A 72089-nucleotide genomic window follows, 5' to 3' on the forward strand; every position below is an offset into this window, starting at 1 on the left:
TATACAACTTCTGTTTTCTTTAATAATTTCCATCATTAAAAAATTAACTTTTTATATTTTTGGTAGATTGGATTTGTTATTTCTCGCCTAAAACAAAAAGAATTAGACATTTACAAAAAATCAATCTTGAGGGATGCCTAGGTAGCTCAGTCAGTTAAGCAACTGACTCTTGATTTCAGTTCAAGTCATGATCTCAGGGTTCAGGGATGGAGCCTTATATCAAGCTCTGCACTCTGTGTAGGGTCTGCTTGAATATTTTCTCTCTCCCTCTGCCCTTCACCCTGCTCATGCTCTCTGTTTCTCTAAAAATAAATACATGAGTCCTTAAAAATAAGTCTTTTAATAAGAAGAATTAGAGTTTAAAGGTCTTGACTGAGGAAGGCCTGAGTTGCTCAGTGGTTAGGTGCCTGCCTTCAGCCCAGGGTGTGATCCTGGAGTCCCAGGATTGAGTCCCATATCGGGCTCCCTGCATGGAGCCTGCTTCTCTCTCTACCTGTGTCTTTACCTCTCTCTCTGTCTCTCATGAATAAATAAATAAAATCTTTAAAAAAATAAAGGTCTTGACTGATAGATTTTGTAAACATATTGATTTTTTTCTATGATCCTATGTTTTAGTTTTTAATAAAAAAAAAGGTTACCATTCAAATCTATCACATGATATTGTGGGGTGAGTCATATCTCCTTTGTCATTTCTAAGAATTGGTCAAGACCATTTGTTTTTCTCCTCTTTCTTTTTTCCTCTTCCTGCTTGTGGACCTCACAACAATCCTGTAGGTATTGTCTTCATCCTCACAAATAATTTAGCCAGAGAGTTGAGTAACTTTGTGAGGATGTTATGGCTCTCCTAACAAGGGCCCACAGAGTTCTCTCCCCTATTATATATTTCTTTTGGCCAACACCCATGGCCTAAATCCAAGGGCTGTAGCCATTGCACTTGGGAGATCATATTCTCATAAATTATACCGTTTCAAAGCAGGCCAGGCGATGTGTGGCTTCTGGTTTGTAAATACGCACTGTCAGTTCTCCTTGTCTTGAAAATGTGAATTTGTTCCAATGTGATTGGTACTTTAAGGACCAGTTTGAGGAGAACACACATTTTGTATGTGCTGATGTGCTTTTCATGAATGGGGTGCACTGGGTAAACACCGAAAACTTCACTCTTACGAACAGAGCCATCTAGGAATATACAAAGCACACAAACACACAGACCTCACCAGACCGCGAGCCACACCCATCCACATCTGGTGTGATGACTTTCTGGTGTTCCTTCTACCACTTCACAATAACTCCCAGCTGCTGAACCATCCCCACTTCCACCAGCAAACTTCCCCACGTGCCATATTTATGATAGTAGTTCAGTAGTTCTTAGCCATTTAGCAAGTGCTACCATTTTTATGAGGTTCTTATCAGGTTTTTTTAAGTATTACTGGTTAAGTTTCTGGATTCTGTACCCCCTAACTCAATGTATCCCAAACTCTGTGGTTTTTATTGTGTGATTTTTTTGCATGAAGTAGTGATTTTGAGGAACGTGTGTGTCGTACTGTAGCAGAAATGATCATACGTGCAAGCTGAATGGTGAAGAGTAGGGAGGGTATGTGTAATAAACAGTTGGAAAGATTGTCATTAAGTCACTCACCTACATGTGCCATTAGTTATGCCAGTATTGATCATAGACAGTAAGAACACTGTGCTAACCCTTTCACTTCCATGACCAAGTCAATCCTCATGGCAAACCTATTAAATGGGCATTTGCTAAGTAGGGAGAGTATCTTTTGTTCACTCTTGATACTACCATCCACATGAAGGAAATGATAGGAGTGGGAAAATTCTAGTTGATCACCACACAGGGTATTAATGCTTGTACTCTTCTTCAGCCCTGAGGAGTTCACCTCCAGCTTTTCCCCCACCCATCTTTCCCTTTTTGTCATCCCCATTGGGTGTGCTCTATTGGACTAGACAGTTCTCATCAGCTCTCCCATGTACCCGTATCAGGTCCATGAGAAGTAGTGATGCTTTATTGTTCTTGGAAATAACTGGAAGAGCAGGGCAATCACCATGGAGCAGCATCTCCTGTGTCTCCTAATATGCAGACTATTTGGAAGATTGCTCATGCTCTAGGTTTCTCAGGTGCGAGGCAGATCCCGACCCACTCTGCCCCTGACCTGCTGGAATCATAGAATAAACTGTCCAGATAGCCTCTTGGAAGCCCTTTGGAAGTCTAGAATAGAGATAGATGGCCAGACCTCTCATAATTGGGATAGAATGGGATGAAATCCATGCACTATTTTCTCAAAATGCATTTTCATGAAATTTCTTCCTCCCTACTCTCTCGGTCCTTTTTTATTCTCAAAGTAGGCAAACAGAATCAATTGTCCTGGAGCATGTTTGACATTTCTATTGAAAATTTGCACACAGTGATTTGGGACTTCCTGATGTCCCCTGTGTATATGAAGAATATGGAAGAACTATAGAAGCTAGATATATCCACTAATTGGGTTTTGTTCTGGCTAAGATATATGTTTTGGGGCTGTGAGCACAGTGTATGTGAAGAACATTCTTATCTCAGTGGCTAATAAAGGCTTATGTTAACCCAGGCAAATTTTTACCCTCATGTATTTGGCTCTTTGCTGCTGTGGAAAGGCCATTCAGCTTTTAATTGGCTGTGCTAAGTGCCTGGTGCTGTGTGTGCTGCCTTAGTCCATAGCAAACTATTTCCATAGATTCATGGACACACATACAGGTAGCTTCAAGTGAAAGTTGCTTGGGCTCTATCTGCCTCAGTCAAAGGGGTATCTCTATCTGCCTCAGTCAAAGGGGTATAACCTTCAGCTGAGGTCCTGGTTTTGGGCCATGGAGCAAGAAGGCTTCCAAGGATGTTCAGGTCACTCAGACCTCAGGCAGGGTATACGGGCTATTGAATAGCTTCAGTAAAATCATGGCAGCCACACAACATGGTCTCCAAAGACAATGGCCATCCAGTGGTCACCCCCAACAAAGATGCAGGTTGTGCGAGGGCCTCATCTAAGCCACCAACTTGCAGTTAACAGGTGTAGAAAGCCTCAGCATCAACTCCTATAGCTTATCTCAGAAGTATACCTTCTCCTTAGCAAAAATCAGACATAGGAAAAGAATCATTCTGTGCACAAGTCTTTTAGGTATTAGGGGATCAAACCACATTTCTGGTACTAGACTGAGTTGTGTGTACATTGGTTAAGATTCAGTCTTTAGCATAAATGTTAGGTCTAGATCAGCCAAAAGAAAGAAGAAAGAAAGAAAGAAAGAAAGAAAGAAAGAAAGAAAGAAAGAAAGAAAGAAAGAAAGAAAAAAAGGAAAGAAAAGAAAAGAAAAGAAAAAAGAAAAGGAAAGGAAAGAAAAGGTGAAAGGATAAATCTTGCATCATGTGTCCACTGACTCCATCACCTCCTCATGTTGGGGTTTAAGTTGGGTCTTAATTGGGGAAGAAATTTTCCCTAGAAGGCAGGTGTCTTGGACTTCAGCAACTCAACAACAGAAGTGGGTCAGGTCACTTTGATACAGAATAGAAAATGCAATGCCTCCACTCAGAAGTATGGGTGCAGAAGTGGACTCAATTTAGAACGAGGGTGGCAGAAACATGAGTCTCAAGGGACAGATGGAAATTAATAGTTTTCGAATATGTAGATATGAAGAGAAAAAGAATACCAAAAGAGCTGAAGGTTCAGACTGTGCCATTGCAAAATTTTCATTTGGCAAGAAAGCAGTGATGTCTAAGAGAGTAACCAGTAAATTTTTCCTCCCAGGTGGAATAAGTGAGTAGTGCCAAAAGTAACCATCTGCAAGAAGCTTACTCTCCACCAAGCAAGTTTACAGATTGTAGATTCTAGATAACTGGCACAGACTGAGAGATATTCCAATAAAGACAAAACTAAGGTGTTCATCTTTTGTTCAGATAACATTGTTTTCTTCTCTAGCTTTTGGCAATACCAAGTGCTAGGTTCTGAGACCATGCTCTTTCCTAGGAAAAAGCTCTCATAGCGGAGGACGATCTCATTTTCTAAATTTGTTGGCGATAATTCTGTGGGTTTATTTCTATTGGAATCTGTAAAGAAAGAACATGGGCATCAGAGTCTCAGTGTTAAGCCAATTTAACTTCCAAAATCCTGAAGGAACTACCCAGATTCTTGAGAGAAACAGCCCAGGCTACAGCTACTGAATAAAAAGTAACTCTATGTTGACATCAAGTGCCCCTTAGCTAAATCTAAGCAGAACAAGAAGCAGGGTTGGCTGCATCTTACTGTGTGTGTGTGTGTATAATATAAATTAAATAAATATAAAATAAATAATAATGAAAAGAATAAAATAATGTAAATAAAATATTGAAATAATATAAATAATATAAATAAATGACAAAATATTAAATATATATGCATATCTTTGATTTGAAAAGGGAAGAGAATTTAGGTGAAGGTTAGTTCTTTTGGACACTGATATATTATACTTAAGATACAATCTTTGACTTACATGGGGAGATACTGCTTGAATTCGTTCCCTCTTGGAATCTCTAGTTTGAAGCAATTTTATTACTGAATATAAGACTGTCATTTAATCTTTTTACAGTGTCCTGATATGCTCCAGTGGATTATATGGCTGGACACAGTTCAAGACAGAAATAAAGAAATGGGCAGGGTGTGAATTTTCAGCCTTGGGTAAAAATATAGCCTAAGAGTCCATTTATTTTACATTCTATTCTGATCCATTTCAGAGCCTCCTGGGAGCAAAATGTGGACCCCCTCCTTCCACTTGTGGGTCTAGCAGGAGATCCCAAAGAAGTGTAGCTGGTATTGCAGGAGCCCATGAAACTGAACATAAGACCATCCTGAAAATCACTGCTCTCCTCTCCTGAGGTGGTGGCTGCTTCTCTGATTGATGCTTGGCATCTGAGCACAATGGGTTAAGACTACAGAAACCTGGAGGGATAATGTGAGGGAATGGTTCTTTCCAGCTTCAGAAGTTTTCCTCAATATGGACACTTCTGACCCTTTGTCACCCTTAATCACTATTCCAGCAGAAGAAATGAAATGATTTATTGGACCAATAACTTTGAGAAGAATAAATTAGTCATACTGACTTCAGCTCTTCTTCTTCTCATGCATTCTTTCTCTTCCCTCCCTCCCAGGACGTGAAGCCCCTCCATGCCCAAGGTGTGACCCTGGTGGTCTTGGCACATACAGGGTGGTTATCTGTTTCATTCTGAGATTCACATTGGCTCGGATACGAACTTTATCATTAGGCCGGGTGATAATTTGGACTCTATCTGTCACTTCTTTATAACATTTTCTCAATTTTCTCAGAACTTGGGTAAGGAAGAGGGGTGCTATGTATGAAGCCTGTCAAATCTTCAGACAACTAGCATGGATCCCAATATGCAGATGAGAAGACTGAATCTTTGTAAGAGGAACAGACTAACCAAGTTCATATCATTAACAAGGGAACATGCCAGTATTCTGTAGTCTCAGCTTTCACCCCTTGCTGAGTTTTTGTTGTTTGTTCCTGGCTTGAATGCATACTTTATTTTCTGTGCAAAAAGACATCAGTCTCTTTCAACTAATTAAACAATTATTTAGTAACAAGCAGAATGAGTAGAAGTCTCAGACTCCTTTGTCCTTTTGAAGTAGTGTTAACCCAAAGAAGAGAATGTAGAGGGAAAGGAGGAGAAAAAGAGGAGAGCAGAAGAAAAGGTGGTGGGGAGAGAGAACATCTGGGAGAGAGTGGTCTTACTGCAAATGTCTTTCCGTGCTCCTGACTCTCCATGGCAAGAAAAGGATCACGAGAAACGACAAGAATTTGTTCCCAAATAATTTTCATGGTGAGGTGGGGAAAATAAGGTACTTGGTTAAGTATTTACATATGTTAGTAATTATTATTTTTATATATTTATAAGAAATGATGTATAATACATGATATTTCTGGCATGGATATACATTTTAAAGAGGATTCCTTTATGGTATATGTTCACCTTCATGCATTGAATGAACTGGGCAAAAGTGTTCAAACTCAATACAAGATTGACCTAAATCCAACAAAAGGAGACACATTTTCAGCCTCATGGAGCTGCTGGTGCCAGATACCTCATTAGAAGTCGATTAACTAGAAACCACCAAGAATTTAGAGTAAGAATTTTTCTTTACTCTCGACACAGAAGAATGATTTAAGTAGTTGGAGAGAAGAGCCAATAACCATTTTTTCCCCAGTAAAATCTGTATAGTTGCTAAGTTTTTTTGCTGCTTGAGCATTGGCAGGGAAGCCAGGATTATAATCCCCTTTCAGTGAGGGCTTGTAGAACCTCCTTAGAAAGGAGGCTTCAAGAAAAGAGAAACAGTATAATGGGATTGCCCTGAAAATACCTGGTTCATCCTACATGTGCTTATTTTCTAAGGTTCTAGATCTCTCTAGTTTAATTAGATGGAGGTTGGGTTTCTAAGGAACATTTATTTTTTTTAAGTTTTTTTTTTTTAATTTTTATTTATTTATGATAGTTACAGAGAGAGAGAGAGAGAGAGAGAGAGAGAGGGAGAGGCAGAGACATAGGCAGAGGGAGAAGCAGGCTCCATGCACCGGGAGCCTGACATGGGATTCGATCCCGGGTCTCCAGGATTGCGCCCTGGGCCAAAGGCAGACACCAAACCGCTGCGCCACCCAGGGATCCCTCTAAGGAACATTTAGAGAGAGGACAAGAAAGCTTCAGTGATGGTCTATTTTAAAATTTCTCAAAAGTTTTTGAATGTCCACAGCCAATGAGTTTTGAAGCAGTCCAAAGAAGTATATAATAAGAAGAATCCAAACAAGTAACAATATCCATCCATTACTTTTGCCTACAATACATTGATTGAAAAAAATAAAATTTAACCAAAAGCCCCTCCGAGTTGTCTTGGTTAATACATCATAACCATATATCTACTTGATGTACAGATATATAAAAGTAAATATGTACTTATATAAATATAGATAGATATACTAAAAAACAATACACCAAGAGTAAATAAAATCCTTGATATATCTATAGATATATAGAATAATCATTGATAGATATATCAAGATACGTATACATCTATCAAGGATTTTTTTAAAGATGTTATTTATTTATTTATAAGAGACACACACACAGAAGCAGAGACACAGGCAGAGGGAAAAGCAGGCTCCCTGCAGGGAGCCCGATGTGGGACTCAATTCCAGAACTCTGGCATCACGCCCTCAGCCAAAGTAGATAGATTCTCAACCACTGAAACATCCAGGTCTCGCTCTACAAGGATTTTATTTATTTTAGTGTCTTTGTCTCAGTTCTTAGGAAATGACCCATTTTCATATATAGCAGATCTCTTTTATACTAGAGAGTTATTCTAGCACTAATTGTCATTTGAATTATTTGAGCTTCTCATAGGGAAAATGTGACAAAATATATTTCAATTGTGTCCACAGGTGCCTACTAGAAGAGCACAATGTTTAAATTGTAAGATGTTGCTGGCCCTGATTCCAGGAAAGGGAACTCTGACAGCAAGAAAATTCTTGCACTGTCGTCTTGTTTCTTCTTGTTTTTACAAGGACATTCCACCAACATTTGAAGAACGAAGTTACCTTGATAAACATAGTCCTACAGTCCCTTCCTTCTAGCTTAATCCTGTTTAGAAAGAAAAGATTCTTGCCTAATTACACCAATACTTTTGTAAAAGAAAAGGAGTCTTTCAGGTAACTGGATTTGGCCAAAAGAGAGCAAGTAGCAGCATTGGAAATAACAAACACATCTTAATTGCTAAATGTGTGGGTTCTAATACCAGTTACTAATTTCTAATCCCACACTTATCCCTACCTCAGCCAAGGGATCCTGGATAAGTCATTTTAGCCTGTCCATGTTTTGTTTTTCCATTTAAAAATATCTTAATAGCAATAATACTTACTCATATGGTTGATATGAGAATTACATGAGAATTATGTAAGATGCATTCAAAAAGTGCCCCAATGAAACATGTGCTCAGTGTTACCTGTTTTTGCTAAGAAAATAAGTATTCATTTGCCAATATACACAATGAAGAAAATAAATATAAGATTTTTTTTCAATATAATATGGACTTTAAAATTCAACATTTGAATGTTTGGAGAAATTTTGTTTCGTTGGATATTTTCAAAGAAGTAGAAAATGATTTGTTTTAAGTCAATTTTTATATTCATCATTTATGCTGAGTAATATGTAATAGTTCCAAACTCTGTTCTTAGGCAAGCCTGGTTCTTGCCCTGGCACCTAGTGCTAATCAACCAGCTGATTGAAGCACAAATAAAATCCCAGGCACAGAGATAAAATAGATTTTGAAACAGTATCCCATTGAGGAGCACATTATCATTCATCTATTCATTACAAAACAGAGTGCTTTATATTCCTTTCTTAACAAAAAAGACAAAGTACAATACAGTATTGTTCTCAGTTGTTGGTTTTTTTTTAATGAATCGAGAAATATTTGTCAGGCTATCCTCGCAAAAGAGTAAACAGCTAAATTTATCATAATATTTTGCAGGCTCAGGAAGACTGAAATATAAAATGGGATCACAATAAGAAATGCATAAACATGCTGACTGGAGAAGTTAAGGAAACAAAAAGTCTGAGGGGATTTTTATTTTATATTTTTTTCATGTTTGCATTGTTATTGCAGATCCAGTTAGGCTACCAAGTGCATTAATTAACTCATTTCAAGTGCCTTGCACCATCTTCTTAGTTGTCATTTTTAATGGTTTTGGCCCTATTTTCTTGTCAAGCATCCTGCTATGTTCAGTTTAATTTTCATAAGTGACCATGAACAATAAGAACTCAGGCTGAGTCTCTCAGCCTCTTTTCCTTATGGTACTAGTGGCTCCAATAATGACAATGAGTTTCTTCAAAAGATAGCATGAGGCTTTCATAGTGTGAGTCAAAGGACTTCCAGGTGCTGATAGAAAGATCAAGTTACAGTGACTAACCAGGCTCCAAAGGAGCTGACTCCTAAGAAAGGGTATTATATGGGAAATGGTGGGGTGGGGGTGGGATAGTGGGGGGAGCTCAGGAAACTGGAGAGGCAATCTTATATTCCATGGGACCTCATTTTTCTTCTCTGTGAAAGAACAGAGACTATTTCAAGTATTCTTTGAAGAATTGCAATCCCGGAGATCTTAAAGTGTGCTTTAAAAGAATAAGAAATTTGCACACTTTAAAGCATGGGATAGGGTGAAAAATATACAGTGTTTTAAACAAGACAAGTTTGAGTTCACTCACGTCCAAGCCTACTATTTATTGGCTCAGTGACCTGTCCTAGGCTTTTTGCTCATCTGCAAAATGGAGACATTTTCAGGTTTGTCCCAGGACTTAAAAGGTACATGAAGTACCTAAAAGAGTGCTAATACAAATTAGCTACTTAATAAATACTAGTCTCCATCTTCTTCTGCCATTATCATGTAAGGGAAACAAACAAACAAAAATCTTTACAAATAAAAGATGTGCTTAGTCATACACCCTTCTTATTGCTAGAGCCCTCAGAAATATCTTGCACATTTTCCCTGACCTCAGAAAAAGAGGTGAGGAAGAGAAGTCTAAGGCTCAGAAAAAACTCTTGAGTGAGCAAGTATTTTAGAGAAATGAAAGAAATATTGTGTGACTGTAGTTAATAAAGAAGCAATTTTAAAAGCTTCTATCTGTAAAGCATCTTCCAATTCATGCTCGCTGACTGGCATGGAGGAAGGTTACTCAGACTCAGGGTTATGCAGAGTTTGTAAATGCTTCTGCAAGTAGATAGAAAGATTTTTAATTAGGATATTAAGTACTCACAAAAGAACTAAAAAAAATGGCATTCACTGAGCTGCTGTCGCCTCCATGATTTTAATTTGCTTTACATATTCTTTTTTTTTTCACAGATATTACAAAAGTTAGTTTAACCAGACTCCTTTAGCATGTTGAACTATTCAGAATTTAGCATTATTATACTTTTTTTTTGAGGTACAAGAGAATATATTTTGCTTTATAAGCTTTCAAATTAAATAATTTTTCACAGATAGATTTTTCTCAAGTATTATTTGTATAGTTATACATTTTAATAGTTTGATCATTTTTCTAAGATTATCATAAACTGCTTTATTAAAATGCTATTTTAGCTGTTATATAGTATTCTACTATTTGTCCATTTCACTAGCTAGATTACTCCCACGTTTTCTTTTTTTTTTTAATTTATTTTTTATTGGTGTTCAATTTACTAACATACAGAATAACACCCAGTGCCCGTCACCCATTCACTCCCACCCCCCGCCCTCCTCCCCTTCTACCACCCCTAGTTCGTTTCCCAGAGTTAGCAGTCTTTACGTTCTGTCTCCCTTTCTGATATTTCCCACACATTTCTTCTCCCTTCCCTTATATTCCCTTTCACTATTATTTATATTCCCCAAATGAATGAGAACATATAATGTTTGTCCTTCTCCAACTGACTTACTTCACTCAGCATAATACCCTCCAGTTCCATCCACGTTGAAGCAAATGGTGGGTATTTGTCATTTCTAATAGCTGAGTAATATTCCATTGTATACATAAACCACATCTTCTTTATCCATTCATCTTTCGTTGGACACCGAGGCTCCTTCCACAGTTTGGCTATCGTGGCCATTGCTGCTATAAACATTGGGGTGCAGGTGTCCCGGCGTTTCATTGCATTTGTATCTTTGGGGTAAATCCCCAACAGTGCAATTGCTGGGTCGTAGGGCAGGTATATTTTTAACTGTTTGAGGAACCTCCACACAGTTTTCCAGAGTGGCTGCACCAGTTCACATTCCCACCAACAGTGTAAGAGGGTTCCCTTTTCTCCGCATCCTCTCCAACATTTGTTGTTTCCTGCCTTGTTAATAATCCCCATTCTCACTGGTGTGAGGTGGTATCTCATTGTAGTTTTGATTTGTATTTCCCTGATGGCAAGTGATGCAGAACATTTTCTCATATGCATGTTGGCCATGTCTATGTCTTCCTCTGTGAGATTTCTCTTCATGTCTTTTGCCCATTTCATGATTGGATTGTTTGTTTCTTTGGTGTTGAGTTTAATAAGTTCTTTATAGATCTTGGAAACTAGCCCTTTATCTGATATGTCATTTGCAAATATCTTCTCCCATTCTGTAGGTTGTCTTTGAGTTTTGTTGACTGTATCCTTTGCTGTGCAAAAGCTTCTTATCTTGATGAAGTCCCAATAGTTCATTTTTGCTTTTGTTTCTTTTGCCTTCGTGGATGTATCTTGCAAGAAGTTACTATGGCCGAGTTCAAAAAGGGTGTTGCCTGTGTTCTTCTCTAGGATTTTGATGGAATCTTGTCTCACATTTAGATCTTTCATCCATTTTGAGTTTATCTTTGTGTATGGTGAAAGAGAGTGGTCTAGTTTCATTCTTCTGCATGTGGATGTCCAATTTCCCCAGCACCATTTATTGAAGAGACTGTCTTTCTTCCAATGGATAGTCTTTCCTCCTTTATCGAATATTAGTTGCCCATAAAGTTCAGGGTCCACTTCTGGATTCTCTATTCTGTTCCACTGATCTATGTGTCTGTTTTTGTGCCAGTACCACACGGTCTTGATGACCACAGCTTTGTAGTACAACCTGAAATCTGGCATTGTGATGCCCCCAGATATGGTTTTCTTTTTTAAAATTCCCCTGGCTATTCGGGGTCTTTTCTGATTCCACACAAATCTTAAAATAATTTGTTCTAACTCTCTGAAGAAAGTCCATGGTATTTTGATAGGGATTGCATTAAACGTGTATATTGCCCTGGGTAACATTGACATTTTCACAATATTAATTCTGCCAATCCATGAGCATGGAATATTTTTCCATCTCTTTGTGTCCTCCTCAATTTCTTTCAGAAGTGTTCTATAGTTTTGAGGGTATAGATCCTTTACATCTTTGGTTAGGTTTATTCCTAGGTATCTTATGCTTTTGGGTGCAATTGTAAATGGGATTGACTCCTTAATTTCTCTTTCTTCAGTCTCATTGTTAGTGTATAGAAATGCCACTGACTTCTGGGCATTGATTTTGTATCCTGCCACGCTACCGAAATGCTGTATGAGTTCTAGCAATCTTGGGGTGGAGACTTTCGGGTTTTCTATGTAGAGTATCATGTCATCGGCGAAGAGGGAGAGTTTGACTTCTTCTTTGCCAATTTGAATGCCTTTAATGTCTTTTTGTTGTCTGATTGCTGAGGCTAGGACTTCCAGTACTATGTTGAACAGCAGTGGTGAGAGTGGACATCCCTGTCTTGTTCCTGATCTTAGGGGAAAGGCTCCTAGTGCTTCCCCATTGAGAATGATATTTGCTGTGGGCTTTTCATAGATGGCTTTTAAGATGTCGAGGAATGTTCCCTCTATCCCTACACTCTGAAGAGTTTTGATCAGGAATGGATGCTGTATTTTGTCAAATGCTTTCTCTGCATCCAATGAGAGGATCATATGGTTCTTGGTTTTTCTCTTGCTGATATGATGAATCACATTGATTGTTTTACGGGTGTTGAACCAGCCTTGTGTCCCAGGGATAAATCCTACTTGGTCATGGTGAATAATTTTCTTAATGTACTGTTGGATCCTATTGGCCAGTATCTTGTTGAGAATTTTTGCATCCATGTTCATCAGGGATATTGGTCTGTAATTCTCCTTTTTGGTGGGGTCTTTGTCTGGCTTTGGAATTAAGGTGATGCTGGCTTCATAGAACGAATTTGGAAGTACTCCATCTCTTTCTATCTTTCCAAACAGCTTTAGGAGAATAGGTATGATTTCTTCTTTAAACGTTTGATAAAATTCCCCTGGGAAGCCATCTGGCCCTGGACTCTTGTGTCTTGGGAGGTTTTTGATGACTGCTTCAGTTTCCTCCCTGGTTATTGGCCTGTTCAGGTTTTCTATTTCTTCCTGTTCCAGTTTTGGTAGTTTGTGGCTTTCCAGGAATGCATCCATTTCTTCTAGATTGCCTAATTTATTGGCGTATAGCTGTTCATAATATGTTTTTAAAATCGTTTGTATTTCACTCAGCATAATACCCTCCAGTTCCATCCACGTTGAAGCAAATGGTGGGTATTTGTCATTTCTAATAGCTGAGTAATATTCCATTGTATACATAAACCACATCTTCTTTATCCATTCATCTTTCGTTGGACACCGAGGCTCCTTCCACAGTTTGGCTATCGTGGCCATTGCTGCTAGAAACATCGGGGTGTAGGTGTCCCAGCGTTTCATTGCATTTGTATCTTTGGGGTAAATCCCCAACAGTGCAATTGCTGGGTCGTAGGCCTGAGTGAAGTAAGTCAGTCAGAGAAGGACAAACATTATATGTTCTCATTCATTTGGGGAATATAAATAATAGTGAAAGGGAAAATAAGGGAAGGGAGAAGAAATGTGTGGGAAATATCAGAAAGGGAGACAGAACATAAAGACTGCTAACTCTGGGAAACGAACTAGGGGTGGTAGAAGGGGAGGAGGGCGGGGGGTGGGAGTGAATGGGTGACGGGCACTGGGTGTTATTCTGTATGTTAGTAAATTGAACACCAATAAAAAAAAAAAAAAAAAAAAAAAAAAAAAAAAAAAAATCGTTTGTATTTCCTTGGTGTTGGTAGTGATCTCTCCTTTCTCATTCATGATTTTATTAATTTGAGTCTTCTCTCTCTTCTTTTTAATAAGGCTGGCTAATGGTTTATCTATCTTATTAATTCTTTCAAAGAACCAACTCCTGGTTCTGTTGATCTGTTCCACAGTTCTTCTGGTCTCGATTTCGTTGAGTTCTGCTCGAATCTTTATTAACTCCCTTCTTCTCTTGGGTGTAGGATCTATTTGCTGTTTTTTCTCTCGCTCCTTTATGTGTAAGGTTAGCTTTTGTATTTGAGTTCTTTCCAGTTTTTGAATGGATGCTTGTATTGCGATGTATTTCCCCCTAGGACTGCTTTTGCTGCATCCCAAAGATTTTGAACGGTTGTATCTTCATTCTCATTAGTTTCCATGAATCTTTTTAATTCTTCCTTAATTTCCTGGTTGACCCTTTTATCTTTTAGCAGGATGGTCCTTAACCTCCACGTGTTTGAGGTCCTTCCAAACTTCTTGTTGTGATTTAGTTCTAATTTCAAGTCATTATGGTCCGAGAATATGCAGGGGACAATCCCAATTTTTTGGTATCGGTTCAGACCCGATTTGTGTCCCAATATGTGGTCTATTCTGGAGAAAGTTCCATGTGCGCTTGAGAAGAATGTGTATTCAGTTGAGTTTGGATGTAAAGTTATGTAAATATCTGTGAAATCCATCTGGTCCAGTGTATCATTTAAAGCTCTCGTTTCTTTGGAGATGTTGTGCTTAGAAGACCTATCGAGTATAGAAAGAGCTAGATTGAAGTCACCAAGTATAAGTGTATTATTATCTAAGTATTTCTTCACTTTGGTTAATAATTGATTGATATATTTGGCAGCTCCCACATTCGGAGCATATATATTGAAGATTGTTAAGTCCTCTTGTTGAATAGATCCTTTAAGTATGATATAGTGTCCCTCTTCATCTCTCACTACAGTCTTTGGGGTAAATTTTAGTTTATCTGATATAAGGATGGCTACCCCTGCTTTCTTTTGAGGACCATTCGAGTGGTAAATGGCTCTCCAACCTTTTATTTTCAGGCTGTAGGTGTCCTTCTGTCTAAAATGAGTCTCTTGTAGACAGCAAATAGATGGGTCCTGCTTTTTTATCCAATCTGAAACCCTGCGCCTTTTGATGGGGTCATTAAGCCCGTTCACATTCAGAGTTACTATTGAGAGATATGAGTTTAGTGTCATCATGATATCTATTCAGTCTTTGTTTTTGTGGACTGTTCCACTGAATTTCTTCTTAAAGGGGAATTTTAAGAGTCCCCCTTAAAATTTCTTGCAGAGCTGGTTTGGAGGTCACATATTCTTTTAGTTGCTGCCTGTCTTGGAAGCTCTTTATCTCTCCTTCCATTTTGAATGAGAGCCTTGCTGGATAAAGTATTCTTGGTTGCATGTTCTTCTCATTTAGGACCCTGAATATATCCTGCCAGCCCTTTCTGGCCTGCCAGGTATCTGTGGAGAGGTCTGCTGTTACCCTAATACTCCTCCCCATAAAAGTCAGGGATTTCTTGTCTCTTGCTGCTTTAAGGATCTTCTCCTTATCTTTGGAATTTGCAAGCTTCACAATTAAATGTCGAGGTGTTGAACGGTTTTTATTGATTTTAGGGGGGGATCTCTCTATTTCCTGGATCTGAATGCCTGTTTCCCTTCCCAGATTAGGAAAGTTTTCAGCTAGAATTTGTTCAAATACATATTCTGGCCCTCTGGCCCTTTCGGCGCCCTCGGGAACCCCAATTAAACGTAGGTTTTTCTTCCTCAGGCTGTCGTTTATTTCCCTTAATCTATCTTCATGGTCTTTTAATTGTTTGTCTCTTTTTTCCTCAGTTTCCCTCTTTGCTATCAACTTGTCTTCTATGTCACTCACTCGTTCTTCCACCTCGTTAACCCTCGTCGTTAGGACTTCTAGTTTGGATTGCATCTCATTCAATTGATTTTTAATTTCTGCCTGATTAGCTCTAAATTCTGCAGTCATGAAGTCTCTTGAGTCCTTTATACTTTTTTCTAGAGCCACCAGTAGCTGTATAATAGTGCTTCTGAATTGGCTTTCTGACATTGAATTGTAATCCAGATTTTGTAACTCTGTGGGAGAGAGGACTGTTTCTGATTCTTTCTTTTGAGATGAGGTTTTCCTTCTAGTCATTTTGCTCAGTGCAGAGTGGCCAAAAGCAAGTTGTATTGGGAAAAAGAGAAAAAGAGAGGAGAGAGAGAAGGAAAGAAAAGAGAAAGAGAAAAAAAAGGGAAGAGAAAAAAAAAACGAAAGAAAAAAAAAGAAGAAAAAGAGAAAAAGAAAGGAGAAAAAAAAGGGGGGGTGGGGGAAGGAAACAAATCAAAAAGCAAAAAAAAACAAAAAACAAAAAACAAAACAACAAAAAAAAAAAGGAACCACAGGGGAGTATCTTCTGATTCTGTGTACTTTAAGTCCCTTGGCTTCTCCTGGAAGTTGTCCGTCTAGCTGGTGTTCTGGGGGAGGGGCCTGTTGTGCTGGTTTTCAGGTGTTAGCAGTTGGGGGAGCTGCTGTGCCCCTGCCTGGTGCAGGGCTCAGTGGGGGTTGTTCACCCCGTGAGGCCGCAGGAGCAACAGCCCCAGTGGCGGGGCAGCTCTGGAAACCTGGATTCAGCTCCGGCAGGAACTCCGTCTGCAGGGCCTGGAGGCTCCGGGCGGGGCCGCTGATCTGCTCAGCTCGGGGCAGGAGCGTCCTCGCTGTCCTGGGCCCTCCCGGTCTCTGCCTGTCCCGGGGGAGGCGGGATCCTGGGCTGTGTCCCGGCGCCCTGTGCTCCGGAGCCTGCGCTGTTGGATTCGCGCTCCCGGGCCGCAGCCCCCTCCGCGGAGCCGCCGCCCGAGCCCCTCCGAGCTGCTCCTGGAACCGCGCAGGCCCCTCTGCACGGAGCCTCTTCCTCTGCCCGAGCCCGGCCGAGCTGCTCCCGGGGCCGCGCAGCCCCCTCCGCGGAGCCGCCCCCGAGCCCCCCCGAGCTGCTCCGGGTCCCGCGGTGCGCGCTGCAGCCCTTAGGGAGCTCGGCGCACTCTCCTGGGCGCGGAATTGCTGTTACTGTCCCGGGGAGCCCGAGGGCATCCCCGCCCTCCTGGGTCCTGCTCCACCTCCCCGCGAGCCCCTTTCCCCCGGGAAGGTCGTGCAGCTCCTGCGTCTCCGGGACGGGGCTCTCCTGTCCTGGGGACACTCGCCCCGGCCTCAGCCCGGCTCCTCGCGGGGCCCCTCCCCCTTGGAGGCCTTTGTTCCTTTACTTCTTTTTCCCCGTCTTCCTACCTTGATAGAAGCGCGAACTCTTCTCACTGTAGCATTCCAGCTGGTCTCTCTTTAAATCTCAGGCCGAATTCATAGATTTTCAGGATAATTTGAAGGTTTTCTAGGTAGTTTGGTGGAGACAGGTGATTTGGAGACCCTGCTCTTCCGCCGTTTTGCTCCTCCCCCCGCATTATTATACTTCAAGTAAATGAAGTTTTGGTATATTGCATTTATTATCAAGGTTTTTTTTTTTTGCACATATCAAAATTGGCAATTGCAAATTTAAAACTTTACTTTTATGTCATGACTTGTCTCTGTATCTTACTTTAATTTAACTTACACTGAAAAAGTCAGAAATAAAACATTTGTGCCTGAAAAAAATATATATATGACAGTGTGTTTACTTTTAAGTTTAATTATTATTTATATGAATAGTTGATCATGTCTTTTCATCTCACAGAGATAGTTTTACATTATTCATTAGGATAAGAAATATTTTCATATAAAGTGTAAAAAACTTGTGTTCAGTAAATCTTTATTGTCACAAACTAATAAGCTCTTAATTTGATAAACATTTCTAAAACTGCTCATTTATAAAAGGCAAGAATTTTCCTAAGTGTGTTAATGGTTTCCTAAGCTGTTAATGAATGTTTGGTAAGGAAGAGTTTCTGTGGTCTGATAAATTTGGGAAATACTTGACTTAAGAAGATGAATAAATGTATTTTGGGGATTTATATGAATCTTTAATCTGCTAACATATATTGTGATAGAAAGTCAGTTACAGTATGTGATGTTTCCCAACTTCTTTGATGATGGAAGTACTTTTGAGCATTCTGTAGAGTTAGTGGTCTTTAGAACACACTTTGAAAATACTGCTCTGGGCAGTATTCTAAAAAAATCATTCAAAATAGGGGCACCTGGGTGGTGTAGACTCTTGATTTCAGCTCAGGTTGTAATCCCAGGTCATGGGACAGAGCCCCCAGTTGGGCTCTGTGCTCAGCGTGGAGTCTGCTTTAGTTTCTCTCTCCATCTCCCTCCACTCCTCCCCCAAGCTTGCTCTCTTCTCTCTCAAATGAATTAAAATATCTTAAAAAAAAATCATTCAAAATAGTAACATTAGATAATAATAGTCATTTGCATTGGGCATTTCTCTAAGAAAAAAGTCATGCGTCATTTGATCAGAACCATCTGTGGACTTAGAAATTAATCAATGAGGGGGGATCCCTGGGTGGCTCAGTGGTTTAGCGCCTGCCTTTGGCCCAGAGCGCGACCCTGGAGTCCCGGGATCAAGTCCCACGTCAGACTCCGGGCATGGAGCCTGCTTCTCCCTCTGCCTGTGTCTCTGCCTCAGTCTCTCTCTCTCTCTGTGTGTCTATCATGAATAAATAAATAAATAAATCTTAAAAAAAAGAAATTAATCAATGTAATTTTCCATGCTAAAATGTAAAGAAAAATGTTTAAACATAGGAATAGATGCAGAAAATTTATTTGGTAAATTCAACACTGACTCACATAAAAATCTCAGCAATCAGGAAAATATGAAATCATTATACTATAAAATATATTCGTATCTATAATTTATATGTACAAATACATTTTTAAAAACCATCATGAAGGCTAAGATTACCTGGTGAAAGTTTTAAGAGAACGAAGATATAGGTATAGTCTCAAGGTATTTCTCCCAAGGTGTTATTTACAACAAAGAGAAAAATAATAACTTGACTGTGGAGAAATACATCAAGTACCATCTTAACCAAGCAATCCCGTAATGCCACATTGACATCATGTGCCCTGAGAGAAGCACAATGCCCTTTCTGTGGTAGTCTTGTCAAAAATTTATGACCTCAATCCAAACATTAAAAAAAAAAAAAGTATTGGGCAAACCCAAACTGGGTTTTACATAAATTTTAAAATTTTTAAATTTTACAAAATAACTGACTGGTACTCGTCAACCATGTCGAGATTGTGAAAAAACAAGGAAGCTTGAGGATCTAGCTGTCACAGATTGCAGAAGACCAAGGAGCCATGGTCTAGATGGGATTCTGGAGGGGATCCTCGAAGAGAAACAGGATATCTGTGGAAAACCAATAAAGCTTAAATAAGGTCTGTAGTTCAGTTAATGGTATTGTGTCAAAGTTAACTTCCCGGTGTTGATCACAGTAGTATTTAAGTTATCAAAATTAGGGGAACTTGGATGAAGGGTTCTGCACCATTTTTGCGAATAGAGAGTTTTTAAAATAAATGAGACTTTTAAAGCATTATTTGGATGATTTCCTGATTTCCTCCTGTGCTTTTACATAGATAGACTCAACCTTGATCTGGATATATTAATATGAGATTTTGGACATAATTCAAGACAGCAATGAGTTCAGTTCCATGGCTTGGGTTTATTTTGTATTTTAATGTTTATAAAACATATTTTATTTACAAGCTCATAAAAGTATAAAAATTCAGGTCATTTATCCAAAAGTTATCTCTCCTACCTTACATTTACTTGAAAGTGTTTGTACATTAGCATAAGTTTTGCTTTGACTATTTTTTATTTGTTTTTGTTGTTTTGTTTTCTGTTGACTTGGATAGTTTTCTAGGAAAAACCTAGAGTATTCGTGGGGAAACTTTTAACAGAAGAGTTATTTCCAGTCATTTTTAACACTGAGTCCTTTTTTTCCAAGTACAATGTCAGACACAACTACAAGGTACAACTCAGAGGCTAAGCTACTTTGTTTCTAGGAGGGCCATGGAGCTAGAGCCCTACTCACTTGGCTTACCTCTTAGTGTCTGCAGGGAGTGAGCTTTAAGAAGCTTCTGCAAGTTGCAAGGTTATGGCTCACAAGGTTTGAAAACCATTTGTGCAGAGAAAGTTTTAGAACATGAAAATGGGCGGAGGGAGCTCAGGAGAGAATTGCTTGGCTCAGAGAGTCTTCATTTCCTTAATGGAATAATAATACGTGCTCTATTCCCTTGGGGATGATGGGAATGAGCAAATTTATGATTATAAAATATCCTGCAGTTTGGGAGTATTTTGTTTTCAAAGTCTTATTGGCAAATACAGTTCTAAAGTTGAATCAGTTGAGTTGCTTTATTTCTTCTCAAGATGTGTGTGGGAAAAGGAGATAAAAGGAATATAGGAAATGTGCAAATGAGAAAACGGAGAGAGAGAGTGAAATTTTAAACTGGAACTCTATTTGCTCAAGCACAAAAATGCTTATGCTGCTTTTGGGGACAAACATTCAGCTTGAAAATCAGAAGCCAACTGTGTTAGCATACGTTGGGCGCAGACAGGAAAATGGCAGAAGGTTGGATTGGGGTGGAAATGGAATTTGCATGTAAATTAGCTGAGATATAAAAACATATTTATATCCAAGGCAAACATTTAGAAAGGGTAAGGGGGAAGCTCGGGAGGCATATCCAACCCGTGTAGCTCCACAGTTTTTAAGGGAAATGAAGATTCATTTAGAGCTTTCAGAATTAACTTTAGTCACAACTACAGCTACTTCCACATTATAATCCATTGTAATTTAAATGCGTTGAAATTTTATATTAGATTTTGCTATCTTCATTTTGAAAGTTAAAAAGGAAAATCTTTGAGAAATAAAACCATCTTATTAGAAAGTAAACACACATCCAGAATGGAAACAACATGACTAATGTGAGAGAGAAGAATGAACTAGGTTGGAAAAATGTATGATAAGCTGAAGAAATAACTATTAAGCTTCAGAAATTATTATTAAAAAAATACCAGAGGGAGCCAAATGGACTGTGAGTTGATCAAAAGACCTAAGGAATTGAGAAATGCTTTGATGTTCTGAAGGGCATTCACTTCAGTTCAGTTCTGTGGGGATTTTCAATTAACTTCCTGCAAGTTGAAGCTAGTTCTCTTGCTAAAGGAAGTGAGATCTCTTGAGAAATATTTTTTATACCTTTGCTTGTCAGGGACCATTGTTTTTAGATATTGCATTAGGGTTATTTGAATCGCATCTGTTAGTATTCCTAACCCAAACTAGCTTTAAAAATAAAAGGAAGCTCTACCCACACCTGAAAATTCTAAAGATAGAGCAGCCTTCAAGACTGATTTGATCCAAAGTTTACCAGGACTTGCAAATCCATTTTGCTGCCCTGCCTTTGAAGTCTGGTTTTTCCTCTAGCAAGATCGTTGCTAACAGCAATGGAACCATCTACATATTTCCGTGTTTAATTTGACAGGAGAAGAGTGAGTGCTTTCATTCCAGGGACATTACAAAGTATCCAACCGCATGGAAGAAAATAAATGCAGTGTATTTCTTTTTAAATTAGCCTGTTTTTCCAGATAGTGGAAAGATGCAACCTTCCATTATTTATGGTACAGTAAAGAAAGATCAAGCATTTAACTATTTAACCAGTGGGGACAAGTCTATTGCTACTGATGGAAAAAAAAAAAAAGAAGAAGAAGAAGAAGAAGAAGAAGAAGAAGAAGAAGAAGAAGAAGAAGAAGAAGAGAAGAAGAGGAGGAGGAGGAGAGGAGGAGGAGGAGGAGGAGGTAGGGAGGAGTTCTCGTATGTCATCCGACCACTGACTCCTCCTCCCTCTCCTCCTCCTAGCTTCCATTCTTCTTCTTCCCCTCCCGCGGAATCGAACAGAAAAAGAAAAAGAAAAGTTTCCACAAAGTGCAGGATAGATTAGGACATACATATTCAAGACTAAGAGGCAAACATCTCAAGAATTTTCAAAATTGTTAAAGGTGATCCAGTTTTGCTGATTCACTTGAGAATATGTTGTTATCAGAAGATCTCAGTAATGCATGGCACTAAAGTTTTGAATAAGAAATGGAATACCAAAAGACAGCAAGCCCAATTCTATTTTCCCTTAATTCTGTATTATTTGATACTTAAGGTACTCTATGCAATGTATATGGATATTGTGAAGCAAAATAATACAGTGAACACTTGCAAATCTGCCAGTCAATTTAATAACCAGAAAATTACCAATGGTATCAATACCATTGGGCTGTCTGATCCAATTTCCCCACCTTCTTCCCACAATTCTTAATCATGGCTTTTCTCTCTTACACATGTGCACACATACACAGACACATACCTACAGTGGAATAAACAATAAACAATCTACAACTGCACACACACTAATTTTGAATCTCATAACCAAAATGTTTAGCAAGCTAAAACAAACCAGAAATAAAAGCATGCATACTGTACAATTCCATTTAAAGAATCAAATAAATAAAAAGAAGCAAAACTAATCTGTGCTGTTAGAAGTTAGGACCTTAGTTGGATGGGGGATATGAAATCAAAAGAGAGCAGGTGAGCTTGTTTAGGATACTGACACTCTTTTGTTCCTTGGATGTTGTCTGTGTGACATGCATGGTTAGTAGTAAAACCTCATCAAGTTATAATCTTACGATGGATGTACTTTATTATATGTATGTTAGCCTTAATAAGAAGCTCCGAAAGTAAAGTGGAACAAAAATTTCAGAGAATGACTTGAGAAGTAGAACATTAAGAACAACAGCGACAGGCTAAGAAATGGCAATGTGATAGAAAACAGAAGCTTATTAAAGGAAAATGACGGAATGTCAGTATGCCCGACATAAATATAAGATATTAAAGATGAAAGTAAAAGTGTAGAGCACATACACAAGGCCTGAAAGAATAATAACTTTGGGTCTTTCAACAGTAATACTGACATTTTCAAAAGACAAAGGATAAATGCCTTGAAAATTGTGAGAGGGAATGATGTCCATCCCAGAATTCTATATTCAACTGAACTGGGTAAAATAAAGGTTTCAAACAAGCAAACTCTCAAAAACGGTCCTGGGGTAGGAAATGGCTAGATAATATGATCTCCTGAAACAAAGAAACAAATCAAGGAAAATGAAGAAAATGGGAACCAGGAAACAGAAGATTGCAGTTAGGAGTGAGGCAAAGGGTACCCCAAAATGAAGACCAGACAAGAATGGTGCAGCAGATGTGGGGGGCAACCAACCCAAACTGCATGAGGAAGACAAGAGAGCTCCAGATGGACATCTTTGGGGAAAATAATTAACCAGATGGGTTATCTTCCAGGATAGAAAAATGATTTTCAGAATTGTTGAAGGAGGTGTGAGCACTTAATGAGAAAATCAATGAAATACATATATTATTACCTCCACAAGAAAGATAATGTGCAATAAATGACCGATGACTATAATATATAAAAGGCTCAGTAGTGGATAATTTTCATGTAGTTGAAATAACAGAAACACTGCATGGTTTTAAGGAGATTGAATTGTTTGGAAACATGGCTAAGACCTCATGTATGAAAGATGCAGCGTATACTTATTTTTGTTCAGGACATGTTGAAGCAGATGACAAAGGGATAGTTAAACTGTGAAAATGGTTGCCTGGTGACCAGTTTTGGGAGTGGGGTCAGGGAGGGGACCACTAACTTTTGCATATGCTTCTTAACAATATTTCAATTTCAAGCATAAACAAGACTTGCTCTGATAAAAAAAAATTATTTAAGGGTAATAACCATAAATCAATAAAAAAATAAATTGAATGGATGATGTCAGGCTTTGGCAAAGCTATGTTAGCAAGTTCTGACATTAAACTCTCCAACTTTCGATGGAGAGCAGACCAATAGAAAACCAGGTATCTTTGGGCTGCTAGAACTAGTTCATACATAGTCTGCCTTAAAGAAGAGGGGTGGGGGGGAAGATGAAAAAAAAAAAAAAAGATATCAATTCTCCTGTCTTCTGGTCACATCTTGTCCGGAGAGCCTCATGCCAGTCTGAGCCTCCTCTTTGTCAAGCTGAACTTTGATACATTACCAAAGGACCCAGGATCTTCAGGGGTTCTGGACAATTTACTCTCTGAAGAATGGGTGTGAAAGATGGTGATGTTTGGCTCGCAGGAGATATAGTCATACACATTTTTTATTGTGCCAGATGCCAGAACCAGGAAAAAATGGATAAAAAATGAAGAAGGCAGCTATGAAACAATTCAATTAAAAACCCCAAACAGGAAAGTATACTTTCCCATGAAAAAGTCTGCCTCCCAGCACTTCCACAATGCCCTCCACCAAAATGTGCTGAAAGCTGAGCCCGCACTTCCTCCCCAGGCTGTATCCCCACAAAACAACACCTGTTGGACAGGTCACAAACCTCGCGGTTACTTATGACCTCATGCATGTGACCACATGCAGTTTGTCACAACACTTTGAGAGCTCCTCCTTCAAAACATTTCCAGACTGTGACCTCTTCTGACCACCTTGCTGTTCCCACCCTGGTCTAACCACTATGATCTGTCACCTGGATCATGCCCAAGGTCCCCCTACAGATTTCCCTGTATCTGCTCAGTCAATTCTCAATGCAACAGCCATTGGGGGGGGGGGGGGGTCCTTTCAAAATATAAGCCAGACAGCATTTCCAGATTCACCTTCAAGATGAAAAGGGTTAAAAAAAAGGGGGGTGGGAGGTTGTATTCAATAACTAAATAAACATAAAATTTAAGAGTTTATTCCACTTCTAGATTCACTTTTGTTAAAAATGCAGATAGTGAGTAAGGATGGGGGAATGGCTCTGAGACCTCCTCTGATTTAAATAATTTGTTTCTGTCCTGCTTGGATGTACCTTCTTCAAAATGTCAGCCAGGTCCTCAAATCCTGGTCTTGAGGATTCAAGGCAGGAAAGGTTACTTGAATCTGTACTCTGCTAGGGTACAGGTACCCTCTCCTAGGGAAGGGTAGTCCCTACACAACTAGCTCCAATTTGGTTTTACTCCTAAATCTTGTGTTTATACCCATTCTTGCCTATAATTAACAGTATACAACAACTTTTTCCTTACCTATACCTATAGTTTCACCCTCTTCCAGCAAGTAGGGAAGTTGTTCACCAAATAGAAGCAAGAAGAGCATACAGAGAGAGTTGCTTCTACTGTTTCCTATTTGAGCATCACAGAAAGCTTGGAGATGGCTTGGATTTGACAAGGGAAAAAAAAAAGTCAACGTAAGGAATATAGATGAGCCTTCCAATTGGCCAAAAAATGTCATATGTACTAATGGAGAACAAGAATGTAAGTGGTCTTGAAGAAGGATGATGCCAATGACAGTGGAATTCCTTAATTTAAGCAACTGTTTCTTATCACCCCAGACTTCCGACACCCCAGCTGGAGTTAATATTCCTGGTTTGCAAAGCCTCTCCTCATCAGAGTTCAAAGACATCTATGAGCTTTCAATCAGTTGTTAAAAGAAGGCAATGTGGTGATTTGTCATGAAAATCACGATCTTATGCTTATGTTACAAATGGGGAATATTACCCCGAAGAGCATGCTTTGATTGATCACCACATCCATACCAGTTCCCCAGACTACAGAGACACGACACGGAGCTTTGCAGTCAGCAAACATATTACTTGTCTTGGTCTTCTTTTATCTCTTGCTTGGTTCCTCATGGATATTTTATAACTCCATCACACACACCACAGCTTGAGTTTCTTCTTGTCATACAATTTCAATTTTGTAAGAGCAGTGTATTTCTATGCAGTGAACAACTTTAGTCAAGTTTGGGTTGTTAGGATTTCTGTAATTGTGTTCTATCTGCAGGTGGGGACACAGATGTCTTTGACATAATGATGTCTTGACACAAAAAGCCTTGACGCAAAGTTGTCAGAACCGCACAGAACTATCCTTTCTTCCAAAAAATTTTTTTTTATTTTTTCATTGTGCTTGTTAGTTTTGCTTTCCAATTTATCTGGCACTTATCAAAAGGCACCAACAGTGAAAATAAGTTTATGAGGAGAAATCCTCAAAGATGAGACATCCAAAATGGGAGGCTTTAGATATCAGTAAGTCTCCATTCCATAGAATGGATTACTCTTGGGCAAGCTAACTGAAGGGGGTGTAACTAGAAAGAAATGATAGAACTTGATTAAAATTTATCCTGGAATTTTGTCCTTGAGAGCTTAAAAAGCCTATTCCTGTGACATACTGGACTTCCTTATACCATATAAACTTCCAGAAGATCTAACAAGCTAAATTGATCTCTGTTTTAATTTGCCAGTCTTAGCTGTGGGTATAAGCAGCGTATATGTGTGTAATTGAGGAGAGAGGAGCTCTTCGTACCCCTAAGGGTGCTTTGCGTTCTGTATGTGTCCCCTCTCAAGAGCATATTAGTTTTGGAGACTGATAGAAGTTGAACTGTGGGTAAGGGGCTTTAACTCTGAGAAGCAGGTAAGAAGAGAAACGAGTAATCAACCAGATTATTGCAAAGACTCCTCCCCTCTGTCAAACCCCTTTCTGTTTGCTCTTTCTCGTATGGGCGAGTTCTTTCTTTATGCTGATTCTGTCTTAGGTAGGCAAACATGCAAGCCCTCTTCTTGAGAAAAAAAAATACTACTTTTCATTCTGGGACTGTCTGGAACAAACATTTTATTTTTATTTTTATTTTTATTTTTTTATTTTATAGCCCGATTTCTCCACCGTATTTACTCAAATAGTGTCTGTCTCCTTTTCATATGTTCAAACTCTAGTTTGTCACTAAGGTTTTCACTCCTGTTATTTTAACAAAATGACTATGAGTAAGATTGCCAATGGTGTCCTAACCATCAGACACAGAGTCATTTGTTCACATCTCTATGATCATGTCAGTAGTTATAAGCAATTTCTTCTTAAAATTGTTTTTTGTTTGTTTGTTTTTTTTTTTTTTTTTTTTTTTTTTTTTTTTTTGCTGTTGTTTTGTTTGGTTTGGTTTTGTTTTGGGAGGGGGTATTTTATGTCATCGTGACCTGGCCATATCTACCATTTTGCTTTCTCTTCTCTCTTCCTCCAAATTCTTTCCTCTCCTAGGTCTGTTAGTGTGTAATTGACACATGCAAATTGTATATGCTTAAAGTATACAATGTGGTGATTCAATATATGTACACACTGTGAGGTTCTTACCATAATCAAGCTAGTTAACAAATGTATCACCTCACATAGTTGAGTGTGTGTGTAAGTGTGTGTGTGTGTGGGGGTGTGCCGAGAACACCTAAAATGTACTCTTAGCAAATTTAAGTATTCAACACAACTTTTTTTTTTTTTTTTTACCATACAACTTTATTAACTAAAGTCACCATGCTGTACAGGAGATTCCCCAGAGCTTATTCATCTCATAACTGAGAGTCTGTATCCTTTGACCAACATCTCCACATTTTGCTCACCCCCAACCCCAGGCAACCACTGTTCTACTTTCTTCTTCTATGAGTATGACTTCTCTAGATTCCACATATAAGTGGGCTTAGGTAGCATTTGTCTTTCTGTGTCTGGCTTACTTCACATACTGTAATATCCTCCAGGTTTGTCCATGGTGCTACAAATGGAAGGATTTCCTTCTTTTACTGGGTGAATAATATTCCATTGCATATATCACATTTTCTTCGTCTATTCATCTGTCAACAGACATTTAGGGTATTTCAATATTTTGTCTATTGGGTTAATATCCTTCTTTCAAATTCCAAAGTTCAGACTTGCACTCTTTTTTTCTCCACTGAATCTGAATTTATCTGGAGAGCTCCATAATTCTCAAAACATTGACCATCCTTTATTTGGATAATATTAAATATATTTTCTTCCATACACAGTAGGAATGAGAGATTCTTTGATTTCTTACTTTTTTTTAAAAGATTTATTTATTTATTCATGAGAGACACACACACAAACACAGAGAGAGAGAGAGGCAGAGACACAGGCAGAGGGAGAAGCAGGCTCCAAGCAGGGAGCCCGACGTGGGACTCGATCCCGGACCTCCAGGATCGTGCCCTGGGCCAAAGGCAGGCGCTAAACCGCTGCGCCACCCAGGGATCCCTGATTTCTTACTTTTATCCATCATTCCACTTTGAGTTAATCACCGAGTTCTGATTTTTACTATATATTATTTCTCATAGCTGTTTTTTTAAGTGTTATTGCTTATTTCTTGGTCTGTGTTATTATATCATAGAGCAATATAACATCTGTCATAACTTCTATGCTCCCTTTTATGCTGATATATTATGTCAGAATCATTATAGATGTCTATAGTTATTTAAATTCCTTCTCATCTAGACAGATTTCCTTATTATGCAATAGAAATTACTTAATTGCTGTTCAATAAACAATTATTTATTGAGTATGTACAAAATGTCCTTCCTGAGTGAAATGGTTACTCATGTATAATAATTACAACCTTGAGTTTGGATCTAAAAACTAAGACATGCTCCCTTAGCATGTAAATACAGATGTCTAATGACTCATTTTGGCACTTATTGTTGGTGTTAACTATTACAACAATAAACCCTTCTGATGGTTTCATATTGGTTATGATCCAACATTTCATGGGAACAATTTTAAGAGGCTGCTTCCAGGAATAGCATGAGGAAGAAACCACGGATTTATGAAGTTCTTTGGTTAGACAAGCTTTGTCCAGTCATCATCTCCTAACTAATCCTTCCTTTATATATAATATTAGTTCCAAGTAGAAAGAAACATACTTCTCTTTCTCTGTGGTTTTTTTTTTTTTTTGCCATAGACAGCAACTGCTTATGCCTTTTATATTGGTAAAAACGAAGTCCACTCTCAGTAGCTCAAAGTAGCCTACATAATTTTCAATAAACCCTTCAATCATTAACCCCAATGTGAAATCTATTTGTTCCAGCTGTGCAAAATTACAACTCTCTAGTTACAAAATAATATACCAGAAATTTGTTTTCACCCACAGAAAAAGAATTGTACCAGCAAATTGGGCTTTCTGCAAAAATGCTCTTTTAATGTAAAATCCATTAAAATTTGCATGTATCTAATGAATTTCTTGAATGGCGATTAAATTTACAAATAAGAATTTAAGAGAAATAATAAACTCTGGATTTTGTATTGGTTGGTAAAAGAGCTAATTTATAGCAATAATTAACATTCACCCTTATGTCAGGCAATATTCTAAGTCAGGGCAGCAAACTGTTTCTGTAAAGGTCCAAATATTAAGTATTTCTTATTTTGTGGATTACACAGTCTCAGTTACAACTGTAGCTACCTTTGCAGTAGGAAAGCAGACATATTTTACATGTAAACACATGGATATGGCTATGCCAATAAACTTTACTTAGAAGAATAGATAGCAGATGACTGGATTTGGCCCATGGGTTATATATATTTGCTGTTCTCTGGTCTAAGTGGTTTACTTCTATAATTTTTGGATTTCACTGCCTTTAACACCTGCCTTAGATAGGAACTATTTATTTATTCACAAATTGTATTTTTTGTTGACTAAATGGTACATTTGAGAAACACAGAATCATACAAGTAAGGCAAAATTTAATTAAGTAGGGGCTATTTATTATTCTTAGTTCACACATGAAGAAACTGAGGCTCTGAGGGATTAGCTAATTTACCCACATTGAATGGCTTGTACAGGATGGAGCTAGGATGTGCATTCTGACTTTACAAAGAGATGACAAGTGACAATGCAATATCAGATAGATGCTTGAGTGTCTAAGACTGTGACTTAACACATAAACAGGATGAGAAATGAGGTGGGAAATTCAACAGGATCAGGAAAGTTGATATGACAGTGGATATCTAACAGCACAAGAGCAAAGCTGCAGATTCCAAAGGCCAACTAATATATTGTAAAATTTCCATTTTTAATTTAATTTTTATTTTCAATCAATTTAGATAAACCAAGTCAACTGGAAATCTGTTTGCCAAAGTATTCTCTTTCTTATTTTAGTGCACAGCTGAATACTCTACAGAGTGAAAAAGAAAGTATTCAGTTCTTCCCCCCAACTAATTGGGTCATGTTGGTTAGCAGACCCATTGATGGTGTGCCTGTGAATAGAATGTAATGGAAAACTAAAGCATTATCTGATAGAAAACCACCCGGGTAAGTCTTTTAATCCCTTCAGAACTCATAAATAAAATGAAGGAGACTGGGATAAATCATCCTTGTGATCCTGTTCAGCTTAAACTTTTTCTGATTATAAATTTTGAAGGGATTGAACTCAGGTTTACTGCACATTTCAAATAATTATGGCAATATTTCAGATAACAATCATTTTAATGTTACCTGAACAATGGCATCATTTAATATTTCAAACTATGTGGTCATTGAGCCTGAAGAAGCAATATAATTACATTATTCCCCCCATCTCCTAAGTGTATTTATGATTTTTTTCCTTCAGTTCTTCTCTCTTTCAGGTTGTATATTTTATACAGACCTGATCTCCAGTTCAGAAATCCTGTCATCTTCTCTGTCCAATCCATTGTTAGCCTATCTTTTGTGTTCTTCATTTCATAGGTCTTATTTTTTCGTTTTAGAATGCTGCTCTAATCTAATTTATAGATTCAAATTTTCTGTGGAGTTTCTCCATTTTTTTTTCTCTTGCTTTTCTCTATTCTCTTGAGTAGATTAATTACAGGTATCACAAAGTCCTTTTTCTTGGTTTTTGACCTTGGCCATATGCTTCTATTGCACAAACCTAATTATTTCTTACTGTATGTTGTTCATTTACTACAAAAAAAGTGGAGGCATGGGATGATGGAATTTCCATCAGTCTCCCCCATAGACTGGGAAGCCCATCACTTTAACCCAATGAGAGACTGAGTTCAGCAAGCTGGGTACAGTACTTAGGACTCCTTCTGCCTCTGGTTTACCCTTACTCCCTAAGACATGGCCCTTTGGGGGTTTTAACTGAGAGTTTGGGAAGGTTTCTTTGTATCTCCAACACTAAGAAATGGTAAGAATCTTTACTGTTTCAGAATTTTTTGGTTTAGTTAATTAGCCTCCTGCCTCTGTGTTTTCAGCCCCACAAATGTCTTATTTTATCACTCTAGTCCCACACAACCACTAATAGTTCTGCTGACTTCATATTCCCTGAGGGGAGTCTTTCTGGACCTGGCCAGTATTCTCAACTGTTACCAGTTCTGAATGTCAAATGCCACCTGCAAGAGACAGCCACAGGTCTCTTTCTTTTCCACCTCTGGAAAGGTTTATTTCCTCTAAAATGTTAGTTCTTGTATTCCTCATTGTTTCTCTTGTCCTCTGATTCTTCTAGAAATACATTTTTTTTGTCATTTACTCAGCTGTTGTTATTTTAATTCACTGGGAGTGTTGACAATCTTAGAAACAAACAGAAGTCAAGTTTTTGTTTGCTTTTTTTGTTTGTATTTCTTAGTTTGGTGAAGGTTACCTACAAAAACCTATAAGCATGCATCATGCTTAGTGCCATGTTCTTAGAAATTCATCTCCTGAAATCAAAAACTAGACAAGGATGTCTTTTGTTACCACACCTGTTCAATATTATCTTAAAGGTCTTTGAAAGCACAGTAAAGCAATGCATGCATACATAGATATATATGTGTAAACATATAAGAATGGGAGAGCAAAAATAAATCCTTATTTTCAGGAGAAAGAAAGTTCAAACTAACCTTCAGGTAAATTACACAGATTAATACATGAATTTTGAAACTTCTTGGAACCAAAATTCAACATAAAACAACTATATTCCCATATAGTACTAATGGTTAGAAAATGAAATGTCAAAAAATGCAACAATATTTATGATATATTAAAAACCATCAAAGAATTTGGGGGGTGTCTGGGTGGCATGGTTAATAAGATCTGATTCTTGGTTTTGGCTCTGGTCCTGATCTTAGGTGCAGAGCCTGCTTGAGGCACTCTCTCCCTCTCTCTCTCTGCCCCTCCCCCTGTGCTCTCTCTCTTTCTAAAACAAATAAATAAATCTTTAAAAAAATCATCAAAGAATTAAAAAATCTCTCCTGATAGAGGTGAAAGAGCTCTATACAGAAAACTGTAAACCTCAGAGAAATTAAAGAAGACCCAAGTAAATGGAAGGATGACTTGTCCCTACATTGGGAAATTAAATATTGTAAAGATGTATTTTACCTCACAGGGATCTATAGATTTAATACAATCCCAATCACAGTCCTGGCAGGGTTTTCTTTGCATGTCTATACAGAAATTGACAAGTTGAGCCTAAAACTTACAAAGAAATTCAGCAGGCCAAGAACTTGGTAGAACAGAGTTGAATGAGTCATCTCACAAGATACCAAGACATATTAAGAGTTAACACCATGTAGTATTGGTACAAAGAAAGGAAAAGTAGACCAATGGAACAGAATAAAGAATCCCCAAACCCACAAATGGCAACTGATTTACTGCAAGGTGCAGCACTAAGTAGCAGGGGGGAAATGGTCTTTCCAATAAACTGCACTGGATCAACTTATGTTCTATATTCACATAGGACAACAAACTCTGACCCCTCCATATCTCACAGTTCAAAAAAGTCATCAAAAATACTTCTAGAAGATAACATTTTCTTCATCATCTTGACGATGTGCAACTATTTCATAAAAAGGACAGGAAAAGCACTAACCATAAAGGAAAAGATTGTGAAATGAAACTCTATTGAAATTAAGTACTTTGTTAATAAAAAATATAGTATTAAAAGTAAAATGCAAGGTATAGACTAAGGCAATACATATCTAAATATATATATAAAGAGATGTTTAATATATGAATAATATAGAAATACTTCCTACAAATCATTTCAAAAGTAACAACTCAATTTTATTTATTTATTTTTTTTAGAAAGAGTTAAAATGTTGAGAGCATATTTCACAAAAAAATGGACAGGACACGTAAAAAATGCCAATGAGTACATGAATACTCATACTATCAGTTATCCTAAAAATAATGAGAAAAATAGAAATTAAATATAACTCAACCATAATTGCTAAAATTAAATAAAAATTGACAAAAAATGACAATTGTCAGTTTCATGTACTGCTGGTGGGATTGTAAATTGGTACAGCTACGTGGGGAAATTATTTGATAGTAGCTAAGTAATTTGAACATGTTCCTACTCTAAAGACCCAGTAATTCCATATATGTATGTGTATACCATATATACCACAAAAAGATGCCTAAAAATATTTGTAGCAACATTATTTATAACAGTCCCAAACTAGAAACACACAAATGTTCATCTGGTATAAAATGAATATACTGCTATACAGAGACGATGAATTATGACTCTATACACAGCAACATGGACTAATCTCAGAGACATAATGCTAAGCTAAAGAAACCAGACGCAAAAATGTACACACTGTTAGATTCCATTTATATATAGTTTAAAAACAGAACAATCTAATCTCTGATGACAGAAGTCAAAATAATGGTTACTTTCCCTTGGTGAGGGAGGGGCTTGAGGAAGTGCTCTGGGGGTATTGGCAGTGATTACGATATTTTGATTTTGGGGCTTACTCAGTGTGTTCACCTGGTACAATACACCAAGCTGTAATTTAAAATCTGTACATTTTATTTATGTATGTCATAATTCAATCATGAGGATCTCCTACAAAATGAGCCAGAAAAAGAGTTTTACCTATATGTCACAGACTCAGTGTGTAATGAAGTAGAATTCATGGGCTCAGCCCTCATTTTGACATTAACAGAAGTGACTCAGAGTCACCTAAAATCAACTCAAGAATAGATGCATATTAAAGGAATCACATGAATGATTACAAAAATGTTACTTGACAGCAACTACTGTCTAAATTTCTTTGTACCCTTTTCCCATAAATGCAGCCTAAAGATGTCAAATAAAAGTCTATTTAGTTTTGAAACCTGAAATTAATAGTCATTTAATAAGTGGAAAGAGTTAAGAGGATTTAGCAAAATCTTAAAAGGACTGAGTAATTTTCTTAAACACGTGAGTATCTGTGCGTGCATGTGTGAGAGAGAAAGCGAGAGAAAGAGAGAAAGAGAGAAACTGAAACATTACTCAACAGATTTTTCTTGGTGACAAATACTAATCAAATCAAAGACGAGTACAAATATGTGAATATGTAGTTTGAATGATCTGCAATACAAATCTTTTTATTGAGCATTAGAAAACTAAGCATTCTTAAATTAATGCGAAAGAAATTGATGGTACATGACATTAGTAGGACTCTTCATATTCTTTTTTTTTTCCTACAGAAATCAAGCAGCTGTGCAATGTTGCCATCATTCTATATTCACTGGGGGTCTAACTGATAAAAGTTCACTCATTCCAAAATGCCACTTAGTGATTTCAGTTCACTTTTACAATAAAATGTTTTTTTCTTAGTAAAGACAAACATCAAATTTGATTTTACCATACTTTTTAACGTCTAGCTTTAAAAAAAAAAATCTGGTTTTAAAGCCATGAATAAAACATTCTAGGAGGTCAAGTTTTCTGGCACTGCCAATTTCAAAATTTCATTTTAATTAGAAAACAAAGAAGTCTCATTCTCTCGTCTCTTTGTGCCTAATTAAAAGCTAAGTAATGGATTTTAAATGAGCCTAATTAGTTGCAAACCTTTTACTGTTCTTACAAAGTCCTTACCCTAATTTAGCTAACAAATACATGTTTAATACTTTCCCATTTATCTGTAGGTAAAAAGAACATTTCTCATCTTTTGGAGTGGCGTCCACCCTTTTAGGTTTTCAAATAGCATTTATGGGTTCCATGGAAACCCAGGGAGACTCAAAAAGCAAATAGATCTTTTTAAATGGACTATTTCTTGCTCTTCATAATATATCCTACAGCTTTTGCTGCAGATGTGTTCTATGTTAATTCTGCTCTATCAGAAACTCATGAAAATTCAGGAAGAGGCATGAAAAGATGTTTACGACTCGCTCTTTGTAATAATGTTAGTTAACATTTACATTTCCCTTATGCTACATTTATGCCTTTCTAAACATTCCACACATATTCACACAATTGTTTCTCTCGATAACTGAATGAGAAAGGTATATTTTATAAGTGAAAAAAATGGAGGCATAACTAAGTTAATTTGTCCAAGATGAGAGAGCTAGGAGTCAGCAAAGTTTGGAATTTGAAGCTATGATCGATTCCAGATACCATCAGGTATAACAACATCATGTGAAGAAGTGGCGAAGGGGATTCCATGCAAGCAGAAATCAAAAGGAAAAAAAAAAAAAGAAATCAAAAGAAAGCAAGAACAGCTCGTTTGGGATCAGACGAAAACAGACTTTATGCCAAAGACTATACATATCTTACTTAAAGCCATATATATACATACATATACATACATACATGTATATATACACATATGCAACTGTACACATATCTATATACATATAATTAGCCTTCTACAAATTATCTTTCTTCTGGTGAAAATTTCCCTCACCCCAGTTGTTGAGTTTAGCCTTTCCCTCATGCTATTTGCATCCTGCAACTGTTTAGTGATTTTGGATTGTGCTCTAACCCTTCCAGATAGCCGAGCCTCATTCCCTCTGCTCTGTACTCTTCCTGTGAAAGGACTCAAAGCAGCTGCGGACACTGGAGTTTCTTTTAGTTTTTAGTCAATGCATGGGCCATGCAGACAGTGCTGTGGGTGGGGATCTAGGGAGAATAATCCATCCATGTGGGAACTTTCTATTTCTCAGGTTCACCAAGTACCCTATTTCTCTCAACCAAGCTTCTGTAATCACTGACTGCATTCATGTGCACAAATCCAACCACTACTGCCTGGTCCATAATGCTAATGGGGCAGGGGGAATGGGATAGCCAGTAAGCAAGGTGGATTCTTAGCTGAACCCTCTTATTTGATGCTGGACCTCCTGTTCCTCGTGCCTTCTCTCAGCATCTTTGCCCATTAAAGTTCATCCTGTTCTGTGCCTCTCCTTCTCCAAACTTCTTTACCCTAGAGAATTTTAGTGTTCCAGACATTTCTCACAAATCTTTCCTTCCTTATTTCAAAATGTGTAGCACATACTCTGTCTGCCATTTGAAACCAAAACAACACCCCTTTCTATATTTAACATATGTTATGCAAATAGAACTCTGTGTAATGAATCACATTATCTCCCTCAGCTACCTTCCTTTTATATCTCAGAACATCTGACTTGACACTTCAATTCCCATCTCCTTCCCACCCTGTGCTCTTGGAAATGGACTTGTGTTTTCTGCTACTAGTAATAACTTATAAAATACCCATGCTAGTTGTCTCATGATGAAACCCGAAAACAGGCTTTTAGAGTCAGAGTCAGGCTAAGATATACCTTTGCAACACATAATTTAAACATATTTTCTTGCATCCTTATTCATGTGCATATGTGTGTCTTAACAAATACATTATGCAGTTTTTGGGGACAGAAACAATGCCTTCTCTGTTTTGGGGTTTTTTTTGTGAATCTTTTCCTAATTTTTTTCTATGCCTAACATGCCTTGGACATAGGAATCTCTCAGTATATCTTACCTGCTTTACTGGTAGCTCTCTGTTTTGGGAGCCAATAATATCATAATGACTTAAAAGCAAAATCCCCCAACACATTTTGTTACTAAATTTCAGCAAAGGAAAAATTAAATAAAATACATGTAAAATGATTACAGTGGATTCTTGTTTTAATGTCAATGCCAGTTGCATGAATTTTATTTTAAACAATATTTTAGATATTTTGTTCTGGGAAAGCTTGGACTCTGCCTGTCTCCCTTTGTTTTATGGTAAATCTAATATCAAAGCAAATAAAATGTTGTGGAAATTATTTTTCTTTTTGTTTTACTGTGACAAGTAAATGGAAATCTGAGACAATTGGAAAATAAATATTTGACTATAAATATATATTCCAGTATCAAGAATTTAGAATATAGATTTATTAGATACCTCTATGATTTAGACATTCTCTTATTTTCTCCTTAAATTATTTGTATTTCATATGTATATATATATATATATATATATATTTACCTATTTTTGATCCATGTAACTGGAGAATAGAGGATTTGAGGCTTTAGGACCTTTTTCCTTGAAAAATCACAGACTTGTGTAATCCTGAAAATTTGCCAAAAGTTAGAAGAGTGTTTGCTAGAAGATGTAGAATGTAGAATTTAGGTTGTAGAATGTTAGGGGACTGGATTTATATATATATAAAATCTGGAAGGCTTACTTGGCCTTCTCATAGCCTTTGATTTTGAAAAAAAAAGTATCTTATTGACAGTACATATTATTTCTCACTTATTTCTCAGATAACGTATATAAAATAGTATGCTTCAGCCTGTTGTTTTAAGGAGCAAATTTAGCCTTACAAGCCTTATAAAAAGCAGTTTGTCCTTTGGGTTTAATGAGACACAGGGTTGTATTTGAAAGTGGAGATCAGAAAAGAACATAGCTCCGAGAGAAGCTTGGCTATTATCACAAAATTCACATTTCTTGGACTAATCCATCATCTCCAAATAAAAAGTACAGACATAATAAACAAAAAGGCTTGCTAGCCATTGCCAAGTTCAAGTTCATATTACCTGACTGAAATGGAGTGGGAAGTATTGTTTCTCCAGATTATAAAGGAAGAAAAAGCGATTATGATTATGATCTGGATTTTTCAAGCAGCAGCTGGATGAACAGGAGGCAATAAAAATAGTTTTCCAATTTTTTAAAATTTAAATTTATCCTGGCATGGAACAAGATTATTTATTACTATATTGCTATGTATTTAAAATAGTTATATTCATATTGGGAAAGCACAAAAGGAGAGCCTTGTGTTGAAAATTTTATCACAAGCAAAAGATTGTCAAAATAAGAGATTTTTTTTTTTTTTTAAGAAATAAAGTGTATGAGTGGTGGGGAGAGGGACAGAGGGAGAGAGAGAGAGAGACTCTTAAACAGGCTCCATGCATTGCCATGGACACAGAGGGGCTCAACCTCACCACCCTGAGATCCTGACCTGAGCTGAAATCAAGTCAGAGGCTTAATGAAGCGAGCTACCCATGTGCCCCAAAATAAGAGATGAGTTTGAGATACTTTCTCAGTTTTAATGTGTTTGAAGTCTCAACACCTTTTGTTGATAAAATGAATTTTATATAATATTACAAAAGTCATCTAAATGATATAATTGGTATGTGAAATCTGAGAAATATTTTAATCTCTAAAGTTTATGTTATTACCTATACAGAGAGAAAGTCTCAATGTGGAATTCTTCCAAAACTGTTATTTGATTAAGGTTTTCCTAAAATGGAAAAAAAAAATGTATCGTGAGCACCTGTTAAACCTCATCTATGTGCTTAGCACTATTATCTCAAGATCCACACTTTTATGAATGCTGGACTTAGTGAATATTTGGAATGAGACTTGACTCTGGAGATTAATACCTGTTTACCTACCCATCTACCCATTGCTGGCTCCTTGTGCTCATCACCATGGAGCAGGCAACAAGCTCATTCCTCAGACCAGTGCTTGTTTGGAGAGTCTTCATAGTCATACTTAATTCTCACCATAAACACTTGAAACAGAGAAATAGAGAAAGAGAGAGAGAAGCTGGAGGAAAAGAAGCAAGGGAGAGAAAGAGAGGGAAAGAGAAAGAGAGGACATGTAAATTTGGTAAGGTTTATTAACTCTTCTCTTTCCTTGAATTACGCTAATATTGTTTCATTAAAATTCCCAGTGACATTCATGGACAAGTTGTCCTCTAGTCAAATTCTAAATTGAGGGGTTCCTGGGTGGCTCATTCACTTAAGCATCCAACTCCCTTCAGGTAATAGTCTTGGGGTGGTGAAATCGAGCCCCACATTGGGCTCTGTGCTCAACCTGGAGTCTGCTTGAGATTCTCTCTCTCCCTTTCCCTCTGCCCCTCACCCTGCCCATGTTTGCATGCACTCTCTCACTCTCTCTCTCTTTCTCTCTCTCTCTCAATAAATAAATAAGTAACATCTTTAAAAAATTTTAAATTGAATAAATGTTTATGGAAACAAATGGAGAACTTTGATTTGAAAGTTCCATCCACATAACTACTGCATATGACACCCAGACATTAACCTGGATGGGGACTTCTAATAGCACCCACAGTTAATATTATATATGTTAGTATTTTTCCCTTGTTCTTATAGATTTAACCTCTTTTATAAGAGACAACAGAAGAAAGAGGAATTATCACCAGCATAGATGAACATTAAAGCATTTACTAACTATAACGCCAGATTCAAGGTCTGTATACTGACTCTAACTTCATCTCAGATTGTATTTTTACTCTATCTCTACCCAAATAGACATTGATGTGCAAGCACACAGCACACATTTGTTTGTTGCTGTTGAGATATTGACAGTATTAGGTGGAAAGTATAAAGGAGAGATTTTGAGATTCAAGGAAGTTTCTACAAATTGTTAGATTATCTCGTTAAGTAGAGTTCCTGATGGTTCATATGTATACTGACTAGCAAACATCCCATGAGTCCTCATCTGGAATTCAAAATGATGGTCAATGGTATCACTATGATATATTTGTCCACTTGTCCCTTTTCGGGCCCATGGCATTTTTGCAGATACGTTGTTTTTGCAAAGGGAGCAGAAATACAACAGCATGTCACCTTTAACTATGTATATTGATTGACTGGTTGATGGTTTCTTCCATTTTTCAATAAGCAACTAGGCTCTGGGAATTCAAATTTAAGTAAAGAATGACACTTTACTGGAAAATCTTGGTCCCATAGGAAAGAAAACATATCAACCAATATTTAGTATAAAGTAATTCTGAACATCAAGAAAAAGACAGATACTAGAATTAATGAATATAAATAATGACAACATACAAGCTAAAAATGAAAGTATGTCTAGGCTAATGAGAGTGATAGGGGAACGTAGAGTGGATTCCCTGATGGAGAAGAGGGATGCTCAGAATAGAAAATTTTCCAAAGTATTCTACAGAGGACATGGTGTTTGCCTGGTTGTTAAGCTGGGGAAGATTTTCAACAGAAGGCTACCTTGACCTATTTAAAACATATTCTTAAGCTGCACATTTTTGGGGAAGGGCTATATATTACTCATTGTTTTACATTATTTATGTGTTCAGCACATTCCCTTATATCAATAGGTACTTGACAAATTCCTATTAAGTATACTCATAAGTAAATTAAATCTATATTTTAAAACATACTTATTAAATAATTTACATTAAAAATAAATATAAATGCTCCTTGCTCAGTGGAGAGTCTGCTTCACCCTCTCTCTCTACTCCTCCCCGCCCGTGCTCTTTGCTGTTTCTCAAATAAATAAAATTTAAAATATACATATATAAATGCTATTATCATTAGTGGAACAACTCAGCCATCTATCACTTATATTAGTAAATGTCCTTTGGGCTATAAACGGGTAGGTTTAAAAACCTTGCATTGGTTAAAGGATCATTAGTAAAGCCTTCCCTTGCTTTGGGGAGGGGGCACTGATTTGTTACATGGCATGGGCACTTCAGTGGTCAAAGTATCAGGGTGCTGAAGAATAAATTCTCTATTTAAATGCATTTAATTCTTTATCAGTCACTTAAATTCCAGATAAGAGAGCAATTTCTTTCAGTCAAATTTATCACTGAGGTAATTATCGTCAGGTGGCTTGAGGAGATAATGTGAATTAGCGTCGCGGCTGATTATTCAACTTTCAGGAAGATACACTTAGTTGTAACTTGACACTTCTTTTAGTGCAAGAAAGTGCAACAGTATTTGTAAAATCTCTTTTATAAACTTAACAATGAAAGTATCTTGCTCTTCAACATATTTTAAAATTTAATATTTATTTTTGATGACAAGGATTCACAAGGGATTCACCTACTTATTTATTCTTTCAGCCAGCACTACTTATTGGGTGCTTATTCTATACCAGGCTCTGTGCTAAGTAAGCAGAAACATATATATTCCTTGCCTAAATTGAGCTTACAGGATGGAGGAAGTTCACATCTAGTGAGTGCAAGGAGCTTGGATAAGATGGTCAGAGAATTAGAAACTTAAATACAATAAGCACAAATCAACAGGCAGCATGGCCTTAGATGAATGCTTCCTTGACTATTTAGAAAGAAAGTGATAACAAAAATCAGTGAGCTCCTTTCTTTCCCAGCAAGGACATTTGGAACATTTTGAAAATGAAGAGTGTATCATGAAAATCAACCATTGAAGATGGTGGGGTGTAGCAGGCTCCAAGACCCAGTGAAATGGATTGAAGGCGCTAAAAGACGGATAAGGAGAACACCAAAATGCCAGCAGCCAATAAGGATATGCACATGATTAGGCGAATCTTGTAAAATGAAGGGGAGGGGTCAAAGAAAGCTATAGAAGAGTCTGATAACTTCTTACAGCAGCTTCCTAAATTCCAGACCCAGTACAGAGGAAAGATATTTCTTAAAAAACAAATAAATAAAAATAATGTTTTTATTTATTTATTCATAAGAGACACAGAGAGAGGCAGAGACACAGGCAGAGGGAGAAGCAGGTTCCCTGCCGAAAGCCCGATGTGGGACCCAATCCCAGGACTCTGGGGTACCACCTGAGCCAAAGGCAGACATTCAACCACTGAGCCACCCAGGTGCCCTGAGATGTTTCATTTAGAGTTTTGGTTCATAGAAAGGAGAATAGTTGAAAGAGAGAGAGAGAGAAAGGCACAGATAGGCAGCCTTAGAGGAAAGCCAAGAGAAGCTTTCTAAGTAGATTCACTCTACTTTCTATCACTAGGCTACAACAGTGACTGGAATGGCTGTCAGGAGTGACCATGTTACATGGCACTGCCCTGCCCTGAGAGACTGAACCATAGCTGAAGAGAATGGAATGCAGTCCTGACTGTCTGCCATGAGCTGTGGCACAGGATGTTCAGACTTCAGAAAAAAAACTAGAACAAGTGTCCCTGAACAAAAACTCAAGCAGTTTTGAAGGATTTCCCTCTACACCCACCCCCATGTCTTACGAAAATGGAATGAAGGTAAAACAAAACAAAACAGACCAAAACCCTAACGTCCATGTTGCAAATGTAGTGCAGAATGGACACAAGTGGTCCAGTGTAAAAATGCTTGGCATCCTCAATAGAAAGCATCCAAAAAATGCAGCTGAAGAAACTGAGTATTGAAAATAGGTGATTGTCTTTTTAACCAAGGAGAAAAATGAATCCTCAGCTAGGAATGGTACGTTTCATTCTATGTGTAAGGAAAAGAAAAAAAAAAAAAACATGAGATAGTTGGCATTAGAACATATTCTGGTTAAGTTTTTGAATATCAGTGATAAAGAATAGGTTTCAACACAAATAGAGAAAGCCCAAGAATCAGTTTACTAATTTTTTTTCTAAGATTTTATTTAATTATTGATGAGAGACAGATAGAGAGAGAGAGAGAGGCAGAGACACAGGCAGAGGGAGAAGCAGGCTCCACGCAGGGAGCCTGACGTGGGACTCGATCCCAGGTCTCCAGCATCATGCCCTGGGCTGAAGGCGGCGCTAAACTGCTGAGCCACCCAGGCTGCCCATTAGTATACTGAGTTTTTGATGCCCCCACAACTTTCAGTGCCAGAGGTCATTAGATCACTGTCTACAAAGTTCAAGAGAGAACGAGGTGTGACCAAGAATATTTTAACCGGCAAAGAGTCATTTAATAAAGAAGACAAAATGAAATAGTCATCTATCTATCATCTACTTATCTATCTATCCATCCATCTTGATGTTAATATCCACCTATCCAAGAGATTAAGATAAAGAAATTAGGGACACCTGGGTGGCTCAGTGGGTTCAGTAACCGACTCTTGATTTCAGCTCAGGTCATGATCTCAGGGTCATGAGATCAAACCCCAAGCAGGGCTCCATGCTGGCCATGGAGTCTGCTTCAGATTTTCTCTCTCCTTCTCCCTCTGCCTCTCCCTGCTAAAAAAAAGAATAAAGAAATTATTATCAGAGAAAAATTAGGTGAAAAATCTCCTGGTAAGCACTAATTCCATTTAACTATAGAACTTAGGGTAAAAACTGAGGCATTATGGCTAAGGAATAAAGGTAACATTAAAAAAAAAACTCTTGATGAATTAAAATGATTACAACAATTGAAATGGGAGAGATCAGACAAAGAAACTGTACAAGTTATCCCATTGTCTTCTAGCAGGGAATCGATTGATGATGCTCAGAAACAGACAGATGGAGATAAAGCTGTAGATAAATATTTAACATCATGGTAGGCAGAATTTTCAAATGGCTCCGAATATTCCCTCCCAAACTATCCTCTCCTCCTGAGTGTAGGTATGATGGGATTTCACTCATGGGACGAGGTTATGGTATATGGAAAAGGTGAAAGGATGCTGTAGATGTAATCCTAGTTCTCTGTTGAGATATTTATCTGCTCTGTGTCTTCCTCACACTGCCAAAAGTAAAATGATACATATTGGTATAGTTGTTAGTAGTGGGTAAAACAATACTCAAATCTGGACCAAAATCAAATGTCATTTGTAAAAGCTTTATCCTTTCTGTGTCATTATACATCTAAGCAGCCAATATTCTATGAGAAGAGTAAAGTTTGAAGATTAATACGTTCTTTAGTATATATTGACCTGGAGACAAATAGATGAGTATGAGGATCTTAGGGCCTTCTGGGGATGACGTCACCAAGTTTTCAATTTTGACTTCCTAAATTTTCTGGGTACGGGAGCCTGATGGGATGGCCCTGATTGAGAGAACTGCTGGTGGAGAAACAAATACCAAGATTTAATGAGGCACTCACAGGAGAGAGGGATTCATAGCTGGTTCTCCAAGACTTACCTGCTTGGAGTTCTCCTCATTGCTGAAGGGGATTAAGAGGTAAAAAATCTCCAGTTTTTTTTCCAAGACTTACACTAAAGTTTAAGCTTGGTGGCTAGTCTTGGCATAGTATGTAGCTGTGTTTGGAAGCATTGGTTTCAGCAGTTTATAGCTGAGACTGAAAGCTCCTCTGAAACCCTCCCTTCTGGCTAACAGACTGACAAGGAAACCAGAAGGATGAGCATCAAAATGTGAACCAAAAACTGTCATTTTGGAACACTGTGTGAGCGTTATTACTATTCTCACAAGGGTATAGATCAGCAAGGGCGAGCCTGGGTTAATAACTAAAGCAAAAGCACCACAAATAGATTTGACTTTGCAGATCTCTCTCTCTTTGACCTTTATTCGGGATTTGGAAGTAGAAGTAATTCCTTTTAGATAAAGAAAGGCCTGGGGCTCTTAAACAACTTGAATGACAAAAACACTGTAAAAGAAGAAACACAGAGATTTGCACGAACATATGTGTATACACATGATCATTTTTAAATTTATTTATTATGTTTTGCACTGAAGTATAGTTGATATCAATGTTATACTAGTTTCAGGTGTACAACATAGTAATTTGACAATTTTATACATTAGGCTATGCTCACCATGATAAGTGTGGGGACCATTTGTCACTGTACAATGTTATTACAATATTATTGACTATATTCCCCATGCTGTGCTTTTCATCCCTGTGACTTATTTATTTCATAACTGGAGATTTTTTTTTTACCTCTTAATCCCCTTCAACAATGAGGAGAACTCCAAGTGGGCAAGTCTAAACTTTCTATAAAATGGGAGTTCCACTGAGCAATACAATATGTGACAGTATTTGTACCTTAAGCTCACAAATTAGTTCCTATTGGTTACCTTAAAAAAGTCAGAATAACTGTCACTCTGTTTAATTCAAATCTGCACTATCTCCACTGATATGCAGAAGATTTGCCACTGTCCTGCCTCCTCCATACATCTCAAACTTCTTTTAACCTTGAATTTCCCTTTAAGGAATTGTATTTGCTAGCTCCTTTGCAAGTAAGGCACTGCTAACAGCTCCAGTCTCCTTGCCAATCTTTCCTGATATTTTAAGCTTTAGCAACACAAAATTTTTTACATTTCTTTGAAAGCAATTTGACTTATCTGGGTGCAATTTCTTGGGCTGTCCACCATGCCAGGAGAAGGAGGAGTAATCTCCCCTTACTGTGAGGCTGGACAGCTCCCAGCACATTCTGTGATGCACTCAAGACAGACCCTCTGTTAAGTGTGTCCCGAACTGATTGCCCCTTCCCACCAGGGCTAGATTTCATGCCTTTTTTGCTAGTTATTCCCTAGTGCATAGGATCTCTACCACTGCATAGAATCATGTTTTATTTGTGTTTGCATCTTATACACAGAAAACACTTAAGCTTCATATTGGCTGAATGAACAAATAAATAAATGGCTCATGACATTAGCTTTTCCGGGCAAATTATTTCACTACCTTTATACCTGTCATACAGCTTACTTACTGTGTCACTGACAGAAATACGCAATTCAAAATATTGGCAGTTCTATCTTTTTTGGAAGCCTTTTTCATATGCAATTACATTTAGTCTCAATAGGAAGAAAATTAAAAACAAACTGAAATGGAAGAAAATTAAAAACAAATTAAACAACTCTTTGTGATTTTTTACTATTAGAACATGTGGAATGAAACCACATAACTCATTTGTTTGTTTGTTAAAAACAACTACTTTTTAATTTCCATCCATTTTTCACTTTGGGTAGTTCTACTTGACTGTGACACTCAGTATGTCATTTTATAAATTCAAGAATTACTGGGACAGCCACTAACATGATAAATGCATTGTCACATAATTGAGGTTGTCTGCACTTTGGTGATAATGGTAGTTATTAACTTTTCTAAAAATGCTGAAAATATTGTAAGAAAGCACTTGTGTGTGCATTATCATTTTAGATTTTTATGATTTTATGTTTTCAATGTATAAGCCAGTAGTAGGAAAAACCAACCTATCACCTTGCAAGATCAATATGCAAGAAATAAATGCATGATTCCAAGATTTAGCAAGTTTAATCTTTAGACTTGCTTCTCTAATTACTTTGAAATATTAGACAAATTAGGATAGCTTTCAGGCCAAAGTAACCATATAACGACCATGGCAAATCTAACTTTTGTTAGCGGGGGAAAAACACACTGTTTTACAAGGAAACAAAGTCTAGGCAAATTGAATCAGGTTTAGGATATCTTCAATTTTGAAAGAAAAGAAAATCATAGTTATCTAAGCCTTCAACAATATGATCTTTCTGGAGGTGGCTGATCAATACTTTACAATCCTGAAGGAATAATTAAAGCTCACTAAATGATATTAGTGTGTGGGTTAAGGAGGGCTGTAGGGAAGCAGGAGTTCATAAAAGAGAAAAATAACTATTTTTTCTTTAAAAAAAAAGATTTTATTTATTCATGAGAGACACACACACAGAGAGAGAGAGAGAGAGAGGCAGAGACACAGGCAGAGGGAGAAGCAGGCTCCATGCAGGGAACCCTATGTGGGACTCGATCCTGGGACTCCAGGACCAAGCCCTGGGCCGAAGGCAGGCGCTAAACCGCTGTGCCACCCAGGGATCCCAGAACTATTCTTTCATGTTCAAAAATTAAGAATTATAATTTTGTTACTTCCAAGGCATATGATAGCTAAAAAAACTATATAACAGTCTCAGGTAAATCTTTATGGGATTTATTTCGATTATTACAAATATTTTTATTTGTATCATTATACATAGCATCATACTGTTGAAGTCTTAAAAATATTATTACTCAAAACGTGACCCATAGAACCTCTGGTTCGGAATTGCCTGGCATTATTAATTACAATGGAGAGTCACAGAACTTGTCCCAGATCTACAGATCTACAGAATCTCTGGAATTAATTGGAAATATGATGTTTAATAAGTTCCTCCTGCACACTGAAGTTTAAGAATTCTCTTAATTCTTAATTCTCTTTTCAAAGAATTTACAAGAATTTGTAAAGAGAAAAGAGAGCTTATCATCTTACCTTAACCCCCACAAGCACATAAGAATACATGTACATATATCACATCTCATCTATGTTACTGTAATGTCATTCAAATAATTAATTTTTAAAAATAAATCAGAATGCCTGGATTTGAATTGTGGCTTTGCTACTAAATAACATAATTTAAGGTAACGTAACTTGATATAGTGGAAAAAGGACTTTGTTGGCATCGATTCAATTCTCACATAATGTGTCTAACTGCAAATATTTATATCAGAAAGACAGACATCTATAGTCAACAAGATTAGATATAAATCTTTAGGATACCTTCAGCACCCTCCACAGTTGGCATGCCCTGCCTAGTTACAAGCTTATTCCCTATTATTTGACTCGTATCAAACTATCTTGTATTCCATGAACATACCATGGCATTTCAAGCTCTTCCTTCTCTTAAAATGTCTGCTAATGTATTTTGGATTATTTTGGATCCTCATTCACGCTATCTGATTCCATTCATGTATCCCTTCTCCTGAGGCTTTCCCTAATACTCCTGCTAAGTATTAGTTGCATATTATTCATCTTTCAAGGCATTTTTGCTTTTATAACTATAATATGACATATATTGCATCATGATTGACAGTATATGTTTCCAGTCTCCACTGGCCTGTGTATTCCTAGAAGTCAGGAATTATAGAGTTATATGAGAACATATTCTCACCAGTGAGCTGTCCATTAGATTCTCATTCAATGATGATGAAATTGAATTGGAAATCATTTTGAGTAAGCCACATCATTGTAATATGCTATTTTCCAACAAAGCTTTGCAAGTGGAGTATTGAATGTGTTGTGAAATCTAAGACAAATAAATCACTTTCTTTACCGTAAATCTAAGAGACCACTGAAATAGCACTAACGGAAAATGTAGACTTATTTTATGAAGCTAGATTTTGCAGGCCTGAACTACATGTTTTTCTTCTTTATGGAGTAAAACTCTTAGAGAGTTTAGAGCAGCTTAGAGCAGTTTTAGATCAGAAATGGTATCACATCACACTTAAAATAGATGCCAGACACAGAGGTCTAAATATCTTCCTTCCTATTCGCTGCCATACACTCTTGCCCACCAGTTCCTTTTTAAATTTGTCTGCTGAAACTAAGATATGTTGTGTAAGGGAAAAGGAGACATGGGAACATCATCTCTTGCAGAGTCTTATCTTTGCCAACTGCCATCCTCTGAATTACCATTTTGTTCAAAATGATTTTATAATATTTGTCTTAATATCATAATAACAATGCATTATTCTGATACAGCAGGCCATGCTCAGTGCACGTTAGATCACACAAAAAAATTTGGAATGAAAAATCATGTGGACGATGGCATTGTTCTTTGCATTTTCTTTTGGAGTCAGATACATGTCTGTGTAGTTGGGGAAGATGCAAGATATAAATATTATAATTTCTACGGTGAACTTCGAGAGCAACAGGATCCATTCCATTCTTCAAAGGTCAAGGAGAGTTGTCATGGAGAATAAAGATCGAATAAAATCATTAAGAAATTCAGAAAAGTTCATGCATGGCCAGGGGGGAAGCTTTAGTTTGAGAAAAAAATAAAGAAAAATCCTCTTCTAAGCCATTGGGCAGGGCATTAAAAGTGATGTATCTTAGATTTTTTCAATATATGAAAAAAATTAGTAATAAGCACTCTATTCTTAGACATGCATGGTAGCAGTTGGATTTTTAGTAACAGCCCAGACATTTGTACATGTTTGTCCAAAAAACCATGAGATTTTTTAACACATTTGTTATCAGGACCAAGGTCCACTACTAAAATCTCAGGGAACATTGTTTTTCCCAATCATGTCATTTAACAGGACTTTAATATTTCATCACAGGAAATGAGTTCAAAAAGAATATTACAATATTTTGCTTTCCTTCCCTTTTTATAAATTAAGCCTGAAGTGTTAACTGTTAATCATTTACCAAGAGGAGGTACACTTGGTACTCGTCTGAGTCATAGGATAGGGACGGTGGTGGTTCAAAAAGTTCGTAAAACTAAAATAATATCAGTGTAGATGAGTAAATCAGAAAATACACATCCATTTTAAGTGGGAAAATTACTATTTGCTTAATAAAGTGAGTAGTTCCTGTCTTTTGTATAAAATTATCTTGATAATGCTACCCAGTAAAGTGCTGTTAATATGAGGGTAGTTCCATCAACTGTCTCTCTTTCTCCATGGACCAAATACACTCCCTATCTTTAAAATGCCAGTTACTTAAATTTATAATAATTGAAAGACCTTTCCCAGAAATTTGATATTTAATCAACTGTGCATTCATTTAACTGGGTGCACATAGACATCTGAGAAAAGTGGTTCCATTGAAAAGAAAACTCTGCTGTGTTTATCTTTTCACAGACTGAGTCTACAATATATTTTCTTCCACTGACATGTGAACTATGTGAGAATGTCTATGTGAACATAGGGTAAGGATGGCTGAAAGGTAGCACCTGTGGAAGCAATTAATTCACCCTACAATATTCAGTCGATCAATAGGGCATAAGGACAGTTTTTGAACAGCATTACAGTGTCTTTGATTTATGGTGTTTACAGCAGAATCTGATTTGCTGTCCTGGAAAATGTTTCCTCTATAAAGTATGACTAATAATATATATCAATCTCACTCTTTTGCACCATTCATGCTTGTACACTATTTAAGTAGACAAAGTGCCTTAATGTGAAATAGTGAAAGATCTCTGAAAAAATATGTATCAGATTTCACCAGCCAATTTCACTGCGTTTGTTAGTTTCTCAATTTGTTGACTTGGTTTCTTATTAAAACATAGACTACAAAGATGGGTTTAGCGGTGATTAATGAGATGGGAATCACAGATGCTTTTTGTCTGTTTTTTTCCACATCATTTCAAGCCCAAACCCTTTAAACATGTTTTCTACTTTAATGGACTGGATATTTTACTCAAGGTAAGGTACACATAGTTTTTTAAATTATTCTTCCTCTGATTCTTAACATGATAATTTTTCCCAGTGGAAAGGTAGAGATAAAGTAAAAGAAACCAATTATTGTCATCTTTTGATGGGGTCCAAGTTAGCATCAACACACACACACACACACACACACACACACACACACTGGTACATTGATATAGGAGAATTATCTCAACAAAAAAAGCAATTTAGTTATATTTAAATATAGTCTATTAGTTGTTACCACTGAGTTTTTTTCCTCTAACACCCAGAACACGTCTCCAAATGATCATGAATCAGTTATCTGAAGACATCTCGAAAGTGTATTAATTAGATCATGTGTTTTTACATCTTTATTTCTTAAATGGGAAAAATAAGACAGAAAATTTAAGTGACTTGCCCTTAGATGTTCAGCATAAAAAGATCGTAAATCAAGATCCCCTGATTATTTCTGCTTATGCAATGACTCTGTCATCGTTCAAACAATTTTTATAATTCCTCCTCTGGATTAGTCTCTAGAGCCTTTTTAGAAGACAAGAAAGAATTCTGGTTTCATAGGTATGATCTATAGACTGTTTTGTTTTGTTCTTCTGCCACAATTGTACTACTTAACTTTATCCCCTGACTAGTCATCAAACTTGGCTGTGCTGTGACCTCCTTGGAGGCAAGTATCATACCATATTCCCACAGTACTAGGATTATCGCCCAGGATAATACCTGTTCCATTGTTGAATTGATTATATATTTATTGATAAAATATATGCAAAATGTATGTAATTTTTTAATATAATCATAACCAAAAGCATAGTCTCTGAAATAGACTCTGACTAAACTATTTTGAAGTCTCCTTTTGCCAAAACCTTGAAATTTGATCTATATATTTTTGTCTTTAGGAAGTCCTTACTATTATTATTGTTATTCATAGATTAATTTTGAGACTCTAAAAACAGCATATGCTAATGGTATGCTAATCCAACTGTCTAAACAATTAAAAATGTTAATGATTGGATTATAGTAATTTTTTTCTATTATTGTTATTTCATGCCTGAAATATTCCGTGCTTGGGTTTGTGTTTCTATAAATGGCACAAAAAAGAGTCTTTATAGCAGATCCTAAAATGACTGTGTGGATTTCAAAGAATGTTTTCCAATGGAAAGAAAGTGTAAATCTTTTATGTAGTTGAGTGCTAAAACAGCTTATTGATCAATGTCAACAGGTGGAGCCAAGACAAATGGTCCTAATCTGTGCCTTTGTAAATATGCTAACCACGAGGAGACAATTTTTCCAATGAATCAAGAAAATGAATATGAATTTTTGTTCAACCATTCAGAGTCTCAGCTTGTAAACCAGGAAGTCTAAGGGGATCTTCTATGGTATATTTGAAAAGTCTAGGTTATATATTTTGCCTGGAACTACTCATAGAGAACTATGATAGCCATTTTTAGAAAATCACTGTGGTTACTTGGGCCAGTGTCAAGGTAACACTTTCCAAAATACTACGACCAGGAAGATTTACACGTCTCAAAGATATTTGAAGTTGATGGAGTCGGTGGTTACTTAAAGATCAGCTGCTCTTATTGGATTAAGTAGAATTGGGTTATGATCTGGACACTGATTGTGAATGTTCTGAACATACTCCTTCCTTACACATGATCTAATGTGCCGTGATTTCTGACTCCCCCCGCCCCAATCCTAGTAATTCTTTCTTGGGAAATACGTTGTTCAGCCTTTTAAAACTGTTACTTACTATTGTATATTATTCTCTGGAGGTTGACTAACAAGCACAAGATATACTGACAATATTACTATCTATTCTTAAATGGGTAATACATTAAATTAATATAGAATATGTCAAGCCCTCATTAAAATGTCAGTGTTAGTCATTATTACGTACTCTTCAAATCTTTTGCTTAGCTATTGAATTAGCCTTTTAAATATACTGTTTATTGTCAACTAAAATCTTTACTGAGTTTTTAGCTTAATTTTTGTGTGCTGGTTTTGCTTTGTTTTCTTTCTTTGGTGGTGGGAGGGCAGGATTCTTTGCCTTCTTGAACTATTTTGAATTCAGTCCTCTCCTTAATCTGCATTTCAGGAGATGATTCTTGGGACATAAAATGCAGAAATTTTCATTTATCATTCCTAACTTGTAAATAAAGACCAAGCAATACAAGTTTTTAAAATTATTTATCATCTTGATTTTCTAAAGTAGGCTTTACAGTAGAGATTTATGATGTCTTCCTAAATAGGCTTTTTTGTGTGTTTTCTTATGGATTCCTCTATAATACTTACAAGGTAAGTTATATAATGCACTTTTATGAACATGTAAGTGTTGGGTAGAAAATAAAAGGACAGTGAAAACATGAACCAAGAGAGCAAAGAGAATTCCCTATAAGAAGTCGTTCAGATGAGTAACAGATTGTCAGAATCCTAAGTAAAATTTTCCTGAGCAGAGATTTATCATACAAGAAACTGATATGGCCACACTGTTTTAAGATACAGGGAAATTTTTCAGTTCTATTAAAATCAGAGCAAAAGTGTTCAAGACATTCTCCCCTTTGATTTCCCTATGTGCCTTCAAAATTCTTTTCTTCTTGTCTTTTTCATGTATTTATTATTGAATGCTTTCTCTGGGGTAAACTGGATTATTAAGAAATGTTTTCTCCCTATAACAGAGAATGGAGTACAGTTAGAGCAAATATAAATGCTGATCCTCACAAGCAGAAAAATAAATGAAACATGTTTCAGAGAGTTCAAGACAAGAGGTCTTGTGCTGTCTGTCAGAAATCACTTTCAGCTGATAGAAAGCTGAAAAACAGTGGCTTATGTAAGTTGGGAGTTTATTTTTCTCTCACACAGAAATCTAGAATAGGCTGCCCAGCAATGGTATGGAAAATACGTAATGCCATTAAAAATTCAGGATCTTTCTAGCTTCTGCTGTATTAGCTCTTATCTTTTCAAATTGGAGTCCATACCCCAAAAAGCAAAGGGAAAAAGCCAAAAGAATTTGTCATGGAGTCAGTCCTGTTACAGAGCTTGCTGGAAGCCCTCATTCAAGGGCCTTCCACTTACAGTCAATGGCTAAATCTTAATCACATGGATACCTCCATCTGCAAATGAGGCTGAGAAATGTAGTTTCTAAGGTAGGTCACTATCACCTCCAACAAAACAAGGGAATGTTAATTAAAATGTCAGAGGAAAATGGGAGAAAATGTGTCTCTCACATTATCTGTCTTTAATATTTATATTAATCCTTCCCCCCCTCCCTTTATTTTTCCTGGGAACTGCAATTTTTTTCAACAAGAAAGCTATTAGGGAATCTGCTTGCCAACCTACTTAGTCCTATGCAGCCGTACAGGTTAACCTGCTGCTGAGTACCAAGCTTTTGTAGGAGTGTCAAACATTTTCTTTTCTTTTTTAAAATTTTTAAATTTTTTAGATTCTATTTACTTATTTTAGAGAAGGAGAGAGTGAGCACATATGTGCCAGCAGGGGGAGGGGCAGAGGGGAAGGGACAGAGGGGGAGGGAAAGGCACAAGCAGACTTGCCCCCAGCAAGAAGCCCATGGAAGGGTTCGATCTCAGGACCCCAAGATCATGACCTGAGTTGAAACCAAGAATTGGATGCTTAACGTACTGAGCCACTCACGTGCCCCAAACATCCTTCTCTTAAATTATGCTCTTGTTTAAATTACTCCTCATTTCACAAACAAATAAATCACAAAATAAAAAACAAACATCACAAGCACTATGAGATTATTTCATAACATGTTGTCCAACTTTTTCAATCTCTTTCCTTCTGTCCCCAATTTATTTGTTAAATTGTCAACTCCATAGGACCACATTTTTTTTTCAACTAAAAAATAAGCAGGGAGTAAATTAAAAATTAGATTTTCTCAGTTACAAATAGAAAATGGAAATTCTGTTTGGCTTTCATGAACCTATTTCGCTCACATACCACAAATGTCCACAGTTAAATAATTTTGAGTTATGATTTGTTCAACACTTTGGAATCACAAAGGCCAGCCAGTCAAATTCCATACCCAAAGTACATATTTCATTCAGAGAGTCCCAGGTTCCTTTTCTAATACTTCCAGTTTAGATTTGATTTGCTTGCTACTTGAAGAAACAGAAAATCCCATTTGGGGATGTTTCATAATTGGAAATTTTTCTTATATTACAATCCACTGTTGCTCTATAACTTTTAACCCCTCACCTTGCTTTTATTTTTCTACTGGATGTTTGACTGAACTAACTCACATATTTCCTTAATATGAGATCACATTAAAAAAATTACCGTGTCTGAATAAGGCCTATAACCTATAATATCTATATTCTTTACATAGAGTATAAGGGTTGCGTATCCTGCACAGAGTTTTAACTTCTCCTCTACTAGCCTTAAACAAAACCAGAAGTCTTTGTTCTCGTGGTCGAATTTCTTGAAACGACATTAAAAGTACTTCATTGTTCGTAATGTTTCAAGCCAAAAATACAGTGGAAAATAATAATTAAATTCTATGTGAGTATTTTCACTTAATAAAAACATCTTCACATCCACTCTCTCAATATTTCAGGCCTACCCTACTTCGTGACATTTATTATGTGTAAATTGTTCCCTTTATCTGACCTTTTAGGTGTAAGATGCCTCCACAATGGAAAATATGTCTCAAGAAAGAGAGGAATGAAGCTACTTGGCTTTCCTCATCCACTGTATCTCATTTCTATAAAAAATTTAACATGAGTTTGTAAACTTGGAAACAAGTTTATTCATGTGTTATCTATGTATTTGGAGAAATGTCTTATTTTTTCCAAAAACATTCACCATTTCTAAACAACACAACAACAAAAATAGTCCCTCCAGAGTCTCTGAATTCTGTTTTTCTGTGACACAGCGTCCTTACATGTCCCCTGATGGAACTCACCCTCTTTTACTAAGTGAACCACAGTCACTTAGGTAATCTTCTTAGAGACTGAATATGAGAACAGATGGTCCAGGCAAGTATGAAGTTCAGCTGCCCATTCCATAACAACTGTACTGCTTTAAATGATTAGGGGAATCACAGCAGCCAGGAAATGTTTATTGTTTTGGAAAGAGGGTGGGTCAGGATGGGATTTCACTTTCACTCTTTCCTGGAGGAAAATATTCATCCAACAGATCTTATGTGACATATCAGACCTACAGTCTCCATTTGCCAACTGTCAAGACATCCGATGGTTAAGGCAACTGGGAAGGGTAGCAAGAAAATAAACGGACTCTCAGCCAAGCAAATGCCAATTATAGTTTGTTTAAAGTGTGCTAGAAAGGATGGCAGGAGGCCAACAGCATGGTGGATGGACAGGGGTTGCTTAAAGGGCACATAGCAAAGGCTATAGCCTGTGGAATTCCAAAAAGACATGACTGGCATGGTGACAGATGGAAGAGGGGTGGCCAAGCTCTTTCAAAGATGACTTATAGTCTGTGCCAATCAAATTATTCTTTCACATAGCGTTCAAAGCCTCTATGTATGATGGCAATTTTGAAACAAAGAGAATAATTTACTGAAAATTTTGGCATGATTAATATGATTTTAATCAGGAGAGTCCCCATGTTCCGGTGACTGGTGAGGCTTTGTCAATAGGCAACCTAAACCCATTTGGAGAGACAAAGAAAAGGGGGATTTTCTTCAGAGTGATCAATTTTCTGGATCAGAGTTTAGATGGGGTGCAGGGGTGAAAGAGCACCTGGATCTGAGGATCCAAACCGATGAGGTTTGGCCACTCTTCCCTGACAAAATCCAAAGACAGAGAGGTGAGTAGTGGTAAAATAGAAATTTATTTCATTGAGGCCAACACTGGTAGGAAGACAACAGACTAACATCTCAACGATTGTCTCCAAAGTCCTGAAAATACTTCCAGGTTTATGAGAAAAAATGTGGAGCAAAGTAAGGGGTACATGCAGGTGGGCAGTTAAGGTCAAATTGATCATTGTCATGGAGTCAATCATTGAGGTGGGGGGTCTTGCTGGCTCAGGGCAGTTCTTATGCTTGAGGGGGTAGTTTCAGTTCCCATGGGGGATGCTTTGCCCTCAGAGTCTTCCACTTGAACCTTGAGACTAGCTGGAGAGAAGAACCCAACTAGAAAGCTTGAGGTCAAAATGAAGTCAGCCAAGGCCCTCTTTCAAGAATAAAATGAAGTTACTTCTTACTTCAAATAGAACTTTGTATCTGGTTGCTTAAGTCATTAAACTTAAGTAGTAAAGACCCAAAGGTTCTTACCTGGATATTCAAAACCTTTTCTTCACTAAAGTGAAAGTAAGTTTATTTGGTGTTGTAGGGGAGAAAAAGATAAGTTTTCCTCTATCCTTCTAGTTTCTTGGCTGAGACCCCTTTGTAATAAAAGAGAGCTTAACAGAGGAAAAACAGATGTTTAACACCATATATACCTCCTGTATACATCGGAGGTACCCAGAAAAAAATGACTAACACAAGAAATGGCCCAAGCCATCACCTGAAATAACCATCTCCAGGTAAAGACAAAAATAGATATTGGTGTGGGAGGTGGTGGGGAGAGCCAGGTTTTCAGGCAAAGCACAGTCAACAAAGATATGGGTCTTATTCAGATTTAAATCCTCATCTTCCATATTGATAACAGTCTCTACAGATTTAAGTCATTCTCCTTTTCCCTGTACCTAGAAGGAGGCCCCCTTACAAATGGAAATTTTCCACATCAATGTAAATTGCTTTTACAAAAGAATAAGTTCTGTTTGGTTTCAGAGCTTCTCTGGTGTTTACTGTTTTCTAAAAAAATAATCAGTCTAAATAATCCTTATGCCAAAAAGGCATATTTTAAGGTGACAACTTCTGCCCCCTATCAGTTAGCATGCTGGAATTCCGTGGCTTCAGTTGACTCATGCAATTGTCTGGATACACTCCACCAAATTATTTCATTGGAGAATAAAATCCACTTCCTTGGGGGACAGCAGTTATATGTGAGCACGACAGGCACAGAAAGTTGCATTTAGAAATACAAAATAGAAACAGTCTTTAAGCTGCTGTTTAGGTGAATTATTATATGGTCGAGTCGATGTTAGCAAATTTAAAAAGTGGAAGGTTAGCATTAAAGTAGAAATCCAATTACGTGTAGCCGAAATGCACTTTATCAGGTACGTTTTATCGAAGTAAATTTACTGAATAATTTACTGAAAATTTTGGAGCAAAGGGCAAGTTCACAGAACAAAGGAGGGGAACTCTATTTTATAAATGAAAAGGGGGAAAGTGGCTTTTCTTAACGTTCCTAATGGAATATCCTAGGAAGTTTTCCCCCAAAAGTGCATTTCACTTCCTTGAAATATATGCATTCCTGAAATTTGAGTATATAATACACTTCCACTAATTAAGCCACTGCACGGTAGTGCATTAAGAAAGTTCATCATTTATTCACTTTATTATTTATTTATTTATTTATTTATTTATTTATTTATTTATTTTTGGAAAAAGTCATCATTTTAAGGTTTTTATAATGTTTTCAGGAAAGCTGAAATGGCATGCCCTTAAGCTGCTTGCAAGGAAAGAGGTCTTTATGCGGCACATACTTCAGATTCTAATTCTTTGGCTTAACAACAACATTCGTGTTGATGCATGGATAAAATTAGGACGTGAGATGATATGAAAATTAATAAAGGGATGTCTCACAAAAATGGGGTCGGGAGGCCAGCAGGGGGAGCTCTCATGCCCTACCTCTCGACCTCAATCGCAGACTCCACAGGAAGAGCTGGACCTTGGCAGGTGCATAGGACTTTTTTCTGTCCTGGCCAGAGAAGAAAGGCTTTCCTCCTTCCCTGACAACGACTCTGCCAATGAGAGACAGTCACACCTGAGTCCATGAAAAGCCACTATGCTTTGAACTCCCGGCTTATACTGTAAACTTTTTGTTTATAACAGCCTTCTCAGCTTCCCCCTTTTCATTTATAAAATAGAGTTCCCCTCCTCTGTTCTGTGAACTTGCCCTTTGCTGTAGCTTGCTTGTCCTGGCCTGCGATCCTGGGCTGCTCCTGAATAAGCCCACTTTTGCTGGTGAAATTTTCAAGGTTAACAAGGACCACCTAGAGGACTTGTTAAAAGATAAACTGGGGAATATTTAAAATCCAAAGTGTTCATTTGAGCAAAAATCAATTCAAATCAGACAGCATCCCATCTAGCAGATAGAAAGAAGCTCCAAGGAGCTGTACGAAATGAAAGATTTGTATAGCCAGAAGGAAAAAGGAACGAGGAAGTCATACTAGACAAAAAGGGGGCTGGTTAGGCGATAGTAGGTAGGGGCCCTTCAGGCAGGTGACCTAGCTAGAGCTGATCAGATGATTCCTGACTGACAGGCGTAAGATCCCATTTCTGGGAGAACTAAAATGAGAACTAAGTTAAAACTCAGTTTGTTGACTTGAGGCTTCACATTAGAAACTGCTTTAGGTTTTTGTTTTTTTTTTAAGATTTTATTTATTTATTCATGAGACTCACACACACACAGAGAGAGAGAGAGAGAGAGAGAGAGAGAGGCAGACACAGGCAGAGGGAGAAGCAGGCTCCATGCAGGGAGCTCAATATGGGACTCGATCCCAGGACCCCAGGATCACGACCTGAGCCAAAGGCAGATGCTCAACCACTGAGCCACCCAGGTGCCCCCCTCCTTTTTTAAAGGGGTCTATTGTCTTCTTTTTAACAACTTACATAGTATTTACTTTTGCCATTTAAAGCATAGATTAACTTCTAAAGATCTGTGATTTTTCACAATGAAATAAGATTAGGGCGAACAAGTATAACAACTCCCCTGAAGAGTTATGCCCACTCAACGTTTCTACCTGAATCCTCTCCAGTTATCTTTAGGATGATGCAGATGTACAACAGGCCAGAGGTGCAGGTAGTAGGGCCCTCAACTGGGCTAAACATGGCACAGAATAGATCAGGAGTTCTCAACCCTGACTCACCAGAACCATCTGGAGAGTTTTAAAGAATATGGATGCCTGGTGCCTATGCCCAGAGATTTTGACTTAGTTGGTCTTAGATGTGTGGTGGGTTTACTGATTTTGAAAACTCTCCCTGAAATTCTGATGTGCAGAGTTGGGTATCTCTGCTCTGGACTGATCCAGTGGTTCTTAAATTTCTCCAGTCATAAGGGTCCCCAAGATGCTTGTTAAAAAGTGTATCTAATTGGGACACCTGGGGGGGCTCAGCGATTGAGCTTCTGCCTTTGGCTCAGGTTGTGATCCCTGGGTCCTGGGATTGAGTCCTACATCGGGTTCCCTGTGGGGAGCCTGCTTCTCCCTCTGCCTATGTCTCTACCTCTCTCTCTGTGTCTCTCATGAATAAATAGATAAATAAATCTTCAAAAAAATAAGTGTGTCTAATCAGCTACTCAGGTGATTTGATTCAGGTGGTCCTTGAGCCACACTCTGGAAAAAAAAAAAAAGAAATCAAAAAACAAAAAGCAAAACTCTTGTTTTACCTTATTTGTTTAAGCCCTGGGCTCATCACCTGGCGACACCAACTTCAGCTATGTGAGAGTTCACTCAGAGTACATAATTCTTAATTTTGGCAGTTCTCAACATTCATGGAAACAAAAACTTTCACAAAGCTTCTATACAATTGTGTTACCACACGCAATGCCAGGGGCAATTCCAAATTCCCATAAGTCAGACAAATCTCCAGCCAAGAAAAAAAAAAGAAATCTAAATAATGCAGTAGATGACACTCAGAAATAGACTAAAGCTTGGGCAGCTCAAGAAGGATCTTCTCTTTTTTTTCGATTTTTTTTTGCCTTAACATACAGAATTTTATTTTAAAGATTTGTCTATGACCCCACAATTCTATTTTCAGGTGTTTATCTAGAGAAATGAAAACATGTGTTCCTAAAAAAGACTTGGGCAAGAATGTTTACAGCAGTTTTATTTACAATAACCAAAAGCTGGCAATCATCTAAATACCTATCGACAGGTGAGTGACCAAATAACAACACAGGAGGGCACGTGGAGGCCTCAGAAGGCTACACTGCTTATCCACCTTGCAAGTTTGTTTAGGGAGATTGAGTTAGTACCTGAAATATTGCTTTAAGCACTTTGACATGTAATATCTCCTGCCTTCATGACATGTACTGATAGACAAATAGGTAATGCGTACCCACACATATTGCGTGTGAGAAGATAAATATTATGTCAGTGATTCTCCCTTGTATATTGTATACCTTCTGTCATAAGTCATAATTTCTCACCAAATAGATGTCCTGAGTGAACCATGATGAAAAACCTTATAAATAGCAAAGACAAAAGAGAAAGAAATAACAGTAAGAATTTCAAACACCTCACTCATGATATAAATTAATTCAATGAGCGGTACAACAAACACATATCCAGAGCTTGTGATAGTCCAGGCCCAAGCTCTGACAACGCGCATAAACAAGGTCCTTGTCCTCAGGCTTTGGGTTCGGATGGGAGATACATAGAAGTTGACAAGCATTGACAGAGTAATGTGGTAACTGGTAGATTAAAAGAAATATATGGTACTTTGAGAGGTCCCTAACCAGGTTGGGGAGAGATCAGACGTCTAAGGAGGAGACCAAATGAAGAATTGAATTAAAAAAAAATGAAATCATAGAGGTCCTGAGGCATCAAAGTCAGCCGAGTATACACGAATATAGAGGAGGTTGGGAAAGGAAAGAAGGGGAGGTCTTAAGAGAAGAGGAAGATGAGGCAAGAGACTTCAGGAGAGTCAACAATGAAAGGGCGGGTGAGCCATGTTAAGCATCTTGGCGGGGGGCATCTTGTCAAAAACAGGAAGCTGTCAGGTACAAGACTTTTAAACTTGATATTTTTATGATTGTGCTTCTGTTTAAGAAAGAGCACTCTGGATGCTGCCTTTCAGACAAGGTCAAGTCAAGAAACGTAACTAGCAGCAAAGAAGCTTCTCACGATCCCTGCCACACACTCTTGTCTTGCTCACGGGAGAAGAGTGGTTTTGCACGATGGTGGGCTTCGTACAAGGAGTTTCATGCAGCATGTACGCTCTTGGGTCTGGCTTTTTTCACTCAAAGATGTGTTTTGAGATTCATCCGTATTGTTGCATGTACTTGAGAATCATTCGGTTCTGTTTCTGTATATTCTTCTAATGTCTGTATAGACCACAACTTATCCATTCTATTGTCCGTGAACATTTGAGTCATTTCATTTCTCATTTCATAGTTGATGTTCAGAGCTATTCATTTTAGTTCTTGAAATAAAAATCAACCTTGTATCTCATAATGTACATAAATTCAAAAGTTTCCTAAAAATATCATGTTAGATTTAGAATAAGTCAAGTGTATAATTCTATTTAATCTGAATGAGCTATCATAATATTTCTGGCTACAAGTGACCCATAAAACGTGATTAAAATTAGTAAATTAACTTGGACATTCTTTGGTGTTCATATGCAATAAAAATGACATTGAAATACATCTTAGGTGCTTAGTAAAGCAACCGTGATTAATAATACTCATCATAATCATATCAAATAATACTTTCTTCACCATAATCAATGCGGATAGGGTAAATTCTAAATGAGTTATCTATGATCTTAAACAGAATGATTCATAGATATAATATGTGTCTGAGTGTGTGTGACAGAGGGAGATTATTGATAATTACTTATGGTCACGAATAAGGTGGTGAAATTTCAGTTTTTAAGTTTCCATAGACTTGTACTGATAGCTCAGTTCTGATGCTCAAAATACCAACTCCAGTGTGTAAACCCGGTGAGGCTTTTGTTTTTATTTCATGGGCATATTTATTTTCTGCACTGGGAACAGGAGTTCAATTGAGAATTATTTAATGTGAACCTGTTGTATGCCAAGATCTGTGGATCTGTGCTTGCCAAATGTGTGAGAATAAGGTGTATATTTTGTTTTTTAAACACATATCCTCTGATCTTCTTTTTTTTTTTAATTTTTATTTATTTATGATAGTCACAGAGAGAGAGAGAGAGAGAGAGAGAGAGAGAGAGAGAGGCAGAGACACAGGCAGAGGGAGAAGCAGGCTCCATGCACCGGGAGCCCGACATGGGATTCGATCCCCGGTCTCCAGGATCGTGCCCTGGGCCAAAGGCAGGCGCCAAACCGCTGCGCCACCCAGGCATCCCCTCTGATCTTCTAATCTCCCTTCCTCCTTCCCCCTCCCCTTCTTCCTTTCGGAGGGCGGAGGGAGGGAGGGGGGAGGGAGGTAGGAGGGGGATGAGGAGGGGAGGAGGGGAGGGCGGGTGGCGGGGTGAGGGAGGGGGAGGGGGTGGGGAGGGGGAGGCTATTTGGCGTTCGGCAGGGAGGCGGGCCGGATGGGGAGTTCTGGAAAGTGAGGGGACGTTACATCCACTCCCTGAAGACATCGTTACACCTCTGTCTGTTGCCGGTCTTTCTTTTGATGTTCGTTTGTCGTTCTCTGTTTTCTTTTCTTTCTTTTTTCTTTTCTTTTCTTTCTTTTTTCTTTTCTTTTCTTTCTTTTCTCTTCTCTTCTATTTTCTCTTCTCTTCTCTCTTTTTCTCTCTCTCTCTTTTTAAATTTGAGGAAAAGATTGATGCCCCTGTGAGTGTATGTGGAGTTGTTAGGGGCTGAAGTTGTTTCAAAAGCCATCATTATCATTTTAAACCTAGAGATTCTTTTGTTCCTGAAAGCCAAGTAGAATGGGCAAGTTACATTGAAGTCTAATGCAAATCAAATATTACTAACCCCAAAAGATTGCGACCAAAGGTTTTCCTGGTAACTGGGAAATCATTGGCACATCCCTTCCTGCAATAGTCAGTTGCTGAGTAAATAAAAAGGCCTCCCAAAAACGTAGAAAATTACACTCACAGGAAGGACAATTTGATTTAAAGTTTGAATTTAGAGTCATCCACTTTAAACTGCAAAATGGCAGGGTTTTCAAGTCATACTTCATAGTCGTTTTAGAATATTGAAGTAGGTCCAGGAAGGTTCCACTACCTGTATTTTGTAGGAGCATTGACCTGTGCAGTGGCTGTTAAAATGAGCACAATCCCCAGGATTTGCACAATATAAACTTTTTAATTAAAAGGTTTGAAAATAACTTTTATTTTACTCTGAATCTAAATGTGGTCCAATTGAACAATATTGTAGAGTTTGTCAAGAAGTTTCTTTTTGAAAAAAAATCCAGGTGCAAGTTATAAAACTTTTTCAGATTCTTCATTCCTTGGTTCATTCATAAATACTTATGAAACACATGATTGTTTATATTATATGGAAATATATAGCTATACATATAATAATATACTCGTGTAAAACATATCCCTGTAATATGGAGGCTGGTTTTCTTGAACAAATCCCTCACATATCAGGGCTAAATATGTTAATTTTAATATTTTTTTGCAAAAGAGAAATATATTAGCCAATGTCTTCTTAGTAATATATACTCTTTGGTTATATATATATATAATATATATATAAAATATATATAATATATATTTATATATGTGTGTATATATTAGAATTGTGACAAAATTTTACACATATAGTAGAAATATATATAAATATATGTATATACATTAGAGATACATATATTATATATATTACATTATATACATTATTTTCTATATATTTGTATATATGTCAAATTGTAATTGTATGGAATCTAGAAAATCTCTTGCTGGAAGAACACTGATCTTCATTAAAGTGCTGTTTTATTCCTGGACTCCCATTCTTTGTTTGCTGGTGTTAGTCACAACTATTTGCATTTGATGTAATTTAATGACAGTTTGCCCTGATAATGGTCAGGCTCTTTTTCTGTCTCCCAGAAACAGCACAGAGGGAAAGAGACAAGTTGGTTAAATCCTGGTCAAGCATCATTGAATGTATTACTGTATAATCACCCGGTGAAAGTCATCTGCTTAAAGTTTCTTTTAGAAATGCCCCCTTCATGTCACAAAAATGTTTTCTTTCTTTCTTTCTTTCTTTCTTTCTTTCTTTCTTTCTTTCTTTCTTTCTTTCCTTTCTTTCTTTTCTTTTCTTTCTTTCTCTTTCTTTTTCTTTCTTTCTTCTTTCTTCTCTTTTAAAGACTTCATTTATTTATTTGAGAAAGAGAGCCCAAGTTGGCTGGGGGGCGGGAAGGTGAAGGAGAGGGAGAAGTAGACTCCCTGCTGAGCAGAGAGCTCCACTCAGGGGCTCAATCCATCCCAGGACCCAGGGATCATGACCTGAGCAGAAAGCAGACACTTAACCTACTGAACCCCACCCCAGGCACCCCATAAAAAGGCTTTTCTATCGAAATATTGAGAAGCAGCAGGACGTCAGAGCCATCTCAAGGGAAGTCAGAATTTGAGGAATCTCTGAAGTATTCCCATGTTGGAAGCATGAGGGAAACATTCCAGAAGAATGGGAGGGAAAAAGTTGGGAGAAAGCAGACTTCCTAGCCCATCTGCAAAACTGATGTGTGTTTTCCTTTCTTGTTCAAGGGCTAGCACTCTTAATGAGGGAGTTGAGCATCATCAGTGCAGCTCAAGCAAGTGAACCTTGTGATACCCTTTAGTGCTGTTTTCCCCAAGCTGTGGGGAAAACATTCCATTTTCCTACTTAAACTTGAAAAAAAAAATGTAACCACCAGAGGGCAGAAGACATTACATTTCAAAGTACCTAAAGTAATATTTCAGCCACTAACTCCATCTCCCTAAGCAAACTTGCAAGGTGGATACACGAGGTGGCCTTTCGTGTTCATCCATGTCGATCATAGATCCTTCATCTAATCTCTGAGCCTCCATCAGCAGTTATTGCTCTGCCCCTCGCCAACTAAATTACACCATTTTTAACCTACTTTCATCAAATTAAGCCATCCCTTGTCCCTTTGGGTCCCTTGGAGTTCAGGGAAATAGTGAATTACTCAGAAGAACTTTAGGTGATATCTTGACTCCTCAGGCCATTTTTCTACCAGAAACATGGAAATAAACTGTGGAAAAGATATTTGCAACATGCTTACTAGCCAAGTGAATTCCTCTGTGCCTCCCTTTTCTGTTTCCATTCTTTATGAATATTCTCACCTTAGCTCCTGTGACTTCACTTTTTTTTTTTTTTTTTTTACATCAGCTCACCATTGCTATATTAATCTTTTGGACTTACTGATCTAGTTCAGGCTTACCAGCCGGCATTGTGACCAGATAAAGATAAATCCTTATCTGCCCTGATGCTCAAAAGTGACTCACTTCCCACTTCCACATGACCTCCTCTAGAGTCTTCAGCACCTGTATCTGAAGGAGATCCATGGCATATAGAAGGTGACGCCATCCTTACTAGCGTTAAACTTTGAAAACTTGATTGTAGCATGCAGGGTGCTATTGGTGGCCTATCTTGCAACCCTTTGAGTAATGTGTTATGGCAACTGTGTTTAGATGAATGACAAGCCTGAGTGAACTGAAGGCTTCTTGCTGTCTTATTTTGAGGATACTACCCTCCTCTCCACGACATTTCATGTCACATGCTCATGATACCAGCCAGGTGATTGTAGACAGCATCTCTTACATCTCCTGTCACCATCGTTAAGACTGCTTTCACACTCACCTTTAAGGTGGTTTCTGCCTCCAATACTTTATTTATTTATTTATTTATTTATTTATTTATTTATTTATTTTAAAGATTTTATTTATTTATTCATGAGAGATGCAGAGAGAGAGAGAGGCAGAGACATGGGCAGAGGGAGAAGCAGGCTCCACGCAGGGAGCCCGACGTGGGACTCGATCCTGGATATCCAGGATCATGCCCTGGGTTTGCTAAACTGCTGAGCCACCAGGGCTGCCCTCCAATACCTTCTTTAATGTCTAACACATCAGTGCTCTGGAGGAGCATAGTAAATTAAGGATCTATAGGCTGCTGCTTTATGATACTTTGCAGAAAAGTTACTCCAAAATTTGGGATCATTAGAATCATTTGGAGTGCTGTTAAAGAGTAGACACTTGAGCCTAATTCAGTAATCCCGGGAAAGTATTCAGGGCTTCATATTTTCAATAGGTAGCCCCAAACTGCTCATTTGGGGTGATAGACATATTCTATTGCTATTATAATATCTATGCCTGCTTATTCCCCCCTAATGGAGGCTCAATTAATGAATTAGAAGCAGGGAGACACCTACGACTCAAAGGAATAGTCTCTTACGCTCTCCACTTAGATGAGTCATGACAGGCCTAAACCAATGTATCAGTTAGGGTAGGACTAGCTCTGTAACAAGTTGACCAGGAAAACTTCATAAATCAACAAAATGAAAATTCATTTCTCATTCATATAGGAGTCAAAGTGGGTGTATATCAGTTGGTGTTCTATGTGGTAATTCACGGACATCTTACAGCTTGACCATGTCTCCTGGCCTTAGAGTACTTAGCCTCCATCTAGGAGGGACACACACACACACACACACACACACACACACACACACACAGGGAATGCAGAGGGAAGGGACACCTCCTTCCCATTTCCTTATGGAAGAGACATGATTACTACCATGTACATTCTATTGTCAGGATCTGGCCACATGGCTCCATCTACATTTTAGAGAGACTTGGAAATGCAGCTTGCTCTTATGGAGGAAGGGCTTTCTCAGCAACCATTCTCAACTATGAAAGGGAAGCAACACTCTTTGATAGGCAGCTGGTCACCTTGGCCATGACTGGTCACCATAATCTTATTCACCTTTGCCAAATATGAATTGACGGTAGCCATGTGATGAATCCTGCTTAGTGACATGTAAGAGGACAGCTTCTGGAAATAATTTTGTTTTTTTCATAAAGGTTAATATGACCTTTAACCTCTTCTTACTTCTTCTTTTCTCCTCTCTGGAAGGAAGGTGGAATGACAGAGGCACAGTGTCAACTAGTAACCACAAAAGAATATGGACAAAAGTCAACCATGTAAAGGATGTTTAGTAGAAAAAAATGGAAAGAGCCTCATCCTTCACTGTTCTTCAACCACTTATTCAGTCTTAAATGTTTTGTTCTAGATGTACTATTACTTAAAGCATATAACCCCAGGGCACCTGGGTGGCTCAGTGGTTGAGCACCTGCCTTTGGCTCAAGTCATGGTCCCAGGGTTCTGGGATCGAGTTCCACATCGGGATCCTCACAGGGAGCCTGCTTCCCCCTCTGCCTATGTCTCTGTCTCTGTGTGTGTGTGTGTCTCTCATGAACAAATAAAATATATTTTTAAAAAGCATATAACCCCAATATCTTCAAGCTATTTTAGTTTCCTAATCCTGGTTGATAGTGATGTACAGATCACAATCTGAGAAACACTGATCTAAAGAATGCCCACCCCGTCCCCCCTGAGCCTTACACAGGAGACACGGTGTGGAAAATGCTACCTGCCTGTTCTTCTAATAAACATGCAGCACTATGTAGATATGTAGATACGTAGATATGCAGATAGCTCACATGACCTAAAAGAACCATCATAATGACAACAGTCATAAACATCAGTTCTGGTTTCTATGCTCTGACATCCTCAACTAACTTGTCCTGTATGCTGCCCTTTATTATAACAATCTACTCTGAAAACCTCAGATGGGGAGGTTGAATGCATTGTCAAGAAATGGCGGGGCTCATGAAAACATATTAAGTACTTGGTTTGTTGGGAAGGATCAGGCACAAACTGTTAGCAGTCATGGGAAAAAAATATTTTCATCACAGAAAATACTTGCTGGTGTTTCTGTCCATTGAAATAACTCTTTCAGGGAGGGGAGTTTTGAAGGGAACGTTAATGCCCAGCTAATGTGCACTGAATGTGTACTCCAGTTTTTCCAGGATGGACCAGACTTGTATGTATTTCTTAGCTTTGCTAAATGCACCCAAAATACAGTCACCCCATTTGTAACCTAACAGTATGTCATACGTATGCAAGGAAGACTCTATCTGTATTTACAGAAACTATTTTCAAAGATATCACAATCACATGTTCTTCAGCTCAGGGAATTCTCCTGGCCTCTCTCTCTCTTGGTTTTTGCAGTTCCAGGTGCTTTAGGCTAGGGCTTCCCATAATGTCAAAGGGCACGAAGCAAATGACCCTAAGTGCATGGTACTCTATACATTGGGGGGAAAAAAAGGAGACTCTACAGATCCCTGGGCTACTCAAGCTCCAGCCAAAAGGCAAAGTATTTTAGAACCTCAGCACATCTGAAACCTAATATGTGTCAACCAGTGCACCACACATGGTGCATGAGAAGCACATCTTGGCTTCCCTCCCTTCATGTTTTCAGCCAGTAGTCTTACTCCTGAAAGCCTAATACACGGTTAGAAATCCCTTAGGATTCCATTACTAGGATAATACAGAGACCTCAAACCACTCAGAGTACCATATCATCCGTAATCCACATGGGGCCTCCAGCTCTGAAGATAACACTTTGAAAGAAGGATCCACTCAAAGGTAGTTATTTTGGTTGCCTTCCTTAGGAAAACTGGAAGTGGCTAGCATCATTTACATAAAGCTAAATAAAGAGTTGTTTTCCTTCCCATCTATCAGGACAGTTTTACAGTTGAACTTCCCGGAAGGCCAGGATCCCATTGGTTGGCTCTAATGAACTTCCCTGTTTCTTGTTTATTTCACCAGGCCCCAGGTCTCAGTTCCTCATCTATAGACCTTAGGTTTGAGTTCAGCTTTGCCCTTTACTCAGAAGCTATGCAACCATGGAAAGTCACTGAAATTTAAGCCTCAATTTTCTCTCTGGTAAAACTGGGATCACCCAAGTACTTATCCCATGAGTGTGTAAGGATCATGCAGATTTAGTAAATTGGCTGAAATCGGTAGAACACAATTGGGAAAGACCCTTTTAATTAATACTGTGCAGTAGATTTTTCTTATTTCTTTCTTGTATTTATCATTACATGTATCTCGAAGAACAATATTATATTTTTAGTTGTTAGAAATTCCCATCCTGTGTAGAAAAAAAAGTGAGTGAATATATAAATACCCCCCCCTCAAAAAAACCACACATACATGCTAACTCAGGCCTCGCCTGTGATGTGTAGTTATTAAGCAAAACTGTAACCATTCCAACCCTGTTTAACCCAGAGTAACTCCATTTTTAGCTGTTTTACATTTAAACTCCTAGGAAAAATGTCATTTCCATAAATGTTTTTGCAGCTAGAAATATTTGGAATCGAGAGGATTATGTAGCATCACCATAAAACACGCCATCTAAGCCAGATATTTTTGAGATTGATGAGCCATTGTAGGGATATTACAGTGAAGCCTCACTGTAATCCAGGACTGTCCTAGGTAAACTGAAAATGTGCAACTTCTAATTTAAATGAAGGTATCAGAATAATATTCAGTGGTAAAGGTTAAAAACCCAGCCAACAGTGGTTTAAAAAAAAAGAAAAAGAAAAAAAAAAAGGAAATTTCTCTGCTTTTCTTTATCAGTTTTTCATACCCCCTTCCTTACATATAGGTTATATGTCCATGGCTGATAATGTGAATGCATGATAGTATGTCCCCAGGCTCCTTCCTGGTCCAAAATGGTTACTCGTGCTTCAGCTGTCAGGTTGCTATTAGAAAGAGTAGAGAGGTTCTGGCCTTCTCCCTTTAAAGACTTATCACAGGAATTGTACATAGCACTTCTGCTCATTTCCCATTAGCCAGGTCTAGTTATGTTACCACATCTAGCTACGTGGAAGTGGTTCTCTGGCTATAAAAGAAAGACAATAAAGTGGAAACCAGCATTTCTGCCATTGCAACTTTTACTCTCAGGTATGTGAATGGGCCAGATGTCTATTCGACATAACACCACAATGGTTATACAAGAAACTTCAATTTGATTCTTTCATCACTTGCTTTGCAATGTTTGCACCAACATATTTTGCTACTTTTGTGTAATGAGCACTCAGTGGGTAGTAACTACTATTGAAATATGGTCCTTTTTGTTGAAGAAGCTTGAAATACTTGTGATGGAGAAACCAAAACAACAAGTGGAAAGAAGAAGCGCACACACACACACACACACACACACAACGTACAGAGTGCATGGTGTGTCCTAATGCTTCAGGGGCGAGACGACACGTATCCAGACAAGGAAGGCTATGGGAAGAACTTGGTCTTTATTTGGAACTTACAGATGGTATGCTTTGGTTGGAAGGAAAAGATAGGAGCAGGCAGTCCAATTGGGGGCAACGACTTGAGCAGAGGTATAAAAGCAAAGTGAGAGCAACGAGAGAAAATAACCGACGGAGAGCACAGTACTTGTTAAAGAGGAGCAGAGGGGGAGGTGCAAGGAATATGTGGAGACAGCAGATTTTGATTCTCCCACACGTACCTGTTGGCAGAGCTTTTGCATATATCTACATAAATCATGCAACCATTTGTGCTCATTCTGGGCACCGAGATGGAGAAAAATAATTTATCGAACATTGAAATGTATGAGAAGATTCTTAATGTTTTTGACTGATGGGACTCTGCCAATTAATTTTTTTAAGGATTTATTTATTTACTTATTTTAGAGAGAGAGAGAGAGAGAGCACGAGCACATGCAAGAGGGGGAGGGGCAGGGGAGAGTGAGAGAGAGAATCCTCATGTAGACTCCGTGCTGAGCGTGGAGCCCCACACAGGAGCTCAATCCCAGGGCCCTGAGATCATGACCTGAGCCCAGATCCTGACTGCTTAACCAATTGAGCCACTCAGGCACCCCTGCACCCACTATTATACAAATAACCTTGTGTGCAGTAATCTTACCCAAATTCTTCAAATTAAACATTCCTATCTCTTATTTTGGGAGATTTCTTAAGTGTCTTCAAAGGAGTGTCTGAGGTGAAGGAAGAGATTGATAGTGTTTCTGAGATCAAGCTCAGATTCTTTTGTCTTTTCCCAGCAGTTTGTCAGATTAAACATGTTTTGTAAAGAAGAACTCAGAATGTGGTTGGAGCTACTGGTTTTGTAGAGGAAGCAAAGAGGAATAACTCCCACATTGAATGATAAGAATAGTTACTTCAATTCTCTCGGTCTTCTTCTTGATCATCTTGCCAAAATCAGGAAGCTCCAAGAAATAAAAGACATTTAAAAAACACAAATAGAGATCTCTTTCTCTAACCCCCACTTTGCTTCTTTACATTCAAAGTGTATTTGCATCTTTTCCTTCACCAAGTAATTGAACTGTAACATACACGGATAAATCTAGGCCGATACTTTTGGTCACTAAAATCCAAAATAGGAGAATTGAATACAAATGCTTACTAATTTTGAGATCATGCTTATGTCCTCTCTGAATATTTGTCTACATTTGCTCTCGATTTCTTCAATTCACAAAAGCTGGTCAAGTTCTTTCCTCAATGGATCATATACTTTCCTAATTATTTGCCACCAACAAATACAAAAATGAAATGTCAAGGAATCTCAAATAAGAAATTATAATTCTCTGCTGTAGATCAAATGAAAGTAGGTTATTTGACACATTGCATTCTTCCTGCCATTTACTCAGTAGGGATTATGGCCCATAGTCTCCTCATTCCCTGGCCCAGTGAGACTTTTATAAGGAATATTACAATATTTTCATTCTTATGTATATATTTGTTGTATAAGGGGAAATTATAGAGTTTGCTTCTAAATGCAAATGGGTAATGTACAGAAGAGCTAAGCATATTACCCCTCAGTTTCAAAATGAAGACATTATCCTCTATCCTCTATCCTCTATCCAAAGACAACTATTTTTCCCAAAAAAGTCCTTAATGGGGAGGGATTTAGTAACAAAAATATTATGCACATAGAAGCGGTAAACCCTCAGCATTTTCTTTTAGGTATTAGGTCAAGATATTTCACTTCCTCCTATTGAATTGTCACCTAAACCAGCAGTGCAATTTTTCTGTTTTAGAAACTAAAAATACATATGTTTCAAAATATGTATCTAGATTCTGTTTTACACAAGGAATTCTGAGGCCTTAAGGTCAAAGAAGTAAACCAAAATGAAAATAATTAATGAATATTAGGCTGCTTTCAAGCACAATACATATGAAATACCGGGTCATAATGACCTCCCTAAAGGAGGCTGACTACCTTCTCAAACTGCCATGTCATACGGTATAGTTGACTGAAATGGCAACACACACTGGCTTTGTGTAGAATTTTGGATTACCCCTCCACCACAAAGCAGCTTCCACATAATCCTCTGGGGTAATTGAACCATGCAGCATAAAACTGACATTTTCAATGGATTCAAAAGCATTTGCATTTTTGATTGAGAGACAGATACAAAAAGCAGAGCTTGCAAAAGAAAGAGAGATACAGCATGGAAAGAAATCAGGAGGGACCACCTGTGTCTTTGGCTTCTAAGAGAGAAGTTGGATCTGGGAAGGACTGCTGCCAACAAAAGGGATGCCAACAAGAATCTTGAGGCTATTACTACCTAAATACATCTACATCGGCCACCACTATGGTGAGATAGTAAATATTCCAGCTGATTCCAAACTCCAGGGTTCTGGCTTCCCTTTGGCTCTGTCTTCATGTCTTTGTGACTTTATAATTGTTGAGGGGAAAAAAAAATGATGATTTACCTGGCCTTGACTGTTCAGGAAATGAAGACTCTGATAAAGACAGAAGTAGAAGAGACCCTTCTTGGATGACATCGGCAGCCAAGTCCTCAAAAGAGGAAAAAAGAGGCTTATGAGCTTAACATTTTTTTCTTGAGTATAATTCCCAGAACACGTTCTTGACCATGGCCATTTGCCAG

The sequence above is a fragment of the Canis lupus genome, chromosome 9 (assembly GCF_011100685.1).
Source record: "Canis lupus familiaris isolate Mischka breed German Shepherd chromosome 9, alternate assembly UU_Cfam_GSD_1.0, whole genome shotgun sequence".
NCBI classification, from domain to species: domain Eukaryota; kingdom Metazoa; phylum Chordata; class Mammalia; order Carnivora; family Canidae; genus Canis; species Canis lupus.